This window comes from Gossypium arboreum, chromosome 7, assembly GCF_025698485.1.
Source record: "Gossypium arboreum isolate Shixiya-1 chromosome 7, ASM2569848v2, whole genome shotgun sequence".
Lineage (NCBI taxonomy): Eukaryota > Viridiplantae > Streptophyta > Magnoliopsida > Malvales > Malvaceae > Gossypium > Gossypium arboreum.
The window spans coordinates 3,701,387-3,760,041 of NC_069076.1; the positions used below are offsets into that span (position 1 = coordinate 3,701,387).

The 58,655-nt window shown below is 32.1% G+C and overlaps 8 protein-coding genes, 1 long non-coding RNA gene and 1 pseudogene across 13 annotated transcripts; 6 read left to right on the plus strand and 4 right to left on the minus strand.

The window, feature by feature from the left end:
• Positions 1–713, plus strand: part of LOC108480065 (phytosulfokine receptor 1-like) — a 3,263-nt pseudogene extending 2,550 nt beyond the window's left edge.
• A 7,157-nt stretch (positions 714–7,870) lies between these two features.
• On the plus strand, positions 7,871–11,413 carry LOC108480639 (uncharacterized). The gene is made up of 2 exons (XM_017783694.2): positions 7,871–8,224; positions 8,911–11,413. The coding sequence occupies exon 2, from the start codon at positions 9,015–9,017 to the stop codon at positions 11,274–11,276; it is 2,262 nt and encodes a 753-aa protein (XP_017639183.1). The 5' UTR covers positions 7,871–8,224; positions 8,911–9,014; the 3' UTR covers positions 11,277–11,413.
• A 442-nt stretch (positions 11,414–11,855) lies between these two features.
• On the plus strand, positions 11,856–15,220 carry LOC108480081 (calmodulin calcium-dependent NAD kinase). Its single transcript, XM_017782939.2, has 9 exons — positions 11,856–12,095; positions 12,183–12,365; positions 12,469–12,692; positions 12,824–12,885; positions 13,188–13,409; positions 13,645–13,771; positions 14,049–14,371; positions 14,470–14,614; positions 14,696–15,220. Exons 1-9 carry the CDS (start codon positions 12,086–12,088, stop codon positions 14,948–14,950), a joined length of 1,551 nt encoding a protein of 516 aa, XP_017638428.1. The 5' UTR covers positions 11,856–12,085; the 3' UTR covers positions 14,951–15,220.
• A 355-nt stretch (positions 15,221–15,575) lies between these two features.
• On the plus strand, positions 15,576–17,313 carry LOC108453797 (40S ribosomal protein S15-4-like). The gene is made up of 4 exons (XM_017752105.2): positions 15,576–15,722; positions 15,876–16,024; positions 16,142–16,199; positions 16,950–17,313. The coding sequence occupies exons 1-4, from the start codon at positions 15,720–15,722 to the stop codon at positions 17,196–17,198; spliced, it is 459 nt and encodes a 152-aa protein (XP_017607594.1). The 5' UTR covers positions 15,576–15,719; the 3' UTR covers positions 17,199–17,313.
• A 1,111-nt stretch (positions 17,314–18,424) lies between these two features.
• On the minus strand, positions 18,425–21,365 carry LOC108453789 (probable WRKY transcription factor 21). Of its 4 annotated transcripts, XM_053030654.1 has the most exons (5): positions 21,222–21,365; positions 20,717–21,107; positions 19,746–20,503; positions 19,492–19,617; positions 18,425–19,112 (listed from the first exon to the last, which is right to left on the minus strand). In XM_053030654.1, exons 3-5 carry the CDS (start codon positions 20,471–20,473, stop codon positions 18,971–18,973), a joined length of 996 nt encoding a protein of 331 aa, XP_052886614.1. In that variant the 5' UTR covers positions 20,474–20,503; positions 20,717–21,107; positions 21,222–21,365; the 3' UTR covers positions 18,425–18,970. The 4 variants fall into 4 exon arrangements, with proteins under 4 accessions (XP_052886614.1, XP_052886615.1, XP_017607580.1 ...); XM_053030655.1 differs by having other exon boundaries at positions 20,985–21,353; XM_017752091.2 differs by having other exon boundaries at positions 20,717–21,323.
• Positions 21,366–30,514: 9,149 nt separating this feature from the next.
• LOC108486835 (GABA transporter 1-like) lies at positions 30,515–32,680 on the plus strand. The gene is made up of 7 exons (XM_017791046.2): positions 30,515–30,876; positions 31,018–31,140; positions 31,219–31,313; positions 31,390–31,576; positions 31,670–31,800; positions 31,871–32,086; positions 32,177–32,680. Exons 1-7 carry the CDS (start codon positions 30,711–30,713, stop codon positions 32,561–32,563), a joined length of 1,305 nt encoding a protein of 434 aa, XP_017646535.1. The 5' UTR covers positions 30,515–30,710; the 3' UTR covers positions 32,564–32,680.
• A 949-nt stretch (positions 32,681–33,629) lies between these two features.
• LOC108459362 (PRA1 family protein E-like) lies at positions 33,630–34,512 on the plus strand. Its single transcript, XM_017758725.2, has one exon. The coding sequence runs from the start codon at positions 33,824–33,826 to the stop codon at positions 34,367–34,369; it is 546 nt and encodes a 181-aa protein (XP_017614214.1). The 5' UTR covers positions 33,630–33,823; the 3' UTR covers positions 34,370–34,512.
• A 413-nt stretch (positions 34,513–34,925) lies between these two features.
• Positions 34,926–40,336, minus strand: LOC108459351 (E3 ubiquitin protein ligase DRIP2). Of its 2 annotated transcripts, XM_053030564.1 has the most exons (8): positions 40,162–40,336; positions 39,602–39,786; positions 38,807–38,906; positions 38,023–38,356; positions 37,423–37,865; positions 37,270–37,320; positions 35,885–35,957; positions 34,926–35,437 (listed from the first exon to the last, which is right to left on the minus strand). In XM_053030564.1, the coding sequence occupies exons 2-8, from the start codon at positions 39,714–39,716 to the stop codon at positions 35,264–35,266; spliced, it is 1,290 nt and encodes a 429-aa protein (XP_052886524.1). In that variant the 5' UTR covers positions 39,717–39,786; positions 40,162–40,336; the 3' UTR covers positions 34,926–35,263. The 2 variants fall into 2 exon arrangements, with proteins under 2 accessions (XP_052886524.1, XP_052886523.1); XM_053030563.1 differs by having other exon boundaries at positions 39,602–40,336.
• Positions 40,337–41,751: 1,415 nt separating this feature from the next.
• Positions 41,752–46,995, minus strand: LOC108482757 (magnesium transporter MRS2-I-like). The gene is made up of 11 exons (XM_017785874.2): positions 46,484–46,995; positions 46,368–46,397; positions 46,134–46,293; positions 45,936–46,057; positions 44,793–44,867; positions 43,103–43,327; positions 42,975–43,019; positions 42,853–42,897; positions 42,579–42,608; positions 42,327–42,446; positions 41,752–42,163 (listed from the first exon to the last, which is right to left on the minus strand). Exons 1-11 carry the CDS (start codon positions 46,730–46,732, stop codon positions 42,077–42,079), a joined length of 1,188 nt encoding a protein of 395 aa, XP_017641363.1. The 5' UTR covers positions 46,733–46,995; the 3' UTR covers positions 41,752–42,076.
• Positions 46,996–54,981: 7,986 nt separating this feature from the next.
• Positions 54,982–55,763, minus strand: LOC128295166 (uncharacterized). Its single transcript, XR_008285494.1, has 2 exons — positions 55,512–55,763; positions 54,982–55,251 (listed from the first exon to the last, which is right to left on the minus strand). It is a non-coding gene; the product is annotated as an uncharacterized LOC128295166 (long non-coding RNA).
• Positions 55,764–58,655: the final 2,892 nt, after the last annotated feature.

A 58,655-nucleotide genomic window follows, 5' to 3' on the forward strand; every position in this document is an offset into this window, starting at 1 on the left:
GTAATGAATTTTAATTTTGTGTAATCTTTTACATAAAATCTTTTATTTTGGGTCTGGTTTAATTACATTCATGAAATTTTTATTTTTTCATTTTTATTCAATTGTACATATCTTAAAAAATTAACAAACTTATTTTATTTACATGTTTGATAAAAATAATTGTTCATGTGTACAAAATTTTTTTTCTTTTGTTACTCTCCTAAAAAAAGATTCAAGAGTTTTGTGATTTGGTGGTTCGATGTGTCGTGTTGGCTCTATAGTATTGGGGCTATGAATCAAATTAGACCGCTAGCTTCCATCTATTATGGTACTTGGGTGGCACACAGTTAGTTCATTTTCAAAAATTTAACCAATAATCCTTTTTTGGTGTGGAATAGAGCAGGGAGTTTGTTGTTTGTGAAAGAGAGAATGAGTTGGTTTCGTTGATTCGGACTAGAGGGATTGCTAGTCTCAAATGGAAGAATTCGGACCTTCAGACTATCAAAGGAAATTGCGATGCATCTTGGGCGAGCAACTCGAGATGGTCAGGTATAACGGTTGTTGCCAAAGATAGTGCAAGAACTATGATTGACGGGTGCAACGTAACAGTACGAACTGCCTCAGCAAGAGTAGTAGAAGCTATGGCTATTCGTTTGGATGCTACTTCGATACAAAATGGATATGAGAACGATCTATTACCGGAATGGCTTGCCAAGACCTTGCTCTGTCGTTAATGAATGGCTCTCTAAATGACTAAATTAAGGATAAAACCTAAGATAAGCTATGTGTTTTACTATTAGAAATAAATATGGGTTTAACCAATAGAATCGTATCTAAACTATCCATCTTTTTCATCTTTGTATTTTTTTATCACAAGGGATACTTAAACTACTTGTTTTTTTTTTCGAAGTTGATAGCTTTGCTCATCAAATCCTTAAGTATATTTTAAAAAAGGTTAAATATAAAATTGGTACTTGAACATGTTCACTTCTCCCAGGTTGGTACTTATGGTTTTTTTTGTCTCAAATTGGTACCTGAACTTTTTTTCCATCCACTATATAGGTATCCGAGTCTAACGTCTTTACCTTTTTACTAATGTGGTAATGTTAGCCACTCGTGCACCGCCATGTGGCATGTCCCCTTTTTCTTTTTCTTTTTCTTTTTTTTCTTTTTTTCCTATTTTTCTTTTCTTCTGTTGCTTTTTCTTACCCTAGTTACCCTGCTTCTACACCGTTCGCCACCATCCGGCCTACTCTGGTGAGCTCTCCGACCAATAATGACCACCGTTCGACCTTCTTTCATTTGCTTTTGTCTGCTAATACTGTTAATGAGACTAATGTTGTGCTGGAACTAAAGATTGCTCAAAGATCTTAAGATTTGAGTTTTAAGAGGGGAACTGAAAAGTGTTGGTGAAAAAGAAAAACAAGAATGAATCTGAATAAGAAAAGAAAAACAAGAAAATTTGAAGGTATAAAGTTTTGAGAAATGGGTCAAACGACACCAAAGGTCGTCTCTTTCACCCTTTTTCTCCTCCTTCTTTGCTTTTCTGTTCTCTTCTTCTTTTTTTCTTAATATACCACCAAAATGGAGATACAAATCAATATTCTATAAGGATTGAAAACAGGTAAAAATAAAAATTAAAAGGGGGAAGAAAGTGAAATTTTTCACATTGCATAATGCATACAAATAAATATTCTATAGTGAAATTTTTATTTTCCCCTTTTTTATATCCATTAAAAAACTACCATATTATTTGGTTATTAAAGAAAGTTTCCAAATTAGGAATTGGGTATTTTTCATTATTTTTGTTGGTTGTGCAACTCAGACTTTTTTCCCCCCAATCATTTCCCTTGTGTCTCACAATTGAACTGGTATAATTTTTAATCATAGTTTATTTTGTTTTCATTTTTGGTTAGTCTCTTAAGTTACCCATAGTTGCAAAATTTCTGCTGTTTTCTGAGCTTTTCTTGTATTATTATGGTTTGACATGGTAAAATATGGGAGAAGGCTTGATGCTTTCTGGTTCTAGACATTGAACTATTGAAAGGAGAGTTTAGCTTTGTCTGATTTTACGATTCCAGTTCCCCTTACGCCATATCCCATACCTCCAGCACAATACACCTCTTGTAACACACCTATACCTAACCCGACTATCAGATCAAATATAGGAATGCTACATTACATATCAAAGTATTAACCAATCAAAATTTAACAAGCAAAGTTTCATTTAGAACTTATTTGTAACTTATCGAGTCATTAATTAACCAATATCAGTGACAGAGAGGAGCCCGATAAGTTTCTTAAACATTTTAGTATTTAAAACAGTGTTTTAAAGTGAAATATGAACTTTGGTGAAAAGCAGGGTACATGGTAGTGTGGGTAGGCCGTGTCTACCACATGGTCGTGTAGTCAAGCCGTGTAAATCACTGAGACTGTGTGTAACACGCCTAATCCGTCTCCGTCGCCGGATTAAAGTTATAGAGTATTACTGTACAATCAAAAATATTTAACTTCCAAACAATCTTATAAATTAAAACATGTCATAATACATTCATTCACATGCTATCCATCCCTAAATCGAGCCCTCGAGGCCCTAAAAATAACTTAAAAACAATTTGGGAGCAATTGAAAACAAATTAGAAAGTTTAGGAAAAAGATGCAAAATTTGCAAAATAGGGTGCCTCACACGGCTAAGACACATGCTCGTGTCTCAGTCCGTGTAACCTTCGAACTAGGGACACATGGTCGTGTCCCAACTTGTGTCCTCACCTGTGTAACTCTCTAAGTAGGGTCACATAACTGTGTCACACTCCCGTGTGCCAGGCTGTGTAACTCTCTGAGTTGCCCCACACGCCTGTGTGCTAGGCCGTGTGTTAGGCCATGTAACTGACTTGCACCCTATGGAAATCATCAAATGACACACGACCATGTCGCCATGCCGTATGCCTCGCACGGCTAAAACACACACATGTGTCTCAGGCCGCGTGGATCAAAATTTACCTAAAATCAAGTCATTTCCAAAACTTTTTCATGCATAACCTTTCAACCCATTTAAACACACTTTAAAAGTACCTAAACATCACCAAAACCCACATCAAAATTTCATTCCAAGATCCTAATTCAACTAACCAATATGCCATTAAAAGGCACTCAAATGCATACAAGCAATGCCTACTTAAACATGTCAATATTACCATATTTCAAGTATCATATCTTAGTTCAACACTTACTAAAACATACCACATATTGACCATTCTCAATCCATTTAGAACATACCATAAAGGATCTTATAAACATGCATAAAAAGGTGACCAAAGTGACCCAATTTTTCAAAACATCAAATGGTACCAAACCAACATAATTTCTAAAGGTTTATACATGCCAAATCACCCTATACATGCCATTATAAACCTTGGCCAAAACGTTCAAAAACTACCAAAATGTCTGTTAGATGTGTGATAGATCTCCAATAACCTTCCAACCAAACCGAGCTTTCGATAATCTCGATAACTAGGGGGTGGAAGTTAAATTGAGCTAATCCGAAGCTTTTGCTTTTCCTCGATCTAGGTCCTTAAGTGATTTATCTTGATCATGCAATCAACATAAGCTTGACCTAACCCAGCTCCCATCCATGGAGTTTCTTCTTCTTTAAAATCGATTAGGGTAAAGAATAAAGGATAATATCATTTTCTTTTCTTTTGTTTAAGCTTAATTACCTATTTACCATATTAACCTTTTAAAACTAACAAAATTTCAATAAAATCATGCCATGCACATCCACTAATTCATTAAATAGTTTATTTACCATTCAAGTCCCTTGGTTTAAGATTTCATAACTATTGGACCATTTTAACTAATAGAACTCAACTTTTACACTTTTTACTTAATTAACTATATAAACATCAAAATTTCTTGAAAAAATTTTAACACAACCTTAATATATTCCTATAGACATTAAAATAATAATTTACTCATCAAAATTGTGGTCCCAAAATTACTGTTTCGATATCACTAAAAATGGGTTTTACACTGTATGATTCCAAAATTGACCAATTCTATGGGTTGTATACGATAATGTGACTAGCCCGTGTAACTCTCTAACCCCGTGTGGGCCAAAATTGAAGGAAATTTTGTAATTTTTAAACTTTTACACCTTAGTCCCTATATATCAATTTTCAATAGCAAACCAACCAATTGATAATTTAAACATTTAAAACCACCATAACACTATCTTTCCATCATAATACTCAAACATTTAGATTAAGTTCTTATAATTTATAAAGTTTACATTTTAGTCCTTCTGAATAAAAACACATACTAAATACCTATGTACATACCATTCTAACTCAAAATTTAGAAGTCATACTCTCTTGGCCTCGAGATGTGATAAGACGAGTAGATCTCCAACTTCTAAATTCTCTTTACTGCTTCAACTTACGCGTTAAAGAAAAAACGTTAAGCTAAAATTATTTAGTAAGTATCATAACAGTTTAATCGAAAAAAACTACATATTATAATTTGAGAGACTAAATGATGGATGGTGATATTTTCATCTTTTTCTTCCTTCTTCCAGACTCTTCCTCAAAAATATCACATGATTTTTAACTAAAAAATGGCTAAATTGATACCTAGACCTTCATCCTCTCATCTATACACTTTGGCCCAATCATTATCCATAAATATCTTGCCTCACTAATTACCATTTTGATATTTATTATCTTTACAATTATCATGAATGAATCACATTTTATTTGGTAAAATTTCTTCCTAATCATTCCTTGTTTTCCATCTACTCCTCTATTATTAACTTAACTTTTAATTTTTACACTTTTACCCCACTATTTTTTTTTATTTTCCTATAATTTAGTCATTACCTCAAATCAAAATTTCCTATCTTGAAATTATTTCTAATTTCTATCAACTCTAGTTACTTCAGATACTTTTACTCTAAAATTTCTATTTAATCTATTTCCGAAAATTCTCTAATTTTCCTAACCCAACACGCCACTAAACCACACCCTCTATACTTTGAAGATGTTACACTCCTCATGTTTGTTTCCTCTCTTTTTTTTCTCTCTCTTTCACCATTGGTGCCTTCTATTCACCTTGTCAAAGAAAGAAGGTCGGACGATAGTCGTCGTTGGTTGGAGAGCTCACCGAAAGAGGCTGAATGGTGGCCAACGGTATAGAAGCAGGGAAGATACAGTCGAAAAAAGAAAAAGAAGAAAATAAAAGGAGGGAAAATGAGAAAGAAAATAAAAAGAAAAAAGGGCCAAAGAGGACATGCCAGGTGGCGGTGCACAATTGGCCAAAGGACACACCATATGGCAGCCCGCAAATGGCCAGCGTTGCCACATTAGTAAAAAAGTAACAGCGTTAGACTTGGGTACCAATATAGTGGATGGAAAAAAAAGTTCGAGTACCAATTTGGGACAAAAAAACTATAAGTACCAATTTGAGAGAAGTAGACAAGTTCGGGTACCAATTTTATATTTAACCCTTTTAAAAATAGACTTAACCCACCAATTGGTACTTAAACTATGCTTTTTTTCCGCTTTTGATACCTAAACATTTTTTGGGTCAAAAGTGGTACCTAAACTATGATTCTTCTCAAATTTCCCTTGTTAGTTCAATCGTTAGTTAAACAATTAAGTCTATTTAAAAAAAATATTAACCAATTAAAAACTTACATGTGGAAAAACAAAACCAATTAAAAATTTACATGTGGAAAAACAAGAGAAAAAGTATTATTTTCTCTGTTTTATATATATATATATATATTCTTTTTTCTTTCTTTCTTCAAAACCAAACAAATAATCAAAATAGTCAAGCCACCAATTCTGGGTTCGATCAGTTCATCTGATTTGATCAAATAAATTATTTTAAAAAAACATAAAATAAAAATTATTTTAAAACTTGAGAGAATTGGTTTAACTGTGTTTTTTAACTTGGTTTAATCGTTTTGAATCGATTCAGGAGTTAGTCAGTTCAACCCCTATCTTCAGACCAATATCCCAATCAATTCTCGGTCTAATCAGTCTAAGTCTGAAAATATTAGTTTTGATTGATGAAATAACTTTTTCGATTCTGTCAAGTAGAGCAAACAAACAATGAAGTTTGAAAACAAAATTAACCGCCAGTTCTCAACTTCATGATGGCAAATTTTTTTGTCATGATTTCTCTTACAAAACAAAGTATTTTTGCACGTAAGAGACAAATGAAGTTAGAGATGTGAAGAAAGAGAGGTTGTTGCTACGGCGTGGAGGGGGCTTGAGATGCAATGAAAAAATGTAGAAAGAGAGATAAGAGATGTGCAAAATTTTGTGGTTAACAAATAATATCACGTGTCATCATAGGCTAATGTGTCACATCAATAATTCATTAATAAAAAATGAATTATTTTAACTAGAGTGATTGAATAAAAAAAATTAAATTGATCAAAATAAGATAATCATATTTTCGAGTCACATTGAATATAATTTACCTATATTTAATTTAAATTGTCTCAAAATTAAGACCCATTTTGAAAATTAATGAATTAAAAACATGGAGCATATAGCGAAATAGAAGACGATGGACTTCCACGAAAGCTTCCTTGCACTAGTGGATTTCATGGGTAAACTATTCATTTGTTTCACATTGCCATAACTTGATGTTCTTACTTTGTACCAAAAATGGTTATGATTTTTATACTTTCTGTGAATTTAACTTTAATTCTATATAAAATTATATATTTTTAAATTATTAAATAAAAATTAGAAAATTCAGTATAAATATTCTAAAAAATCAAAATTCCAGAAGTGTTATTGCTGAAAAATTAAAATGCATGAGAAATAAAGAAAAAGATGAATTGTGTGGTGAAAAATAAGTCTTAAACTCCATAATTATATTATAAAAATTGATGAACTCGATTCTAATGTCATTTTTAATTAAAATATATAAAAAATTTAAACTCAATTCAAAATTTCAATTCATTTAAATTATTTTTCAAAACCCAAATTGTAAATATAAATTATATTTCTATTTTTTATAATGAAAAAGCTTTGTCAGAAGATATAGAAAATAGAGAACCAATAATTTTACTTAATTTTTATATTTTTCTATATTTTTTAAAGAATGGTTATTGGATATTTTAATATTGTAATTTAAAATTAAATTGATAGAAAGTCTAAAATTATGGATTAAAATTGTTATTACACCAATTAAAAATATTATTGTAAGCCACTTAACGATCGAGTAACTAATAATAATAATTTTGAAAATGTTAGTGATCAAATTGTAACTTTTTTATTTAAGTGACTAAAACAAAATTTTATCCATAATTAAGTGACTATGCTTTTTAATAATTTTGATAATTTATAATGATTTTTATTCATTTTATTTTTTAAGATTTTTAATACTTTCATATTTTTTATGGTTTTAAAATTACATCCAAATTGGATCAATCAGGACAAATGATCTATTTTTAGTGTAAGCCTTGACAATCATTCGTCTAATTTTATTCTAGAGTCTAGATTTACATTTTTTAAAATAAATTTTATTTTCTTGATTTTTTTTAGTTTTTTTCTAGCACACCAGTGCCACATCATTAATGTTCAATATCAGTCAAAGGATTGATTTGGTCAATTTTATAAGTTCAAAGGTGTAATTGGATGAAAAAGTTCATAGAGACTCGATTGATTATTTTGGAATAATTTAGGGTCTTATGTACTATTAAGCCATTAGTAAAAAAACAGAGAAAAAAAAGCGCCCAAAATCTAGTTGGCCCACTGTGGCCGGAAAAACAGAAATCTAGAGGGCCCACTAATTACAATATGCGGCAAACCGATAAGGAAAGTATCGTAGCCGAAGCAACGAAGCTATATATAAAAAGGGGAGGGTGGTGGGCTGTATAGATGACCTAAATGCCCTCTAACTTTGGCTAAACCCTACTTCACTTCTCTGCTATGACATCCCCTCGCCCCACCACCTCTTCTGCCCTTTTACCCTTCTCCTTTCCCAGTTTTCCCCTTTTAACCCTAAACCCGCGCCAACTCCCTCCCTTTCAAATTTCTCTACACTCGACACCCTCCCTCCTCCATTCTCTATGTACATGCAATCCCTAATTCCCCTTTTAAGCTCCATTTTTCTCTCCCCCCCCCCTTTTTTTCCATTTCCTCTTTATTGATTTATTGAAATCTTTTTTTCTACCCTTTTTGGTGGTTTCAACTTATTTTTGCAGGTCCCTTTAAAGTGTTATCTTCCGGTGAGTTTTTTTTTCCCTCTCTCGTCTGTTTGATTTTCTTGGAGAAACAAGAGAGGATTTTTAAAGCTGAATTTCCAATGTTGCTTTTTCTTTTTGGATACATTGAACGTATTCGAAACTTGAACTCTGTTTCTTTTTCTTTTTTCTGTATGCAAAGTTGATTGTTTATGGGGGTCCCACGTGTGATTTTTGTTGTGTTTGATAAAAGACCAAACTGAAAGTAATTTGCTTTTTTGTTTGGTTGCCTAGAAATACAAAAAAGAAAAAGAAAACCTACGTTTCAGTTGCTCTTATGTCGTTTTGTTTCTACTTTATTCATGATTTCTTTTTCTTGTAAATTGGCCATTTTGCATTGAAGTATGAAAGTTTTTTTTCCCTTTCTCTTAATTCTTTTATTTCAACTTCTTGATCATTATTGAGATGGATCCTCCCCCCCCCCCCTTCCAAATCCATGATCCTGAGGAACACCGTAGAGTGGTGTTTTGTTCCAATTTTCAGTAAAATGGGTGCTTGATCAGTAAATGTTTTTCTTTATATAGGTTCTACAGCTACTGGCTTCCTATAAATTTATGGCTTTATATCATGTTTAGATCGAAACACTGCTTTTTACTACGAGTTTCTTTTTTTGTTTTTTTTTCTTGTTATGTAAAATAATTGTTTATTTACCAACATTGTTACATGAATAGGTTCTGCTTGAAACCAAATCAGTCTCAAATTAGAGCTTCCTGTGGTTTTTTAGATGAGGTTTTGCTTGGATTTGTAGGGTGTGGGCTATCAGTTATTTAACTTTATGGCAAACCATGAGTTGGTGATTGAGCAAAATCAAGATTTGTCACTACGGCAGAACCAATATGTCGGAATGGGGCATGATGCCAACTTTGTTCTTGGTCGTAATCATGATTTATTACGTTCAGAGCAGATCCCTGATGTTGATATGGTCATCCGGCTTGCTCATGATCACTCTCAGACATGCACAAATGATGTAGCTCTGTTACGTGATAATCTTCATGATTATGAAGAGAATGGATTAGATATGGATCAAATTAACTACCCTGGTGCGGAGGAAGACCGTGCTGGTGTTGAGAAACATGATGATCAATTCCCTGCTGTTGTTCAAGATCATGAATTGGGTTTTGATGGTACTGAATTGACTCCTGTGAAGAACCAGGATATTTCTGACAACTTAAATTCGGATTTGCAGCTAAATCAGGAAATGAGTATTGAACCTGTATCATACCTGTTTCGTCAACAAGAACAGATGATAGTCGGTTCTCCCATGCTTCAGCACCGCTCGTTATTTTTGGTGGAAAACCATGAATTGACTGTTGGAAAAGAGTTCACTGATGTCCACAGCTGTAGGAGGGCCCTGAGAGATGCAGCTATTGCTCTTCGCTTTGAGATGCAAACAATAAAGTCGGACAAGACTCGTTTTACAGTTAAATGCGCGAGTGAGGGATGCCCTTGGAGAATACATGCCGCAAAGCTCCCTGGTGTTCCTACTTTTACCATTAGGACCATCCATGATCAACATACTTGTGGAGGGATTACACATCTTGGTCATCAACAAGCCTCGGTTCAGTGGGTTGCAGATGCAGTAGCAGAAAGCATCAAGGAAAATCCTCATTATAAACCCAAGGAGATATTGGAAGAGATTCACCGTGTTCACGGAATAACGTTGTCATACAAGCAAGCTTGGAGGGGCAAGGAACGTATCATGGCCAGTGTGCGTGGCTCTTTTGAGGAAGATTTTCGCCTCCTCCCGCAATATTGTCATATGATCAGAAGAACAAATCCAGGAAGTATTGCTCGGGTTTATGGGGATCCTGTTGATAACTGTTTTCAATGCCTTTTCATCTCATATCAGGCATCCATCTATGGTTTTCTGAACGCGTGCCGACCTCTTATTGGACTTGATACAACTGTTTTGAAAAGCAAGTACCTGGGGAGCATGCTTTTTGCCTGTGGTTTTGATGGAGATGGTGCTGTATTCCCTCTTGCATTCGCGGTGGTTGACGAGGAAAATGATGACAATTGGATGTGGTTCCTAGCTGAGTTGCACTATCTGCTTGAGATCAATGCAGAGAACATGCCCAGGCTTACCATCTTGTCTGATAGACAAAAGGGTGTTGTAGATGCTGTGGAAGCAAACTTCCCAACAGCTTTTCATGGGTTCTGCATGCATCATCTCGTTGACTGTTTCCAGAAGGAGTTCAATAGTTCTGTGCTTACCAACCTTTTCTGGGAGGCTGCTTATGCGCTCACCAGAACTGAATTTGAAAAACAACTCATTGACATTCAAGCAATCTCACCAGAAGCTACTACCTGGATTCAAAATATTCCTCCTCATTTATGGGCCACATCACATTTCGAAGGGACAAGGATGGGACTCCTGGCGGCCAACATTGCAGAATGTTTAAGTGCTTGGATAGCAGAGGCCTCTAGCCTTCCAATAATCCAAATGATGGAGTGCATCCGTCGGCAACTGATGACTTGTTTCAATGAGCGTCGTGAGACAAGCATGCAGTGGACAGGCAATCTTGTTCCTCCTGCAGAAAGGATTGTATTGGAAGCCTATGATCGTGCATGCACTTACCAAGTGTTCAAAGCAAACGAATCTGAATTTGAGGTACGATGCCCCAATGATGGAGCATTCGTAGTAGATATCCGAACCCGAAACTGTTATTGTCGTGGGTGGGAGCTGAGTGGACTTCCCTGTGCTCATGCCATTGCGGTCCTCCTTTCTTGTAGACAAAATGTGCATAGGTTTACAGAAAGTTGTTTCACAGTGACAAGTTACCAAAAGGCATACTCGCAGACAATACACCCTGTTCCTGATAAAGCCCTTTGGAAAGAGATGTCTGAACAATCCCCAAATGAAGGGTCTAAAGACGTTGAGGTCACTATAAAACCACCCAGATTGCTTCTGCCACCAGCAAGACCTAAAAAGAGACGAGCTCGTGCCGAGAATGCTGGTCGGGCAAAACGGATGGTGCATTGCAGTCGCTGTAATCAAACCGGACATTTCAGAACTACATGTACAGCACCTATATAGAAACTCATTTTTCAAAGTTTTCCCCTGACCTGTGCAGATAGAGAAGTAATTTTTTAGTTTGAAAATTCTTTTAGAGCTGCTATTGTCAGCTCTACTAAGTAAGCACAGATATATATATATAGGTTTTCCATAGATAACTGAATACCTTAGTTCTATTTTCGAATTAACTTTGGCAAGCTTACTTAAATATATATATATCAAGAAGTTGCAAGTTCAATTTTTTTTTTCCACAGTTTGCTTGCATTTGCTGATAACTTTTAGCAACATATTCAAGCAATAAGGCATTCTTTTTTTTATAAATAATAGCAGTAATGCGAATAAACTATCGTGTCCTATTTATTTCATGTAATGTCTTTACGCAAGGGTTTATTATTTATATAAGCAATAATTTAACCATGCATGAATGCATGCATGCAATCGCAATGTGGATCCATCCACCTTTGTTTTTTTGACATTGAAACTTAGTAATATACATTTCCTCCATTTCCCAAAAATAATATAAAAGGCTTCGATGGATCGAATTAAGTTAAATTAAGAACCATAATATAAATAGCAAAAAGAAGTTTTGAATATGGGAGATGTATGCATTTAGGGGAAGCAAGAAATCATCAGATTATTACATGTGTCGGTGCTCGATCTTCATCTGAATGAGCATCCATGAAACCATCTCAATGAACAGATATAAAGGATAAAAATGTGCAGGTTCAACCAAGATTAATGGCAATTTTTCTTCTGGCATTGGGGTTCTCATCATCATCATCATCATCATCAAGCCTCGAAGAAAATTCTAGTTTTTGGAATTATAAAACATGCATAAAGGTAAGTCACAAATCATTTTACAAACCCTTTTACGTGATTTATGCATCTATATATAAATTAATATATATATCTATTTGTGTTGTTCAGATAATCACAGCGAACCCACATTCACACAAATCATGGTTGCCTCTTCTATAGGCATCATCATTGCAGCAGCGTTGCGGTTTCATCTATGGAAACTAAGGGATGAAAAGATCATCCCACGCCTACGATCCAGAGACAAAGGCGGCGGCCGCATTGATAAGGTCGAACGCTTCCCTCACTACGTAGGTAAATATATATATTTTTAAATTTATATGATCCTCCATGGATTCTCCTTCACGTATTTCGAGTCCGACCCTTGATTTTGTTTCTCCTATCCTATGTATTTCAGCTAGGCAGATGGGATTTAAAGATAGAAGAGAATGCCCTTTGCTCTGCAAGTTATCCGCCGAATATATCAGGAAATTAGAAGGTTGTGAAGATGATATATATACATTCTTCTCCAATGAGCCGGATGTGGATTCTCTCTTTGTTAAGCTTGTGGAAGAGTTTGAGAGATGCATTCTTAGTTATTTTGCATTTCATTGGTGCCATGCAGATCTTATGATCACCCAGGTACTAAAATATATGTATATGTATGTTAGATTCATTTCTCTTTTCATTCTTTCTTTATATTTTCTGTATTCTGATAGAAACATGTAGAAAGTGAACGCTTTTTTTTTTTTTTTTTTGCTATATGGTTTCAGGTTTTAAGTACTGATGCTGAACCCAAGAGAAAGCTCAAGCAGATTTTCATGGCAGCAACTAGGTTGGGCATTGATTATTACATTACCTATTCATTGTTTTCATATCATTTTAAAAATATGAAATATTGAAATGAGATGGACCATTTTGAATATGCATCCAACTATTACAAGAAACTGGAATTAAGATCTTAAACCAGCCCAGATATAGTCTCTTAGCATCCTTGTATAAGCTGAAGCACCTATGTTCGAACATGGGGACATGCCTCTGCATATAAGAAAACAAACTGAGCATATTCATACCGTATACATACCAACATTTGATGCTAATTCCTACAGGAGAATAAATCATGCTTTTCTAATATAGGGAGCAGAGATTTGAGAGGGTGACAAAAAATCTAAAGGTGGCTAGAGTTTTCACTACATTGGTGGAAGAAATGAAAGCAATGGGGCTTACATCAACAGATGATTCTCAATGTACAGAGGTGATGGCTCCAGTGGCTCACAGTGACAGAAGTCCAGTGCTGCTCCTCATGGGAGGTGGGATGGGAGCTGGGAAGAGCACTGTGCTTAAGGACATTCTCAAAGAGTAAGCCCTTTTTTTACCCAAAAAAAAAAAAACAACTTAAGACCAAGATGAACTTAAATGTAATTGTTCGACTTATGTTTTAGGAAGAATCAGAATGCAATAAAACCTGGAGCTTAACCACTGTTTAGTTACAGATATCTTTATTTCTTCCTACAGCATTTAAACACTGTATATTAAAAACAAGAGCAATATTTAAAAGCACTAATATAAAGCGTTTTGCATAACATATGAACAGACCATTCTGGGCAGGAGCAGCAGGGAATGCAGTTGTGATTGAGGCAGATGCATTCAAAGAATCAGATGTTATCTACAGAGCCCTCAGCAAACGAGGTCATTCAGACATGGTCCATACAGCCGAATTAGTAAGTATTGATTTCTCTGTCTCATCCCACATCCAGTCCACCATGTCCTTCACTTTAGCACACCAAAATTCTATCAATCATATCATACCATTCACCTTGTCTCGCTCAGCTGCATGGTAGTAGGCGAATAGAAGGACATTTGTGTTCAATGGGATAGCTTAATGACTGAAACCGGTTTCACTATACAATAACAACATAACTTAATAGGTTATATTGAATGGCATCTATGCATGTTTCTTATCGGCACTTAAGATGGAGGCTTAATTAATCGAAACAGGTGCACCAATCATCTACAGATGCAGCATCGTCCCTTCTAGTGACAGCACTGAACGAAGGGCGGGATGTGATCATGGATGGAACACTGTCCTGGATACCATTTGTTTTACAGACAATAACTATGGCCAGATGTGTCCATCGCCGCCGGTATCGTATGGGTGCTGGTTACAAGAAAAACCCCGATGGGACCATAACTGAGAACTACTGGGAACAAATCGAAGAAGAAGATCAAGTTCCAGAAGGAGGCAAAAGGAGGAAGCCATACAGAATAGAGCTGGTTGGGGTTGTTTGTGAAGCTTATTTAGCAGTTATTAGAGGCATAAGGTAAGGCACACACTGAAACAAAACTATGCCTAGTAAGAATATTTTATTTCCCTTTTACCCTGAGATACTGATTCTATGAAGGAATCTAATACATTCAGGAGAGCTATAATGTGTAGACGAGCCGTAAGAGTGAATTCACAATTGAAATCCCACAAGAGATTTGCAAATGCATTTCCAACATATTGCCAACTGGTTGACAACGCTAGGCTATATAGCACCAATGCCTTGGAAGGTCCACCTAAGGTGAAATTTCACTATCACTCCCACCTTCATTTGTTAGCATGATTACTTGATGAAGTATTGACTTAAACAATGTATGTGAAGTTGATAGGATGGAAAGAGAAAGACAGGACATTACTAGTGGATCCCGACGAGATCGGGTGTTTAAAGAGGATAGGCAGGCTGAACGAAAACGCGGATTCCATATACGAACTTTACAGGTATCCTAACCCCGCTTGTCAAACCGGTTCGATATGGAAAGACATTGTACTATCACCTTCAAGAGTAAATATCCAACAGGAACTGAAGTATACCATCCAGAAAGTTGAAAGAATGGCAAATGTAGTTTCCCACATATGAATGTTCACAAAACAGAAATTGCAGGCTGAACATGTCTAAATTCTCATACCTTGTTGGATGATGATGATGATGAAGCTTTATATGTAAATTTATTGTTACTAGCTAAAGCCAAGTTTAGACTAGGAAACCGAAAACCACAATATTTCCCTTTAATTGTTTCAAATAATCTGCTAGTGTCAGTAGAGTGTATTGGCTTAATGGGAACTCCAAACAGGGATTTTTAAGAAAAGAAAAAGCAAAGAGCAATTGCAGCTGCAACTTTGAGATAAAGTTTCCAAAGTTCACAAAATTCACTTAATGCAGATGGAGTATTTTGTATGATTTAAATTATGGTATCAATGCAGTTGGATCATCATTCCACTTTTTAATTCAGCTATTAATCTCAAAATATATCATTTTTATATATTATTTTTAATCGAATGGGTTATTGAATAGATTAAATTATCGATTTTTTATTTGATTGATTCATACAATTCGATCAAATAAATTATTTCATCATATTCGCTTACAAATTAATGGATTCAACCTTTTCTAGACCAATACCATGATGGATCCGATTGTAAGAGAGTGAAAAAATAGCACCTACTAAGTAAGTTCAATGGACCAAGTCAATTGGTGTCCAATCCGGGTCGGTAGAGTAAAATGCCCGTTTCCATTTCGGTTACTTATAAATTCTTGCCCCGCAATATCTTAACCCTAGAAAACGCACTCTCTTGCTCACTCTCCTGCGGCTTCGAGCTTTTGGTGCTGTTTACTTCATCTCCTAGCCATGGTCTCGCCATCGTTGCTAACTTCACTCATCTCTCTTTTCTTTCAATGTTGCTTCATTTCTAGATCCTTCTCTTCAAGTTTCTCGGGATCCAAATATTTTCTTAACAATAGTGTTTTTTCTAAGTTTTTTTTTTTTTGGTTCATTTTCGTTTAGGCGGACGTGGATGCCGATGTCGCCGCACCAGGTGTACCGAAGAAGAGAACGTTCAAGAAGTTCAGTTTCAGAGGTGTCGATCTCGATGCTCTCTTGGATATGTCCACTGATGAACTCGTCAAGCTCTTTCCAGCCCGTGCACGCCGAAGGTTAGCTCTCGCTATTTTCCCTACTCGATCTTCCTTTTTACTTTTTAATTCTTCAAGATTGTTTTTATGCCTTTTTTTAATTTCGAAAATTAGATAGTTTCGTTTCTACTTTTTTAGGTTTCAGAGAGGTTTAAAGAGGAAGCCAATGGCTCTGATAAAAAAATTACGCAAGGCTGTAAGTATTCTATTTCCCTTCTTTTTCGACTATGTGAGGACCTAATTAATACTTTAATTTTTTTTTCTTTTCTTGTTTTTTAATGCTTGGATTTGCATTTCATATGATTACTTTCTTAAAATGCATAGGGTTTTGGATTACTCTCCTAATCTTTTTCTGTAATATATTGTTGTAGTTGGTTGTGTATGGTACTTTAATGTGATTAACTAGATATAGATAAATGGTATTGATTATCATCTACAGTTTTATAAGGAAAATGCTTCCTAGATTCGATAGCCAGTAGTATATTGTTCTCAGAATTTTTTGAACTTCACTTTGTTTATATTGCTCCTCTTCATTTGATGACGTTTACCATATTTTTTTTACAATACAGTTGTTTTTTTTTACAATATGTTGGTTCTCTTGATTTGTGCACATAATAAAGTTATCTGTTTCACAAGCAACATTGTGGGAATCTTATGATTTCATGGCTGTAATAGCTTGATCATTTCATGATTATCTTCCTTTCTCCTTTGCCCTTCTTTAGCCATTGTGTAGTTTCATCTGGGATCTCTCTGTTACGTGAGATTTGTGGCTGTTGCAAATATTGCCAGTGAAGTAGATAGCGTGATTATTCATTATGATATTTAACTGATTTGTTGATTTATAATAAATTTCCCCTGAACCATTTTATTCCATGTTAATGATTACTATAAAGTAACTATAGATAGCACCATAAACTGAGAATGTTTTGCGGGTGTCTTGAAATAGAAACGTGAGGCGCCACCTGGTGAGAAACCCGAGCCAGTTAGGACACACCTCCGCAACATGATTATAGTTCCTGAAATGATTGGTAGTATTATCGGTGTTTACAATGGAAAGACCTTCAATCAAGTGGAAATCAAGCCAGAAATGATTAGCCACTATTTGGCTGAATTCTCAATCTCCTACAAGCCGGTAAAGCACGGAAGACCGGGTATTGGTGCCACCCATTCATCCAGGTTTATTCCACTCAAATGAAAGAGATTATGCATGTGTCTTTATTCTTGGTCTTGTTGGAATGTTGTTTTGTTATTGAATTTTGATCAATATGTCTAATGTTGATGCTTCTCTTTTGACTATTCAATTTAGAAAAGGACTCTGTCAAGCTTTGCATTTCTTTCCTATTTCCCCTTATTCTGAACTATTACTAAAAAAATTAAGGTTTATGTTATTGAATTTTGATCAATGGGTCTGGCCTGGCTTTGATGAAACAATTAGGCTCAAGTTTTTTGGCCCAGTTCTCAGCTGTCCGATCTTGTTTATCCCCATTCTCCACATAACTGACATGTTAAGTAAAAACCCACCTTATATTGTATTATTTTATATATTGGATAAGCAAACCCAACCTATATTCAATCATAATCAGATTCATTACATTTTCCTAAATTTTAAGGTAAAAAGTTATCCCTTGTGTAGGGTTTCACTTGAAAGAACAAAAGTCCCCAGTTTTTATCTTTAATTATGTAGTGTAACTATGAATACTACCTTTCTATCCATGTTACGATTTTATTTTTATTATAATAAAAATTGGAATTTTCAGGTAGCCCTAACAATCACAAACTCATTGCAGTTTGAACAAATGTTAAATTGCTGAGTTAATCTTTTGTATTTCTTACCCACACAAGACAAGGAAAGCCAGCCTACTGCCCTGTCCTGAAACCAATCCTCGTAACGCATTCCTTGTGTCATATTATGGGTTTTATGGTTTCACAGATGTGACTCTTATCTTCTGATTGGACATCATCTAGTCTACAACTAACAAATTGTTGGCTCGTCTCAATTCATTTTACTTTTTCAACTCTTCTTCCTTATCATCTAAGGTTGTACTTGTTGCATTAATAGTTGTTTGAAGCACCAACTTTTTAACCAAAATTCAACCTCCAAATTTTAATCTCATTATCATCATTCCTTTTTTCTTGCGTATTGTTTGGTTTAGCTCATGATTTTGTTCATAAAAAGTCTCTGTAGGACTACAGTACCGAAATTTCTACCATAATGCCACAGCTAATCCATTCAAACTAGTCTAGGAAAAAGGTCAGCCTTTTGCTAATGGAAGAGGGAATACAGTTGCAATGTGTTGTCGAGCCATGTTGCCCATGTTAGTTTAGTCTACGCAGTTCACATGCCTTGTTGCAAGGCTCACTAGAGTTTCACTTCCAATAATAACATGTTATATAATTGGAGATTATTAACTCAGACAAATCTTTGAACGCAATCGGTTTGGTAGGTATACCCTAGTTATGTCATTATTCAGAAGTTTCCAGCTGTATGTACAAGACTGCAAATCCTTTGTTGGCCTTTAAAGTTCAGAGGAGATGACACATATAACCCGAAAAGTGAAAAGAAACTTGAAAAATTATGACCAAGACTTGGTAGCTTGGACAAATTTTCGACAATTTTGGTTTGGTTCCAAACGTATTCACGCGTAGACATGCAAGCAGCAGCCAAACTTCCATCTCATGCCATGTTGCACACAAAAGAAAGGCAGCCCCACAACCCCTTTTGTTCATAAAAAATTAAAATGTATACCAATTACAGCATCTTGGTCCAGCACTAGGCTTTTAATGTCGGCTGCCGAATTTTTAGAAAAGGCTTGGAAAGCCAACCTTCCAAAGCCCCTCAAAAAGAAGGGAGAAAAGAAGAAAGAAACTGATCCTATTTATCCCATGCTTGAACCATGCAAAATATGTACATGACCAGATTGAACATTGAAAGACTTGACGAATTCTTTAGCAATGTTTCCACTGAGATTATGTCGTTGCTTGTGACGGTAACTTTGGATGGTTGTGCTCACTTTCATACGTAACAATAAGCATAGCCGGCTCTTCCAAGCACCTCTCCACATGTTTCCTCGCAGGGCAACCTCTCATACTGCTACATTTATAATATCCCCTACACAGTTTATAAACAAAAGACCACCTAAGTCGATTTTATACGACAGACTCCACCAACGGCACATAAAATTTTACAGCTCGGTCCAACATTATAAAACTGAAGACTTAAATGCATCCCTCTATTCATTTTAGTCCTGGTGGGAGTCAAAATCAGATGAGAATCAAAAGCTTAAAACACTATATTTCAAGTCCCCTAATGGAAAAGATAATCTGATAATCATATATCGCAGACACTACGACCAGGGAGTTAAATGACTTTCCATTACTAGTCATTTTCAATCTAAAAGTTCATCCATGCATACAAGCAAAACCCAGCAGGGCAACACCAAAATTCATATAAATGAGATAGCAGTCTGATAAGATGATAATGATATTACCTGGGATGAGGAGAACCCTTGATTGGCTTCTGCCCATATTTCCTCCATGAATAATCATCAGGAGGAATATCAGCAAGCTTGTTACTGATAGCAGGAACCTTGATTGATCTCTTTACCCTATGTTTCCTGTCAATACAATGCAACCAATTTAAGGTAAAAACTCAACAGTCCAGATCACATCCCTTCACTCTCCATAAAAGGGAAAGCATAATTCTATAAAGATGTGAAATTGTGGAAAAAGAAGAGAATCCAACCTCTTTTTTGAGCAGTGGCATTTCCCACTACTTCCACATTTGACACTCCCATCTTCTCCCTTACCAGAACACTTCTTTTTGTGTTGGGAAACCTGATCCGAGGATCGAGGTGCGCCGATTAAATGGAAGGCATTCCCACTATCCATGTTAGCTACACTACCATCTATACTCAGAGAAGAAATGAAAGACCTAGTTGATGACATGGTAGGTGTGCAGCTAGAGCTATCAAAGTTGAAGTTAATCCCACTATTACTCTTCCTAGACAACATTTCAGCTTGATGCTGTTGGAGCTGTAGCCTTTGTTGGTGGAGGAAATGATAGTGGGCAGGAGGAGGTGGCTGTTGGGCGAGTGGAAGAGGGTTTTTACCATTCGAACTCAGTTCCAAACATGGGGCTCCCAAATAGAGAGAGCTCTTAGCATGTGAACTAAGTTCTTGAGGGTAACCGAGCTGCAAATCCTTGGATGGATAATCTGTTGGGTTATGGAGTTGATTATCCAAAAAGATGCTTTGAGGAAAAGGGGTTTGTAATTTCCTCAGTTTCCTCACTCTTGCATGTCCCAAACTAGAGTTTAAAAGAGAAACTACTCTCTTGAACTTAAAAACAGCCTCCCCTGTTTCAGCCATTAAATTCCTGTAGTGAACTTGATCTTGAGGCTGGGACAAAAGACTCAATACTCTATGGCAACTCTGCACTGCTGCCTTGTTAGCTTCCTCAACCTCCTCCATATTACCACCAATTCTGCAAACCCAGATTAGCTAAACCAAAAAAAAAAAAAAATCAACAAAGTTCACTAAAACATTAGATCTTTAAACCAAAAAGGTTAAAGAAAAGAAAGACCAATCAGCGAAAATTCAACTTCCAGATCACCCAGAGACTCAACAAGGATCAAAGCAGAAACAACACTCTCATTAAGAGAAAAATAAAGGGAAAAAGTGCCCCCAAAAAAAGAAAGGAAAAAAAAAACAGACCTTGTTGGACTTGGTGTTGTCAAAACCCTAAATTCTTCTCCCCACGTTTTACTTTTTCTATTTTCTGAGATTGAAAGGTGTGAAAGAGAAGACTTTGTTTTTGGCTTTGAGAGGAGAGAAACTCACAAACGGCCATAATACAAACAAAGCTCCCATCTTTTCTACTATATTATTATTATAATATTACAAAAACAAAAACAAAAAAATCAATAGGAAGAGAGATTTAAATAAATAAATAAGAAAAAGGGGGAAGATGAAGCAACGAAACTGCCGTCTTTGTCACAGATTTGAAGGTGGGACCCAAACAAAACACCTTGGTTTGGGTTCATTCTTTTCCTTCTGCCATTTCTGCTTAACACCATTTCAGCTCCAGTTGTTTTTAATTATCAATCTGTTCCAGAAACCAGACATGCTTTGAGGTTTCCTTATACTTTGTCTTGTACTACTGTAAATTGCAGAGTTGTTGAGGAACTGGTCAAGAGATGGAGGGGACATTGATACTTACTTTTCAATCCTCTGCTCTTTTTCTTATTCTTTTTACTATTTACTTTATTGTAATTCTTCTTGTCATGGACGATGAAATTTGTCATTTTTTGTGTCATAGATTTAGTCTATTATTATTAACCTAATTCAATTCCATCATTTTTAGAAACCGATTATCTTTAAAATTACTACAAATGTTAATGCATTTTCTCATTGTATAGTTGAAGAATGCTAAATATGAATTACTCCTTTTTTTGGCATTTTTCATGTTGAAAAACAAAACACAAATGATGCATAGCGTATTCGTCGTCCACTCTGACTCTTTTGGAATTCACATACATACTGATAGCTTAACTATTACATTAGAATCCACCCAGGGTGGATTTCATACATATTATTAAATAAAAAATTAGGGGTGAATATTCGATCGAGTCTAGTTGAATCGAATAAAAAAATTTTAAGTTAGTCAAGTTGAAGAATTATATTTTAGCAACTAAACTCAATTTGATTTTTTATCGAATCGAGTCAAAATTTCAAGTCATGTTAATGAATCCTATTATTTATACTCAATGTTATAATTACATAGACCGATTATTTAACTAGTAGATGAAGTATAAAAAATAATATTATGGTTTTGTATTTTAACTTAATAGTTTTGACTTTTAGTTTTTAAAAAAGTAAACATTTATCAAAACAACGTAGTTTTGTTTTTTCTTATTCAGATTTTCGAAAAACTCGAATTCTGTAATTTATATTCGAGCTAAACCAAAAATATTAATTTTTTCTTCGAGTTGATCCGAATAACTTGATTAACTCATATAACTCGAACTACTTAATTCAAAATTTGAATTTTTTATCGAGTTTTTCGAATTGAATTAGATTTTGCTCACTCCTACTTCTAACTTTTAACTCAAATTTAGGTCAACCAAGGTCCAATTTGTATTCTTTGGTGGTAAAAGTATTAAAAGTTGAATTTTTTGTGGTATAAAACTTAACATATCAAAATCTATCATGTGAGATCATTAAAAATAAAATTATATGAGGAAGCGTACCTAAATCAATTATTGGAGATTGCTCCAAGAAAATAGTTTTTCTCTTAATATAACTCTCTCTGATGGGGATGGAAAAGAAATACGAGATACATACTTTTTAGGGACCACTGCCCCTTTTTAAATAACTAGTTATTAAATCAGTTTTTGGTATTTATAATTTAGCCCCTCATCAAATTATAAATACAACTTATGGTATGACACTTTAATATTTATGACACTTATAACATAATTGTTCACTTAATATTGTATCACACTTTATAATAGCATTATACATTATACATATGTGTTCATAATTGAGGATTTTAATATAACAGGACTATATTTTGATTTTTTTTTTATCAGAAATGGGCAAATTAATCTCTATACGTTAGATCAAAGAGTTAATTGATCATTCAGTTAAAAAATTCATCTATTTCTACTGTTAAAAATAGTTTTGTATCGTCAACATGAGGTACATGTGTTGCACCACATTTCATTATCTAATTATTTTATCAGTTATATCAGTTTTAAAATTAAAAATTAATGAAATTTTAACAAAAAATTAATTTACTTATTGATCTAATGTATAAATATTAATTTATCTATTTTTTTTAATATAAGGGCAAATACTTCATTATATTTTTACCACCCTTTGTTACATTTAATGTATTATTAAATTATTTAAAAATTAAGAAATATATTTATTAATACTAAAAAGAGAGTAAGAAAGGGTAAAAACTGAAATGCGTAGTAAACTTTATGCTTTTTTTACTTTGCTTTGGAGCGTTTTAACTTTTGGCCTTTCTTATCAAAAGTGGGGCCCAGCCCGGTACACGAGGGCAGAATCCGATTAAGCCGTTGTTGGGTCCAACCAATCATATTTCCCCACGTATACCCATTTTCGCCCTTAAAATCTTACCACGTACCTCATGATAAGCGGTGGCTTTGACTGCCGAGATGCTTATGTCGGAACGCTAACTTGGGTCTGGAGGACACTGACCGTGGGACCCAAGTAGGTCACGCTACCCTTGAATGATATATACACCTTCCAAGGCTTCATTAATAAAATAATATATATAAAAAAGGGTAAATTCATAGTTAGTCATTAAACTACGGGTAAGTTTTAGTTTTGGTTATTTAATTGAAAAAAGTTACAATTTGGTCACTAAAATTTTCGAATTTGTTTTATTTGATCACATGACTGTTAAGTGACATTTTTTTAGTTGGTATAATAATAATTTTAGTCTTTATTTTTTATAATTTTTGTCAATTTGACGTTGACTATATATAAATCGATAAAAAAATTGAAAATCTTTTTAAAAATACTAAAATCTAAAATAAAAAAGGGTAAACTGCCTAAATAGTCACTTCTGCTTCCCTCGAATTACATTTTAGTCATTTATGTTTGAAATGTTAAGTTTTAGTTACTTACGTTAACGTGTTGTAATATTTTAGTCACTGAGCCATTAATTGTCGTTAACAGTGTAATCGTAAGCTGATGTGGCACGTTAAATCATCATTTGAAGTAAAAATTTTAGGTTAAATTATACAATTGGTCCCCATATTTTTTTTTGTTTTGAGCAATTTTTTTGGTTCTTTTTTTTTTAACTTTTCCTCTCTCTTTTTTTTCTCTATTTTTCATTCTCTTCTACTTCTCCCTCTATTTTCTTCCCTTCTCCACCTCTTTTAACGTAAAAGAAAAAAATTAACTTGCTCAAAAAGAAAAAAAAAAGGGAGCAATTGTATAATTTAAACTAAATTTTTTGTTTGAAATGATGATTTAACGTGCCATGTCAACTTACGATTACACTATTAACGGCAATTAACACTCAGTGACTAAAATGTTACAACACGATAACGTGACTAAAACGTAACATTTCAAACATAAGTGACTAAAATGTAATCTAAGAGAAACAAAAGTGACTATTTTAACAGTTTACCCAAATAAAAATAAAAGTAGATAAAATTTCAAAAATAAATAAAGTGAGAAAAATGAGGATTATTTTATACCCTCCGAAATTTCTCTCTATTATCTATATAGAGATATCCCGTACCCATTCTTTAAAAGGCATAGAAAAAAAACATTAAGCAAAATTATCATTAATTTAACCTCTTTTGTTTATTGGCATGATTTTTCATTATAAGAAAGAAAAGAATTCAGAATACAATTTTTTTTTTACAATTTGAGTTTTGAAAGATAATTTAAATAAATTGGAAATCTGAATTAAGTTTGAAAAGAAAAATTTACCATAATTTTTATATTTTTAGCTAAAAATAGAATCAAAGTCGATTTTACATATCTCTATAATATTAATTCTGACATTCTTTAAGGGCATAGAATTTAACTTGAAAATATTACTAATTTGATTTAGAAATCTTGAGGCATGTAGTGATTTAATTTTTGTTTTGGGTTTTTAATTTGTTAGGAATTCTATTAAATGATTTTTTTATTTCCCATACATTTTAGATTTTATTTTTCTGGAACTTTTATATAGAATTTTCTATTTTTTTATAATTTTATATAAAATCAAGGTCAATTTGATGAGAAAATATAAAAGAAGGGATTAAAATTATTATACCAACTAAAAAGTGTCACTTAATAGTTGAGTGACTTAAAAAATAATTTCAAAAACTTTAGTGATCTAACTATAACTTTTTTAGTTAAGTGATCTAAACGAAAACTTATTCATAATTTAGTGATTAATGATGTAGTTTACCCATTAAAAATAATAGTTAATATATTATTTTATAATTTAACAAAATAGTGTATTACTATATTTAAAAGGGTTAAATCCATGCAACTTTCTTATATTGGGGTTTAAACTTTTTTTTGTTCCAATTAGGTTTGAGCTTGGCAATTGTTACTACATTAGGATCTGGATAGGCAAATATTACTGTATTAAGGATTGAATTTTTTTCCCAAACTAATCCATAAACTCGACAATTATTCCCATATTTTCGAAAAAAATCAGAACCCAAATAGTAATTTAATTCTATCTAAAATAAACAGCAACAACCAACTTAGATTCCACCTTTAAAAATATAAAAAGATTTAAAATGCTTATAAACACTTCTTAATTTAGAAAGTATATTTTCTTTTTTAACTTAAGATTATAGATTACTCCAAACTTTGATTTTACTTTTTTTTCTTTTACTAATTTTATTTAGGTCAAATTATGCTATTAGACCTTGTACTTTGTGTAAGTTATGGATTTAGTACATGTACTTTAATTTAGTTATTTTCAGTCCCTATACTTTTAGAATTTGAAAATTTTAGTCCTAACTAAATGATAACTATTAAAATTCATTAAGTTTGGTTGTTTTTAAAATTTGGTGTGTTAAACATATTATCAAACATGTAATGCTACGTCCGCTTATTATTTTCATATATTACTCACAAAAAATTGGTTAATAGTTTTAACCATTGTCGTTTGTATTAAGCTTAAATTTTGAAATTAAAAAAATGTAGTCAATAAGAATGATCCAATTGATGAACGTTAACTAAATTTATAACTTTACGCATAATAAATCTAACCAAACAAAATTAACTGCTACCATTGGATAAGACTAAAATTTCAAAATTCGAAAAGTACAAAGTACAAAGGTTGAAATTGATCAAATTAAAGTACAAAGACTAAATACACAATTTAAACAAATTACATGGTCTAATAGCAGAATTTAACCTTTTATTTTTGTAACATCTTTAATTAAAGTAATTGTAATCAGTCATCTTCGTGCAAGTAATTACATGTAGTGCATGTGTTCATATACACATATATATATATATATCCATAATTTATATTTTTGTATAGTTTAAAGAATGAAGTTAGAAAATTTATTTTGGGAGTTAAAATTAAATTTTAATTTTAATAATTTTAATTTTTATAATTTTAAAATATTAAATTAAATTTTATCATTTTTAAGAGGGTAAAATGTAATTTTATTTTTATTAATTTAAGATTTTAAAGAACCTAAATGGATAAGTTTCTATTTTAGAGAAGGGCTCCTGCTAGTCTCTTAAATACGCCACTATTGTAATTATTAATGACTTAAATATGCGAATAAAACTGCTAAAATTTGTTTGTAGCGGTAATTAATTTTTTATTCGCGATATAAATGATACAAAATTAAATTATATGATTTTTTAAATATTATAATGATAAAATATATATTTGAATTTAATGATAACATTTATTCAAAAAAGTTGATATAGAGAATAAGTGATAAAACAAATGATTTTTCAATTAAAATTGAACAATGTAAATAGTATTTCATATATTGAAATGAGTCGGGTGGGCAAACAATTACCATAATCGTTGTATACCCACTACCCAAAAGAAAAAATTCATCCTGAGTTGTATCCACTTTTCAAAAGAAAAAATTTGCTCTATTAGGAGCAGATCGGTTTAGAATCCATCGGGGTTCAAGTTTTACCATCCCTACTTAGAGTCATGGTTGCTTGAATCGAACTGACCAAATTGACTAGGAGCTATTCGGAGTATTGATTCGGAGAGAGGCATCAGACTGGTTGATCCACGAGCTAGTACAAACTGATTGAACCAAATTAAGAAACTAGTTGAACCGATTTTTATTTTTAAATATTTTTTTTAATTTTGATGATTTCTTAATGATTTCTTTATTCCAACCGTACAAACCAATAGCTTGAACAGTTCGACCATCAATTTAGTTCTGAAAACTTTGTTTAGACTATATTTTAGTTTTTAAATTTTTACTCTATAATTTAACACAAACAAATAATCAACCAAACGCGTAACATGAGTGAACTATTCTAATCTAATAAATTTCAATGTTATCATCTTAGACCTCAAATTTATAAAATGTGATAAAAATTATTATATGGTAAAAATCATGTAGGTTCTTCATATGTTTTCTATACTCTTTATCTAATTCATACAAAATAATAAGTAAAATTATAGCTTAACTACAAGATTAACCTCCAAATTGTATTCTTTTTCACTTAAGTATTTAAATTTTTTGTAAAAAATACTTAAACTATCGATTTTATTTCATTTTACTCAAAAATGTATAACATCCAATAAAAATATACCGTATGTAATATTCTTATAAACTAATATCATATTTTATGATCAAATTAAACGAAATTAATGATTTAAATATCACTTTTATCCGAAAAAATTCAAATACTCAAATGAGAAAAACTTTAAATGCCTTTTTGAAGCATCTATCTATAGTTTTAAATCTTAATTTTATTTTGTATATAATGGTAATGCTAATTAAGTATAATATAATATTAATCTAAAATCTAATTAAGTAATAATAATTATCACAGAAAACATTATTGAAAAACTAAATATAATTATTTTATATTAATAATTTGTTATTGAAAAAAAAATGAAAACTTATGTATCATGTACATATCCAATATTGCTATAACTTTAGGTTGATAATATAATGGTTATAATTAAAATAATTATTTTTAGAGTAAATTACACAGACAGTCATCTAATTATCAAAAAAAATTATTTTAAGCATCAAAAATAAAATGTTTGTAATTTAAGCACACATATTATATAGTTCCGTCATTTTAGTCATATTCATTAAAATCACAAATGGCAAACTGACATGAATGTTAAAAATTGGTATAATAACAATTTTAGTCATCAACTTTTACATATTATATCGATTTAGGTATATTTTAAAAATTAATTCTCAAAATTTACAAATTTATCCTAATTCTAAAATCCAAAAACATATATAAAATACATAAATATTTTTAAAAAAATATAATAAGAAATTTCATATTAATATTAATATTGAATAAAAATAATTATATTGATATTAAAATAAATAAAATAAAGAGTAATTAACACATTGCAAAAACCACAAGTAAGATTATCAATATGCCGTTCAGCTGACTTACCATGGGACTAGTTTGGGCATTAAAGCCTTATTTGCCTAAGAGAAACTCAACATTTACCTTTTGGGATTCCAAGCTTTTGTTGGGAGCATATTATCCACATGTTTGATTATATTAAATAATCCACATGTTGAGTCTGTATAAAGTGGTAGTTTAGCAGAGCTGCCATTGCCATTTGCCAATAATAAATTGACAACACTCAATATACACTTGTTTTCCCGTTAGTCTGACAATACATTTTAACATATTTCAACTTAGTGTATGTCAATTAAATTAAGATTTAACCGATAAATTTTATAATTTTATTTGATTAAACCGTGAAAAGTAAAAAAAAAATTACTTTTTACAATTATACATTCTTACAAGATTAATTAATTGGATAAAATGATAATTCACATCTAAAAAGAAACTTTAATTTCCTTTTTTAGTTTTTTCTCCAAATTGAGGTTAATAAAATTAAGTAAATCAAGGAAAATTAAAGAATATTCAATTTTCTTAACTTTCTCTTAAACTTGCTCATGGATTGGATTATCCATCTAGGCTTGAAGGTTCATCCGAAAAATGAGAGAGTTTGAATAAAATACGAGATCTAAAAAATAGATTTGGATAAATTTTAATGCTTGTTTTTATATGGATTGGAAACAATATTATATTAATTATATATTTTATATTTATATTAAATCACTAATCCAATAACAATTAAACTCATTGTCCAATACCTAAAAATTTACCCAACTAAATAACCCAACTCAAAATATAAAAATTTAACATTTATATTAATACAACAGAATATTTATTATATTTATTTGTGTTTTTAATATAATAAAACATTTATTATATTTATGATAGGTTTTTAATATAAATACTTTTTAATGTGTTAGAAAACTTTTATTTTAGTATTTTTTTGGTGTATTTAGTGTATTATATTTTTTAAAAAATCAATGCTAAAGTATTTTTTTTTCTTTCACTCACTCACCAAAAACATTAATGTATAGTCATGAATTGAGCTGTTTATGGGTCGGGTTGGGTCGGATTTGGGTCAGGTCTAAATATAATATTAACATAATTTATATTTGTTCAAGTCCGGCCCGGCCCGAAATTTGGGCTTCAAATTTTGTCCAAACCTCCCATATTATTTTTAAAATATTTTATTTTATTTTATTTGAATTTTAATAATTTTATATTTTTTAATTATTGAAATTTTTATATAATCATTTTAACATTATTTTAATATTTATATTACAGTTGCATTATAAATTTAGTATAAGTTTATTTTTTAATGTGTTCTAAATTACATAATATATAAAAATAACATAATATAAAATATTATAAACCTAAAAGGGTCGGTCAGTTCAAGTCTTGAATGTTTAAGTTCGAGCCCAACCTATATTTTAAACGGGCCTAATTTGTTTATCCAAGCTCATTTTTTGAGCTTAATATTTTTACCCAAAACCTCCGGACGGATCTTCAAGCCTAAACAAATAGCCTAATTCATGAACAAATCTAGTCATGAATTTAGGGTTAACTCGATAATTGTAACAAATTTCAATTATTAAAAAATACTTAATAAATTACTCTGTTTTTTTTCTTCAATATATTTTATAATTTAAGAGGAAATTAGGTAACTGAACTAATATTTAATGAATTAAAACCTTACTTTAAAAAATTAAGTTATCAAGCCTTAAAAGAATTTTAAAATATCAAGTAAGAAATAAAATTAAAGAATTAACTTAAATATCAAACGACAACTATTTGATATTTTACGTAAAAGTATTAATGGGTCAGGTTGGGTATAAGCATAGTATTAATATATTTTATGTTTGTTCGGTTCGACTCGAAATATGAATAATTTTTTTGTCTAAATCCGCTTGTATTGCTAAATAGCTAAGGTGAGTTATTTTAGGCTGTCCATATTATTTTTTAAAAATTAAAAAAACATATATTTATATTATTTAATATTTAATATTTATTAATTTTATATATTTTTATTTATTAAAATATATAGTTATCTTATAAATTTTAATGTTTACATTATGATAGTATTATATAATACTATAGATTTAATTTTATGTATTATAAATTATATAATATATAAACAAATAACATATATTAAATATTACAAACTTAAAAACGAGACAGAGTCAAGTCTTGAATGTTTAAGCTTAACTTCCGGCCCTATATTTTAAATAGTTCTAATTTTTTTACCCAAATTCATATTTCAGACTTAATATTTTTAGTCAGCATCTTTAATTTCAGAAAAAGATTTGGGTTTGGGTGAATAACTTGAGGCATGAAGAGTGGAATTAGCCATGTATAAGTAAATTTATGCAAGAATCACCAATGGAACTTTTCGTCCATACACTCGTAAGGTAAATAAAAATCAAAACAAACTACTCAATCCACTTGATGAATGAATGAGCACCTACCCTGTTTGACAAAAATAAAAACATAAGCTATAAAGTCAAACGAATCATGTCCGAATCCGAAAATACGAAAAGGAAAAAGAAATAGCTACAGAATTTTCCAACTCAGTTGCAGCTGAAAGGAAATAACCTGATACAAGTTCACACCACTTCCATCCATGTCTGAGAAAGAAGAGGACCAAGAACTCGATGTAGGAAGTGAAGATGAAGCTGCCGGGAAAGGGACATGGAAACACGCAGCTTTTCATGTTGCCACCACCATTGCTACCCCTGCCGCTTATGCTCCTCTTCCTTTTGCCCTCGCTTCCCTCGGTTGGCCTCTTGGTAACTGCTATCATCTTCTCCCCTTATTCCTTGTCTTCAACTAACCACTGTTTATATAAGATACACCCAAAAACAGCTATAGCTTCATAATTTTTTTCCCTTCAAAAGAATAACAAAACTTGCTGCCCGATTGATTTCAAGGTGTAAGTAGCTTGGTGACTGCAACACTAGCCACGTGGTATTCTAGTTTGCTTATTGCCTCTTTGTGGAGATGGAATGGGAAGAAGCATGTCACTTACCGGCTTCTTGCAGACAGCATCTTTGGTCAGTTTCTTTGTATTATTCTTCCAAATCACTGTTATGCTATATGCTTGACCATTTTCATCTTCCTGGTTCTTGAAGGATTCTGGGGTTACTGGTCTATTGCATTTTTTCAGCAGGTGGCTTCAATAGGAAATAACATTGCCATTCAAATCGCTGCTGGAAGCAGCCTCAAGGTCAGTCAATCTGGCCCTCATTTCCTTCAAGGAATCATATCAATAAGGCAATAAGTTAGTGCTCTATCATTTGCAGGCGGTTTACAAGCACTATCACAAGCACGGCACACTCACCTTGCAACATTTTATTATTTTCTTTGGGGCTTTTGAACTTTTCCTATCTCAGCTCCCTGACATCCATTCTTTAAGATGGGTCAATGGGTTATGCACTTTAAGCACAATCGGCTTTGCCTGCACAACCATCGGTGTCACAATCTATAATGGTAAAGTTGGGGATATCCATTCTTAATTTTGTTCTTAGATATGATCTTCATATCAGCTCTACATCCAAGTGCTAATTTTGGACAACTTTGTAGGTAAAATGATTGACAAGGAGTCAATCAGTTATAGTTTGCAGGGAAGCTCATCTGCTAAGAGATTTGCAGCATTCAATGCTCTTGGTGCAATTGCCTTTTCATTTGGAGATGCAATGCTTCCTGAAATACAGGTTTAAGATAAAAAAAATTTGATTCATTCTGTGCTTAACAATTGATAGTTTATTATTTTTTAATTCCCAGAATACAGTGAGGGAACCTTCAGTGAAAAACATGTACAAAGGTGTATCAGCAGCATATAGTGTTATTGTTCTAACTTACTGGCAACTAGCTTTCACTGGATACTGGGCATTCGGATCACAAGTGCAGCCTTACATCGTGGCTTCATTGACTGTCCCAAAATGGACAATTATAATGGCCAATATCTTTGCCGTGATTCAAATATCAGGATGTTACCAGGTAGACGCCTTTCAAGAACAAGTTTCTAAAAAAAACAAAAAACAAATATGCAGTAAACCCCAAAGTGTTAAAACAATTCCTCTGTTCTAGATTTATTGCAGGCCGACTTATGCATATTTTGAGGAAAGATTGGCATCCAACAGAACATCCATGTTGAAAAATGGTCTTATCCGACTAATCCTCACCTCCATCTACATTGTTGTCATTACATTGGTTGCTTCAGCAATGCCATTTTTTGTAGACTTTGTGTCCATTTGTGGTGCCATTGGATTCACTCCCCTGGATTTCATCTTCCCTGTTTTAGCATTCCTGAAAGCTGGGAAAATGCCCAAAAACAGAGCAGTTGGCATCTCCATGCGGATTCTGAATGTTGGAATAGCCGCCTGGTTTTCGATTGTTGCTGTGTTGGGTTGCATTGGTGCAATCAGATTCGTTGTTGAAGACGTCAAGACTTACAAGTTCTTTCATGACATGTAAAAGTTCTTCTGTTTTAATATTAAAAGATCACGTGATACACATAGATGGTGTTTGATAAATTTATATAAATATTGGGAATTTAGTTGCTTTAATCTTTAATCTTTAATCTTTAATCAATCCAGTTTTTTTTTTTCATTCTAGTCTTGAAATTTGTTAACTTTTTTCATATCAGTCCTGAAACTTGACAAGTTTTCTAATTTTGATCACGTGATGAGATAATACTCTAAAATTGTACTATATTATCTAATAAAATTATTTTTTAAAAGAATTCAGGCATCATCATAGGATCAAAATTGAAAAAATTATTCAATTCAAAGACTAATGTTAATAATATGTTGATTAATTGTGTTATATTTTTGTATTGTTTGGTGATGTTCCCTTGCAATAGCATTGCATCATCTACGTCCATCCACATATATAGTAATATATAACAATTTGTGCATTACAGGTCGTGTATATATATATTTTAAGAGAAAAAGCATCGTTTTATTAAAAGGGTAAGTATTTCATATATTGGTGATGTATCTTTTATTCCATTAGCAGTTTAAAAAAATTGATATGTAACCAAGGCAATTGGGTATTTGAGTATGGCCATTAATATAGACACTAGCTCGGTCTTAGAGATAGAATTTCGAGCAATTGTTGATAGACTGAAAGCGGCTTGGGAGAAAGGGTGTGTTAATTGGAATCGAAGTGGTGGGCTCGTCGAGATTAACATTGGAGGTTTGCAACTGGATAACGAGAGATTGGCAAGTGGAGATTCAACATATACACAACAAACATGGCTATTGATGCTATAAGGTGTTAAGGTGTTGCTAAACAATAATTTTTTTTCTCACAATCGACTTTGTTGGTCCAAAATGTAACTTTGAAGGACAAGTAATGTCTATTGTTATCGGTTAAACGTTATAGTTCAATTTCCTTCATTGTTTTAAACTTTTACGAGTAGTGTACCAAATATTTTTATTATTAAAAATGGAAAAATTTAAGAGGTAAATAAATAAATAAACTTTTGGCATAAATGTGAAAATTTAATATGGCAATTCGGGTCGTTAATAAATAAATTAAAAACGCTATCAAAGAATAGTAAAAGACAGATGGAAAATTGAGGATTCCCTTTAAAACGAAAGAGGTCAAACTAGTCTCTCGCAATCTCTCTCGCTTTACCGTGTATTCCTTGCTGGTTAAGCCAAGCTCAGTAGTCGATTACCAGTTCAGATTATCTTCACTCCTCTCCAATTCGATTCTTCCACGCCAACAATGGCCTCCCAATCACCGCCCACCACCGCCTTTTTCACGCGTGCTACTCTGTCGACCTTCACGCGCCGCCCCTGGCGAGTGTTCCTTTCCCTCACGTCCTTTGCCCGCCCCATTTCCTTCGGTGACGCCTCCGCCCGTATGAAGCGTAACCTCAACTACTTCCGGGTGAACTACGCCATGATAATCCTGGTGATCCTCTTCCTCAGCCTCCTATGGCACCCGATCTCAATGATCGTTTTCTTGGTCGTCTTCGTAGCCTGGTTCTTCCTCTACTTCTTCCGTGACGATCCCTTGTTCATTCTCAACCGTTCGATCGACGACCGCATCGTGCTGGCGATCCTCGCCGTAATTACGATTGTAGCCCTAGTTTTGACCGACGTTTGGCTGAACGTGTTGGTTTCCGTTCTAATTGGGGCTTTTATCGTGGGAGTTCACGCTGCGTTTAGGGGAACAGAGGATTTGTACTCGGACGGACTTGACGGTTCCGATGGTGGGCTGTTTTCGGTTGTCGGCAGCCCCACCCGTGGTGGGTACTCCAGCGTTTAAATCCAATTTGTTAATTACGCTGATACATTCTTTGCTTCTAGTGGTTTTTTTTTTTTTTTGGTGTAATTTTTTATGTAATGCTTTCAACCCAAAACTAAAGATAGGTACCCAAAATTCAATTAGAGATATTACTTCTTATTAAAGCTTAGCTTTGATGATTTTCTTGCTTGCTTGCTTGCTTTCTGGTACAATCAAGTTCTGGGTTTAGTTTAGGGGTTTTGCTGGTAAAACTAAAGATAGGTTCCATTGACAATTGAGCTCTCCCAAGTGCCCAACAGATATTTTGGTGGGTAGATTCCTATAGATTCGTGGTTTTGTCTCCGCTAATAATCATATTTTGTCCTAATTGGGATTTTGCCTATTGCTAACCCAACTTAGCCTTTCGGTTGGTGTAATGTTGCTATCCTTCTTTTCTTCTTTTTCCCCTTATCAGAATGTCTTCAAAAGGCCTACTGCTTGATTTTGTCTTTTCTTAGACGATGTCGTAGCAAAGCATAAAATTTTTTAGTTGTTAAAAGTTAAAAAAATTTAGAAAAATAAATGAATCCCTGGGTAATGTGGAAAACGATGATGAAAATTTTACATCAAACTGATAAATTGAAGACAGTCAAAAAGGAAGATGAAGCAATTGTAACACTAATGGGTGGCAAGTTGGATGACAATGATGTTTTAACATAGCAAATCCCATTACTTGGCCACATACGGTGCTCTAAGAAACTATATTGTAGAAGAACCAATCTCACTAAATACATATGTTTATGTAGAAGAAAATACATGCCAGAGGATCAAAATGTCCTACTCTATCACCAATGAAATTCCAATATATTTTATATATATATAGAGAGAGAGATTATTGATTGTGGTGGGGAAAAGAATGAAATAAAGAAAGCATTATTACTCATCTGGGGCTTTTCGTGCATACGCCAACACCATGACGAATTCCTTGGCAGATGAACCAATGGTGGCCGGTACTTGCTGTGATGTTGCTGCTGTTTGTAGCCACAAATCAACTAAATTATACAATTGCAGTGTTGGAACTACAGGCTGCCCCATGCATTTTATCTCAACCTGTCATCAAGTATATACCAAAATGTAAATAAACACATTGCACCTTGTTTATCGAAGAAGACGATAGATCTATGGCTTAAACTAATTCTTCAAACTGCTTGTTGGAATTTACCTATATATTCTTCAGAAATTTTCACAAACTAAATGTGATGTCGCTAGATAAGTTAAAAAAAAAGTTATCAAACAAGACAACAACTAAGATGTGGATTCTATAAATCAGACTGGTTATACATGCATATGGTTTATCCCACATGCATGAAGTGGAGAATAAAGCTTGAAGCTCTTCTATCTTAACCAGACGTCAATTATCCATGCATAATAATAAAGCATCTCCATGACATCATAAATGAGCCTCATAGTAAAAATACAGAAAAGCTAAAATCTTTTTGGTAAAATTTCATATTCGCATGTCATTAAAGAACATTATTCAAGGAGAGATTAACTCACCTCAGCTTCATCAGTGAGGTCCAGTTTCTTCTTCAGATATTTTTGAATAAAAGAAACAGGTATATTTCCATCCCTGTCACAGAATAAAATAAGTATGATAATTATCTCCTGTAGTTAAAGAAATTTTTAATCATTCTACCATTTGAAAGGTCAGAGATAAGTTCAACAACTTTGTGTATTTGTAACAACATATAATGAGAAAAACATTTCAACAGGATTTGTTACCGAACACTAACAAAGAGCTATCATTTGGTTTAAAACATGATCACTAACCTGATACAAAAATTGTAAACCTGCTATGCAATTGATGGAAGGGGGAAAAAGTAGAAAAAGAGGCAGGAGAAAGCACCTTTAATTTAACAATTTGATAGAATCGGTTTAGCTAGTGATGATGACAGACCAAACTTAAAGAAAAATTGGTCAAGTTAAAATGGTTACTTGGAAATAGAAACAAACTGCAGATTATTTCTTCTATTCCCCTTAAAAGCATTCATCTTACAATAAACAGGCCATTCAGGAGATAACTATTACATGCTAGGCAACAGTGTCCAGAAGGTATATTCCACAATGATTTAGGCTAAAGTAGCATAACCAGAGTAAATGCCCATAATGTCATAAATATTCCCCTATGCAGAATTAACTCCTTCCAAGAGAGAGAATATAAAATGGGAAAAAAGAATCATCGATAATAAGTCAATAGGAGATGAATTAACAGCAGAAAGTGACTAGAGACACCATATAAAACAATCTAAACCTTAAGCACTTCTAATCCAAGCATACTTGTCTTACGACACTGTCATGTACTTTCTTCCTATTTATCCTAAGCTTACTGGATTATTACATAATCATCCATATACTGGTCAAATGCTTTCTTGATCATTTTGATGATAACATAACCAAAGATGACCGGCAAAAAGCTGTGATGGAACTAAGTTAAGCCCACGATCTATTTGGTTGCCCGTGTGTCATTATACTATTCAGTAGCTCCCACCATCCGCGTTTCAAGAAGTGGAACTCTGGGTGCAGGAGTTACACAGAAGACTGTCAGGGTATTAGTATCTTCGCCTTCACCCATCTCCTTTCTGCTTTCACAGTCTATTAACACTTCCTATATAATTCCAACTTATCTGTCACCTTACTGAATCCAGCATATAATATTTATTTAATTCCTCCACTAGATTTGCAAAGACCACATGTTTGTTGTCTCTGCATTCTAAGCATAATATCAGGAGAATATGGTACCGAAAACAGGATAGCTGACAAGTCAGAATCACAGTCTTAACAAACAACAGATAAAATTTACAGTCTTCGTCCAAAAGGAAGAAAAATAGATATAGCAAGCTACTGTAAGACACATGCAAAAGAAATTGGACAAAGGAATGTACTTTATCCTCAAGTAATGTGCAGAAATTTGAGGGAGGGGAGCATCTCCTTCCCTGAAAGCATTGACATTTGAATCAGTTTATGACCAAGACAAGTAATCTTAAGCAACTATGTTCTCAAACCACTAAAGTCTGAAAGTTGAAATCAATTCTTACTGATCTTCAGAGGCCACTAATGAGAACCAAACAGGACCAATTCTTCTTTCATGCTTTGGACCAGCAGCATCTAGCACTGCCTGCGGGGAGATGCCAGAATCCCCAAAACCAGAAGCCCTTTTTCGACTGACTCTGCGCAGCTTTTTAGGTGTTACAGTTTCTGAAGTTGCAGGACCAGCACTAGTCCTTTCATCCTCAAGTTTTGTTTTGCATTTATCTTCTCTATGTTTGCTTTTGCACGTATGAGCTTCAATGGAGGGCACACAGGAAGGTTCTAACTTAGAATCAGAGCCTTGAGAATTGGACTTGAAGGACTTGGTCCTATTTGCAACCTCCACTAAACAATTCAAAGGTTTCCAAAGGTCCAATTTCCCATCCCATGCTTTGCCGCCATTCTCTGCTTCTTTATTTATGTTTTGGATATGTTCGGCAGAAGAAGTACACTGCATTGTTCAATTTTATAACATCGCAGATACTATCAGTTTAAGCTAAAACAATTTATTTCAATTAGAATGGATATTTGAGAAAAAGAAAACTATTAGACAATATTAAGCCCTACGAGAACAAAGGATATCACCTAAAAAATTGTCTTCAATTTACCTGTCTTTTATTCTGAGTGAATTTATTTAGTGTCTCAGGTGAGCTTGCAATCTCCTGGTGATCCTCCATAGAGCCTTCATCTCCTTTAACAGGCTTCTCTATTGGAAAACTGGAATGTCGCGAAGCACCAGCCTTTCTGGTAAAAGCTTTTGTTCTCCTCCCAGTCATGGTAGTTTGTGATGATACTTTGGGGGCATTAACCACCAACGAAGAGAGTGATCTCTCCTTTCTTCTAGTTGGGACTGTAACTGGGGGTACAACTTCAGGTGCCTTAACTTTTCTTCTTTTAAGAGGGAAGATTTTGGCCCGCACATCTTGCAAATTATGGTCTGGCCTGATTATCACAAGCACAGACCAATGTCAATGCACAATAATTTTCCAATATGTTGATTAACCAACATTAAGTGTGTGGACACTCAACCAAGAAAGACGGAAAATGATTGATTATACAGGGAAGCCAAAAGCGGGTAGCATAAGGTCATTTTTTCCTCTTCAACATATTTCACCTTGATTTTTGGCACTGAGAGACTCACAATAGAAGTCCTTGCATTTGCATAACTGCTAGACTCTGCCTAGATAATTTACTTGAAATTGGCTAACGTACATATACAAGCCCCTAATTTGTAAATATTAATCATCCTTGGACATTCAGAAGAAATCAGTAAACTTTGCTAGTAACCACTTGAAACAAGTAAATATAAATTCAGAGCAATTGACAAGATTAAAACTAGGAGTAGTTTAAATTTCAAGAATGTGTCATGAATAATATGCAAAAGAATGGTACCTTAATTTCTCCAGAGGGACACAACCCAAATCGATGTTGCATATCGGACAGCATTCTAGTTCTTCCTCTTCTATCTTATCATATATGCACTTTCTGCAAACTAAATAAAATTCAAAAGAAAAATATATCATAAATTTCTATTTATTGACTCAATAGAATTCTATGGCACATAAAAAGATCACACCCATCAATCCTAGCAAATATTTTAATTAAAAACGAGTTAAAACTGGGAAATCATCTGGGAATTTGAATCTTATTTTGGAGTTACAAAACAGAAAAGGAAAGCTCCAATGTTGGAAAGGAGCCTTGAATTGGAAATAAAGAATATGATAGTAGGGAGCCTTAGCTTAATGTGGAAAACAACAACAAGTGCAAAAAATAAAAAAAATAAAAAAAAATAAAGGAACGGATTCGTAATCAAATAAACAGAAGCCATGAATGAATTACATTGAGAACCAACTTTCTCGATAACCAAACTGTATAAGAAATACGACTGTTTTCGACTAGTTTATTAAACTAATCTGAACCCAGTTATTGTACCAAAAATGCATCAGCATCAAGTAATAAGAAACAGAGGGAAACGAAATAAAACAGCAAAACCATAAGTTTATTAAGGCACAGTAATGGTCAACCGAAAAGGTAAGAAATGAAAGCAAGAAAAACCCAGATATAAAACGGCAAAAAGGAACAAAATTTGAAGAATTAAGAACAAATGAGCTAAAAAAAGGAACAAAATTTGCAAGTAAAAAAAGAAGAAAAGGAGATATAAATCTGAGGGAGAAGAGAGAGACTCACACGTGTGAAGACATTCAGATATGGTGGTGGCATCTCTAAGAAGCTTATTGCAAAGAGGGCAAGTCATGCATGCCGCAATCGCTTCTCTCTTCACTTTGACGACCTGATTCGCCATCTCTCTTTCCTTTCACCTTTCTCTTGTTTCAATCTCAACTCAATAACCCCTTGAACACGTATCCCCCTCACTGCATGTTCAATCAAAAGAAGCAAAAAAAGGAAAAATTTACGTACATATCTTCATAAACAAACCTGCATTAAAACCCATGACAGAAATATACTAACAAGAGGAAGGATTATAAACAGAGAGAGGCCGAAAAAAAGCGAGAAGCAAAGGTAAAGAGATATGGGTGTATAAGCTATATGGGAATAATTTTTATTCTGAAAGCAGGGATTGAGATTAAGGGAAAAATAAAACAAAAAAGGGGAAAATATTATAATTACGATGAAACAATGGTGATTTCTTTTCAGACAAAGAAGAAGAAGAAATAGGGTTGTTGAGAAGAGGAAGGCAACGATGATCTGAATCTAACCAAATAGAAAGAGAAAGAAAAAAAAAATACTAAAGAGGGTGTCGTCGAAAGGAGCATGAACCAAAGAGTTTTCCTTTGGTTTTATTATTATGTATTTTTCCCCATATTTTTATTTTTTTTATTTTTTTTTCTAATAAATATTTAAGACAAGTTCAACGGAGGCTTCAAATTACACGATTCGAAATTTTTGGGTCGGTGGTGACTTGTCCCTTTTGTGAATATGTATGGGACATGCGCCCTAAAGAAAACAGAGTAACCCTAGGATGCAGTTTAATATACGACGTCGTTACTGTGTTTTATTATTCTTTTGGGGTGGGGGAGGGGGGAAGAGGCTTAAATTTTGTTGTTATTATTATTATTAATGGTAGTGAATAAATAACAGAATATTATAAAATATATATATATTTACGTGAAAAATCAATTTTAGTATTTTCGAAGTATTCGTGTTGGTGTCGTTGTAGTATGCAAAAGAAAGAACATGTTTTTCTTTAATACAATGATGATATTAAAAATTTTCAATTTTATAAGCCGAATTACAATTCAAGAAATTGTGAAATGCTTAATTTCATTTTACTAATTAATTTTAAATATATTATAAATAGTTTTTCTTCAAATCATTTCACTTATAAGTTCGATTAAAATTATATTGATGTTGAATTTTTATTTTTTTTAAATTTTACCCGGATTTCAAATAAGAATTTATCTTGCTTCCCCTATCCCTTAAACTTCAGCCACTCATTACAAAGAAACAAAAACAAAAAAAAAAAAAAATTGTAGAGCTTATTAATAATGCACATTTTGGGGACTTCTTGTAGCAATTGATTGGTTTATTAACCTTCATTGTTAAGGTAATATTGAAATGGTGACAAATGAGTAAGTCTTAGGTTTCAATCTTCTCCTCTACAAGCCTTAGTATTATGTTATGCATTAAAAGACCAAAGCTATTTCTGTTTTTTTCTTTTTTTTTTAATTTGTGCCCCCACCCAAATAAAAATAAAAGGGGATGGTTGTTATATTCTAATTTTTAAACTTAACATGCACGACATTTTGCCCAGAGAAGTAAAGGAAAGATGCAGGACACAGAGGTACGAGGCAAAGCTATTTGGGAAATGATGAAAAAGGTTCCGACCACGCTAAAAACAAGGATAAGGCAGAGAGAGAGAGAGAGAGAGAGCATTTGTTCGTCGCAGTGCCAGAAATCTCGTTAGAATTTTGTTACAGTGAAAGGCTTTGACAACTTTGGTTGGTAGGTATCCGAAGAAATTATAAATGCTGGAATTAATGCTCTATACCCGCTCCACGAAAATGATTACATGAATCAAATGTACTAACTATCGAGATCCACCCACCTCATAGTCAGTGCTCACTGGAAACACTTAGATTAATGAAATGGAAATGAAAATGCCATGGAAGGTGGGAAAAGGAAAACATGAGCGTTAAAAACAGAAAATGATAAATGATGATAGCAGTAATTGATGTGTGGCGTGATGTCTGTTGTAACTGTAACACAAGACAAGGCCTGCCTTATTCCTCTACAACAGTTACAAGGTGGCCTACCATCTAGACAGTGGCATACTAAAGGCCACTTGAGTCCCCCAAAAAAAAATAAAAACAAAAAAATAACCCAATTAGTATCAACTATCACACAACATTTAAAATATACAACGTATATATACATTTATGTATATGCCAACATGATGATACTTGATAAAACTTTGTTCTGCCAAATGCAGTGACCAATTACAATAGGAGGAACAACCCCTCCCATGGACCATATTTTTCATAAAGCATGATAAATTGATAATACTAAATATTATAGCATATGCAATGTTTCACCTGAAATTGCCAATGACCTGAAGCTTTACCAGGAATTCATTTCAGTTCTATGCATCTGCATAAAAAGATCAAGCTTTATCCCTATTACCTTGAACGCATTCTATGCACCTCATGACCCAATAAGACCCTTGTGCCTCGCGTAAGAAATTATTGATGTGAAAGTCGATGTGCATAGTAGTCCGGTAAGGATGACCACCTAAATTCAAACAGCATGTTTTCGTCATTAAAATTCTCAACAAATTTATGCAAATTATCAATAACTTGGGGAAATAAATCTTTAAAAAGAAAAAAACTGTAGGTTAAATTTCGTAGACAAATATAGTAGTTTACTTCTGGTATGGTGATCATAGGAGGCATACCCATTTAAACATGTATCCATGGCCCTCTTTCCATGTATAAGGAATATTCATGCCAAAGATTGCAGCAACCAGCGAATATATAGACAAGCAAACAGTCCCAGAACTTAAGAAGAGCTCTAGCTGCCACATACAGTGAAACCAGTAAACATAAACGCATGCTGCATGCAGATATAATATTCTATCTCGAAACCAGATTTATGTCACTGAATAACAGCAGAGAAAAAGGGTTTGGAGTCTATTTTAGAGGAGCACCTGAATAAGCTGATTTCGATGATTGTCAAGCTGCAAGAGAACGCATAATTCAGATTATCAAGATCTCAAATTAGGTCATGATACTTGAAGGCGTTAAATTGCCTTGGGAGAATTTTGATAGCTACAGAAAACTCCCAAGCTTCAATTTTAAATCAAAATTGTCAGGTAACTGAGACATTCAGACACGTCCCTCAACCATCAAAACCCTCCTTCAGCATTTTTGCCACCTTAGTTTTTTTTTTCTTTCCCAATATAAATTTACTTAGCTGATCACCTGGATATTGATATAGTCTTCTGTGTCATCGATGTATTCTCGCAGCTGGTGAGAAAAAAGGATAATTATGTTAAGTAACCATGAGATTAGAGCAGAATTATTGTTAAAACTAAGGAGCCTACCGTGGTCAATTTGTTCAATGTATTGTCAATTTGCATAAAGTAAGCCTGCAGAATCCAGAAATCTAAACATAAACATTTACTTTTGCATTAGCTAATCAAAACCCATGGCAGGTAACGACTTCAATTACCTCAAGCAACATTTCAAGCTCCTCGACATCGTTGTCCTCCTCAACTGTCACTGCACTTGCCCGACTTGTTCTTGATATCTTTGAACCTATAGTTGGTGAGGACGGATACCAATTAGGAGCACCAGAAACACTTACAGGTGAGCATGCCACTGCCAACTTTCTCGATAAATAAAGGTCTGCCATATCATCATCGTCATCCAAAAGTTGTTCAAGTTCATCTCTTACCTAAAGGTAGGAGAGCTTATAAAGAATTGGTCTAGCTCCTTCAATAAAATAAAATAAAATAGTCTAGGGACTTAATGTGTTCTACTATGTTTTACTTCAGTCATTAGTGCCTAAGGACTATGTTTTACTTCAGTCATTAGTGCCTAAGGATCTGCAACATATGCCCTAGAGAGCACTAGCAGTCATATAGTTGTAAACTGAACTCTGGACCTCAGGTTAAAATCTAACCAACCAAGATATCGAACCTTGACACATCCCAGAAATGTTCGTACGTTTTTTTTAGATCAATTAAACTACTACTGAAATAGACAATATAATGTTCGTACGTTATTCAATGAGAAAGTTACAGGTATCTTAGCAAAATGCCGAAACCCCTCTTAATATATTGGCTCCTAGGTCCTAAGGCTTTTCCATTTGAGGAGACTTTTTTTTGAAATCAGGATCATCCTTGCTCCTTGTTAAAATTACCAGGTTTTCCAATTGATTTACAGAATGTATATGCACTTACCAATATTTCTTCTTATTCTGAGGTAAAACAGATATTACATTTGATCTTAGCCAAAAGACCGAGAAAAGGTATTGCCCTTACCAACATACATTTTCTTCCTCATTATCCCTTTTTATCTAGTATCATAAAGTTGTTCTTATTGTGGCTCTCCCGGGTTTACTTTGGGAGGTTACGTTTGCCTCTTTGGTTTTCCGAGTGACTTGCATCCTAGACTAAATATTAGAACATGAGATCAACTAGAAAACAACCAAATTTGTTAACCTTCCACGGGGAAAACCTGTACCAAAATCAGATTATCCGGATCAACTCCTTGAACAGAGAAACCTATCCCCCCAAGTGCCTCCCGTTAGCTTCCTTTTATTTGCTTAAAGAGGTTTTTCCTATGAATTCGCATGCATCTAGGGCCTTGGCTTTTCATTTTTTAAATGGAAAGAAAAAAACTGATGAAAGTGCAAGCAATGGCGGAAAACAATTATGGTAGCCTTGAATCCAAATATCTCTGTTTTGGAAGCCACAAATCTGACCCTCGGTGTCTAAATGTGTTCACTGTTCGTGCACGATCAGCCTCTTCAGTGAAAACTCACGTGCGGAGGAAAGAATATTATAAATTCTAAGTGACTGACAAAGCCAAAATAAAGAACTGAAGTACTACTAAGACTATACCAATGCACGTTAATCTTTAGTTAACAGGAGAGTTTATTTGAATTTTCCTTCTGGAAATCAGCTGGACCATTCTATACATGCGCCAATAAGAAAAATCTCCAGTAATCCTTAAAAAAAAAAAGGTAGATATTTATTATGCCTGTTATTGCACAAAGTCATCTGATAACTGAAAAGCTGTAAGCAGCTTATTAGCATTGGGCCAAATCAAGAATGACAAAAAAATTATTCATCCACCATGAGAAACTGAAATTTCAGTGATGTTTAGCTTCTAGAATCCTAAACATGGCAACATACCTTTTGAACCCGATTTGTCAGTCTTGTCATTGCACTTTTCAGTTTACGCACATGGTCCAAGTTACGACTGCTAATCTGCACATAATTACAATTCTTGCTTGTAATTGAACTTATCTTACAGGCAAACCTAGAAAACAGTGGTACTGAAACTCTTTGCTATTCATCAAATAACATTAAGGCAAAGCAAATGAAAAGCTGTGATATAGAAAATCTTATTTCCATGTTATATAGAGATGACAATTAAACAACCGAATCACAGTGGACAATGTTTCATTGTAATTCGTATGTTGCAAGAGCTTCTATTCAACATTGTGGTCATATAACGTATTTTACTATTTCTCTCAATAATACTCATATTTCATTACATTATTTATGGATGCCTCAAAGTGAAAGTGCAGCCTGTTCTAGTGGCCATATAGGATGCAGTTGGTAATAATGTTAGCAACTATAGAGGAAGACCAGCCTTAACACTAGAGCCTACTCCTGATGACCAAGTTAATTGTGAACTGAAAATCTGAGCCAGAAGCACATCTTGCGATACCGAAACCTCAGGCTATCATTGCAGCTTTTACCTAGACTTTCTTTCTCCCATTTAGCCTCACAGTTTCAATGAAATTAAACTGCTTAGTTACCACCATAAGATGTAATTACTGTCATTATCAAGGCAAGTTTGGTAAAAGGACTAAACAGCACATGCAGTAAAATGGCAAAATGCCAAATTGTGATGCAGAGAAATCTCTAATATACCAAAGTGGCTGACGGATGCTTTGACTTCTTACACGCTGAAGTCGTTATTGAAATTCAATTTTGCGGAGAAAGGTTGATGTATTTTCCATGGTTGAATGTATTCATGTAATGTTAAGTTTAATCCTTTCATCACTTTCACAAAGAATAGGCATAAAAAAACTTTGGTATAATAAAGTGAGGAGGCGTTAAATAGATATAATAAAGTTTGTAGTACTTTAAGAGCCAAAACTCTACTCCTATAGCTATATTGTATGTTGCATCAAAGTCAACTACTAGATTTAAATGAAGCACTAGAAAGAATAATCAGCCAACAACAAATCTCATCCCTTCAATTCAACTAGATGTAAGGGAAAGTTAAGGATAAACTATTCAGAGAGAAAAAAAAAATGAAAATACCTTGGAGGTCAGCTCATCTAGAGCTGGATAGGTATCAGTCTCCAGTTCTCTAGTACGCGCATCAAGAAAGCTACAAATTGCTTCTAGTGCTACTTCCAGTGCCCGGAATTCAAATGGAAATTCTACATGAAACGATATAACGTCGTAGAATGAAAGACAACTCGAGAAAATGATTTCCAAACCAAAAGTTAGTATTACCGTTTTCTTCTCCAGTGTTGATATCGTTACGCAAACCAGGATGTTCTTCTTCTTCTTCTCCTAGGCCTTGACATGTGAGATCTTTTTCTTGAGGCAATCGCCTTTTAAGTTCGGCAACAATAGGTATTACGTTATCATCAAATGGATCTCTAAGCAAGACCTATCTCAAAATAAAACCTCAGTACTACATTAAACGGAAGTATTAAAAGGTATTCGTATATCCTATAAACTAACCTCTTCTGCTGTTATTATAGCTTTAATGTGCTGCGATCAGATCAAGAAACAAGAGTAAAATCAAATTAAAGCAATAGAAAATGAAAAAGATGAAAAAAAATGGAAATCGAAATTACCTCTAAATTGAGAACAATGACTTTTTCTCTGCCCAAAACGGTGGAAGGATAGGATAACATAGGATCAAGAACACGAAGATCTCTAGCATGAATCTGAACACGGCGCATTATAGCGTACTTGTCGACGTCAAGAACCGTGCCTTGCCCCTTTGCATCTACCGAAACCCAGCTCGTCGTAACCGCCGTTTTCTTCTTCACCGAAGCTACTTGCGTCTCCGCCGCCGGAACAAAATACACCTGTCGAGTCATTCCTGAAAAAATAAATAAAAAAGACCTTGAAAATAGAGCAAAGATGAGTGGAAAATTTTTTATAGAGATCCGAGGACATAAAAGGGAGTGTTAATGGTAATGAAGGAGATGTGGGGGCAGATGAAAAGGAAATTAAGGAGATATTTGCTGCTGTACTGCATGGGGCCTCAAACTGTTTCAGTGCTGAAAGTGAAAAATGGAGGAGGAAAGGTTTTTTAAACAGCATAAAATTTCCTTGTTTTAACTTCCAACATTTGGCGCGTGTTTTAACGGTCTTTGTCTTTTTTCTCTTTAAATAATAATTATGGTATTATTTGATAATATTTTAAAATATTAATTGTTAAAATTTTCTTTTCAAGATTACTTTAAATCAAATGAACAATTCTAGTATTGTTTTGGTCAACGAGGCTTTGAGCAAATGTAGAATTTTGTATTATGAAAATGGAGGTTTTTTTTAAATTTTTTCCTATTAATTAATTAATTAAATTATTTTAATTAGAACTTTTGACATAAACAATTTAGTCTACGTTTTATTATCAAACTGTTGAAATATTTTCAACAGTTATAAGTAATCAAAAGTTATATCATAGGTTATTAACTAAAACTTATCGCTATTTATAGTGATGAGTTATAACTCTTAAATTCGAAAATTATATTACTTGATTATTACCAAATAGTTATTGCTAAAGACATTATTGTCCATTTAGGTAGTTATATCTCTATGTAGGGGTGAGCAAAACTCGATTCCATTCCAAAAAATCGAAAAAATTTTGAATTTCGAGTTATTTAAATTATTCGAGTTCGAGTTGAGTTGAATTTCACAATTTGAATAACTCGAATAATTCTAATAATTCGAATAACAGATTAGTGTAAATACTCTTTTAGTCTCTGTCAACTTTGAAAATAAGTAAGTTGGTCTCTCTTAACAAAAATACAAAAAAATTCAAAATAACATTTAAATTTCAAAACATTTATAAAAATTTCAAAATTTATATTTTTAAGAAAAATTATAAAATTTCTAAAAATTTCTAAAAACATATAAATAAGTTAAAATTTTAAAATTTTCTAAAATAATAATTTGGGACCTAATTAATGATTCAAATTTATCATACTCTCTAACATGAAACTAATTATACTGTAACAATATTCTTATTTGGCATGTTTAATTTTTTAAATTTAACTCAAACAATTTCACTCAATTCGACTCAACTCGAATTTCATTTCATTCGATTCGAAAAATTTTCAATTTGAGCTAGAATGATAAAATAGGACTTGTGAACTCGATTAACTCAGACTTTGTTCACTCGATTCGATCGAACATTCACCCATATCCTTATGAAGAGAAATGAGACGTCCTATAAATAGGTGTAGAATTTTATTTGCATGACACATAAAAACATAGGAACAATGTTTCTTTCTATTTTTCCCACCATATTTTATATTTCTATATTATTTTATAAAGAATTACTACAAAAATTGATATCTTTGTTATACTCCAATCAATGCTCAATGGGTTGTTTCCGTCAATGTAAAACATAGACAATCATTGGGATTCATTGTATCATTAAGGTTCATTTGTCAATAACTCTTCTGTATACCATAATATAAGTAGGGGCGAGTACAACTTTAAAGAAAGTGGCATTGATACACACCTTGAAACTTTTGTACATTTCTTATAAGTTTATTTTTATCCCCAAGGACCGACAAATTCACCCCTTGTTAAATAGATTATATATTCTACAGCTAACCCTTATCAAAATTTGAAATCAAAGTGAGCAATTGTCTCATGAATAATGAATGATTAAGGAGACTTGTTTGTGATGATATCACCAATTGCAAAAGGCTCCTAAGTTTCAACATTTTCTTATGCCATTGCTTAATTTGCAAGCAACACATTCCAACCTTCTAATACATATACATCAATTCAAGCCACCCAAATTGAAATAAAAACTTTCCATAGAATTTTTTAGTACACACATTAATTCCAATTTTTCATATCATTTACTCCTAGGCCAACTTCAGTTTTAGGGGCCAAAATACTCTTTAGATGGGTAGTACATTTACTTGCGAATAAGTGTAAATATAACGGTGGCAGTATTATTAGATACTATACCGATATTTAGGGGTGAGTAAAATTCAATTTGATTCAAAAAAATCGAACAAAATATTCGAGTTTTGAGTTAATAGAATCAAGTTATTCGAGTCGAATAACTCGATTCGAGTTCAAGTCGAGTTGAATTTCACCATTTGAATAACTCAAATAATTCAAATAATAGATTGGTATAAATACAATTTTGGTCCTATCAACTTTGAAAATAAACAAATTGGTCTCTCTCAACAAAAATTACAAAAAAAAAATCAAAATAATTTTCAAAAATTCAAAATAACTTTGAAATTTTAAAATATTTATAAAAATTTAGATTTTATATTTTAATTTTTTAAATTTCTAAATATATATAAAAATTATTTTTTCTAAAATAATAATTCTAGGACTTAATTAATGGTTCAAAATTTTCATGCTCAATTATCTTTTTTTTTTTTTTTACTTTGCTTTGAAAAAATTCAAACATATATAGTTTCAAATTTGTATACTCTAACATAGAATTAGTTATACTTGTAACAATATTTTTATTTGACATATTTAGTTTTTTTTAATTTAACTCAATTAATTTCACTGGGTTCGACTCGACTCGAATTTTATTTCACTCGACTCAATTCGAAAAGGATTCAAATTAAGTTAAAATGATAAAATAAGACTCATGAACTTGATTAACTCGAATTTTTTCACTAAATTTAATTAAACACTCACCCCTAATAATATTGTAGCATAAGATAAAAAAAAATTAAACGCATGGTACTGAAAATAAACGTTGATTCAAATTTAAAAACTCCCTTTTATTGCACTTCAAGTCTTTTCCAATCAAAACGCATTACAAATTTGAGTAATTTTCTAGTGAACTTTTGTTGGCAAAAAAAAAAAAAATCTTTCACCAAATGTTGTGAAGATTGAAAATGATTGATTGGATAAGTTGTAATATGCCATAAAAAAGAGAGAAACAAGCTTTCAATTCTCTAAGTGACTTTCTCAGTGGAATTAGGAAATTTTGGATTTTAGTTTTCTATCATCACCTAATGTTAGAAGCAATAAACAAATATTTTGACAATGGTGAAGAATGCTTTATGTTTTTTTTGTTTTTTTGTTTTTTTTATAGTGGGAGAGGGTCACAATCATCAAATTTTAATCTTGGTTTTGAGGTGTTATCCATTTATCTCTTGTATTATTGGCATGTTTAATTAAAATATATATTTATCTTTTAAAAATATTAGAAATATCTATTAAAACTTAAATTGGGACGACGGTGAGAATGTGAGATGGAATGAGGATGAACGTGTTCAACATCCATGATCATAAAGATAGTAGTGATTTTCAAGATTACACAATCATAATTGAGCAAGGCGGATGATAAGGCAATAGTAAATTTAACAACATCTGCCCCATGTTTAGAAGTGTTCATGGACCGGGGCGGGTCTAAACATGATGTTAACATACTTTATGCTTGCCCAAAATTAGTCCGGCCCAAAATATGTACTTAAAATTTTACCTAAATCTACCTATATTTGTAAATGGTTTGCCTAAACCCATTTTAGACCCATACATATTATTTTTTTAATTTAAAAATATTATATTATTTTAATTTAGTATTTAATAGTTGTCTATATTCTTTATTATTTAAAATTTTATATATAATTATCTCTAATATTTTTAATGTTTACATTATAGTAGCATTATATATTACTATAGATTTAATTTTTATTTGTTATAAATTACATAATATATAAAAAAATAACATGGTATAAAATATTACAAACTTACAAAATATTCAAGCCTAAACATGATCCTTATTTAAAACAAACTTAAAATTTTTTACTTAAAGCTCTTTCAAATTTTACACGAACCTTCAAACTTAAATAAATAGGTTGGAACCTACGTTGCTCCATTGTGACCCTTAAAAACCCGATTTGCAACCCTAAGAAATAGATTTTTTAGTAAATTACATTGTTGGTCATTCAACTATGTTTAACTTTTATTTTTAGGCATTCAATTATAAAAAGTTAGAGAATGACCATCCAACTAACCATGTTTGTCATTTTATCCTAATTCATTTAACTATAGTTAACTGTGTGATAAAGAGATGACATCTAAATTTGATATAATAATAAGTTTAATACTCGACGTTTACATATTGTATCAAATTGGTCATTACTTAAAAAAATCAATATTTATACAGATATCTCAATTTGGTCATGATTCTAAAAATATTTTTTATAATTTTATAATATTATATGGTTTTTTATAAAATCATGGCCAAATTGATACAATGTGTAAATATTGAGGATTACTTTTTAGAGTCATAATCAAATTGAAACAATGTGTAAATTTTGAGGACTATATTTATTATCATACCAATTGTAAAACTATTCTCTACGTTACAAGTTAATACAAAGTTAACAGTAATTAATGAAATTTGATAAAAAAAATAAACATCATAGAAATAAATAGAAAAATGAAGGGATATTTCAATCCGTTGATCTTGTTGCCCCTATAAACAAACATGCGTGAATCATTTCATGAAATATGTGTTTAGTTAATCCAAAGTCTCAATAGTTAGCTCTTGATCTTTCGGTCGAAAAGCATTGTCAATGAAAGCATGTCAGTGCACTGTTTCACGTTAAAATTATAATTTTCCATAATTTTTTTTTATTTTTCATTTTTTCTGAAGGTGGATGAATCAAAGGATATTTTTTTTCCAATTTTTTCCTCTTATTCTCCCTATGAATCAATCTTTTCTTTGCAATAACAGTTGATTCTTATTAGGGGTGAGTATTTGATTGAATCGAGTCTAAAAATTTCGAATTAATCGAATTCACGAATCCTATTTTAGTAACTAAACTCGATTTGAATTATTTTCGAATTGAATCGAGTCAAAAAATTCGAGTCGAGGTAACGAATCCTATTACTTATACTCAATGTTGCATTTACATAGACCGATTATTTAACTAGTAGACGAAGTACAATATTATTTAACTATATAAAAAAAATATAATGATTTTGCCTTTTTATTTATGAGTAAATATTTATTAAAACGACGTAGTTTTACCTTTTAACTTAATGGTTTTGAATTTTAACTTTAGAAAAGATAAATGTTTATTAAGACAACATAGTTTTGCCTTTTCTTATTCGGATTTTTGAATAACTTGAATAGTGTAATAATATTCGAGTTAAACCGAAAAACTTAATTTTTTATTCAAATTGATCCAAATAACTTGATTAACTTAAATAATTCTAACTATTTAATGCAAAATTTAAATTTTTATCGAATTCTTTGAATCAAATCAAATTTTACTCTCTCATAATTCCTATTATTATCAATAATACAAGTAGGGCAATTAGTAGGATAATAATTTTGTACCTCTTATAGAGGCCCGCCCATCGTTGATGGGTTAATTGGATTCAAAGCTTTAGTGTGGGCCTTGCTCTCTCCAAAATTAAAAAAAATCATTTTCTTTAAATTTGTTAATTTGCCTCCTAATTTTTTAAAATTTTCATTATGCCATTTAGTTATTTTAAAAATTTAAATTAATTTTTTTATTTTTCAATTATTTCATTAATCTCATAAAAGAATTTAAAATTTTAATTAAACTATAATTTAAAAAACTCATTAAATACTTAAAATTTTTAATATTTTAAATAAGCCTCACAAATTCAATCTCAAAATCTTCTATTTTCTAACATCAAAATCTTAAACTTTTTTATAAAAATAATATTAAATTTTAATTAACTACAAAAATAAGGTAGAAACAAATTAATTACAACAAATTAAATGTTCGCTACAATAATTTTAGATGTCGCCTAACACATTAATGGCACCAATAAATTTAAAAAGAAAATTAGTTTTTGATTCCAACACCAAAGAATAACTTTTTTCTACATTTAGTGTCTTAATTATTTTTCCATGCATTTAATGCATTGATGCATATTCTCTATATTTAATGTCTTTTCCTTGCATTTAATTCTTAAAACAACAATTTTTAATTTTATTTTAATGAATGTCGCTTGACACATTAATAGCATCAATTAAAAATATTTTTTCTATTAGATTTTTTTTTAAATTTATTGGTACTATCAATGTGTCAAACATCACTCAAAATTACTGTAACAAATACATCATTTTCGTAATTAATTTATTCACACTCTATTTTTATAATTAATTAATTTTGTAATATTTTTTATAAAAAACAAACATTTAAAAGTATAATAAAGAAGGTGTGGAAGGCTGCACCCCTCAATAGATCTTCTATAAAACTTTTTCTAGCTAGAATTTGAAATTTTGATAGCCTAATTTAAGAAATTATTTAGGTTATTTTAGATATTAAGTTAGCCATAGAATAGATGGTGGTGACACTTGTGGACTACTAAGGAAAGGTGATTTGGATGATTTCTCTTTGGGTTAATTTAAGTAATTGTCCCTAAATTATTAGTTAATTTTTAAATTAATCTCTAAATTTCAAAATATTCTATTTGAATTCTTAGAGTATCGTATTGTATCAATCATACCATTATATTAGCATAGCCATTAATTTCAACATTGAATGCTAGTTTGAATCTAACATGGAACATATTTAAAATACATTAAACAAATTATGAATACATGTGTATTTATCACATTAACACGTTGGAGATGAAAAACAAACGATATCGATAAAATTTAGGAGGGTTATTTTCTTTTCTTTTAATTTTAAAAATATTAAATTCAAGTTATTCATGGCGGTAGTTACACATACGTTTACAATTTAATCCACATATTTTAAATATGATCCACATCAAACTTGAACTAGCATTTAACACCCAAGTTAATGGTTAAATTAATAGGAGGACATATTTTATAAAATATTATTACTTACAAAGTTTAGAAACCAATTTAAGATCCGAGACATACATATACATGATCACATTATTTTGTGTATGCTCAAATTATTATAATATTTTTATACGTTAACAATTTATTCTAAACTTTAAAGTATCAATATTATATCAATATCCTATAGTTTCTAAATTATATATATACACGTAAATTTTGTATTTTATGCAGCTTGTTATAATTATTCAATTAAAATAATTTTATATAATTTTTAATACATATTATAGTTTTGTTCAAATATTTTAATTATTTTTATTTTTTATGATGTGTCTTAATAGATCTCATATTTTACGTTATTTGTTATAATTAAATGTGTTCATGGGTCAAGTTTGGGTCGGGTCAAAGCATGATATTAACATATTTTATGTTTACTCAAGTCCAGTTCAACCCAAAATCTGGGTCTAAATTTTTGTCCAAACCCGCCCATATTTGCAAAATACTAACCCAATCCTATTTTAGGCCCGCCCGTATTATTTTATAATTTTTCTTTAAAATATATTTATATTTTTTATTTTAATATTTAATAATTTTATACATTTTTTATTTATTGAAAAATTTTATATAGTCATCTTAACATTTTTTAATGTTTACATTAGAGTAGTATTATATATTTAGTATATTTTTTTAATATGTTCTAAATTACGTCATACATAAAAATAACATAATAAAAAGTATTATAAACTTAAAATGGGTCGTGCCGAGCTCGGGCCTTAAATGTTCAAGTCTGAGCCTGATCTATATTTTAAACGGATCTAATTTTTTTGTCCAAGCCCGTTTTTCAGACATAACATTTTTGTTCAAACCCTCCTTAATTTTAGATGGACCTTCAGGTTTTAACAGGTAACCCGACTCATAAACAGTACTATTTATAAATGTTTATTTTTAACTTTAAATTTATTTTACACATGGTCTTTGGCCTTTAATGAATGGCATTGCCAATTCTTATACGCAATTGGAGTTTGCATTTGCTTCACGCCATGGACTTCCTAATACATAAAAAAGACTAATTTTCTTTTACTAAAAATCACAAGTTATTATTATTCTGGTCTGATATAGGATATGGAATATATCTCTAAATATACAGATGATTTATTCTTTGAAATTAACTTGTTACTATATGTAGTCAATTGCATATTAGCTTGATCGATATTAATATTATTGTCAACGTAGGAGAATATAGGTTCGAGTGCAATGAAGCGCATTATCCTCTTATTTAGGGTTGGAATAGGATTATGAATAGTTGTAGGTATTGATAAAAGAGAACAGATATGATAAGAACCTATAATTAGATTAATATTCCAAAAAAAAAAAACACTTGTTGTAGGCCAATTTTAGCCCGTTTACAATCAAACCCGAGTGGCCCAACAACCTTTAACCCAAAACAAAATAAAACCTAAACTACCAGCCCAAATTAAACAAACCCTAACCCACTAACATCAGCCCAAAACATTAACAGAAAAAAGAACCCTAGCCGCCGCCTCTGTCCCATCATCTCTGTCAACCCCCATACTAGCCTCTGCTCCACCGTTCAACCACCACCTATACAACAAACAGAATGCGCAACAGCAGCAAAATATAGGGAAACAGACAGTGTAACAAATGGGCTATAAAAAGCCGAATGGAAACTATTGTAAAAAAAAAAGGGATGATCTTTTTCGAATATTCAAAAAAAAAACAAATCAATACAAAAACAAACGAATATTGAGAAGCAATCGAATAATAGAAAGGTGATTTCTTTGTTCCTTTTCCTCTTTATTACTATTATCCTTAGATAAATAAACAAAAGACATCAAACTTACCTTGTTTGGGGCGATCGGAGAGTAGAACCGAGAAGTTTCTCTTGATTTCAGTCGGTTTTCGTGAGGTTTTTGGGCGCTTCAACTACGGATCTAGGGTAAGGGGAACAAAAAGGTTAAAAAGGGGTCGATTTTGCGCTTCCAGCCGCCATATACGGCGATTGCCGGTGACGGACGGACGGTGGTCCGATCGCCGGAAATCGTCCCTGCCCAAAGCATTAAGACCCTTTCCCCTTTTCTTTTTTTCAAAACCATAGCTGAAATGAATTTTTAAAAAAAAAACTTGTCTCTTATACCATTTACAAAACGGCGTCGTTTTGACTTAGTGCATGCTGGTATAAAACGGTGTCGTTTTGGAGTAAAGCGGGTCGACCCGACCCATCCCAAAGGGGATCCACGTGTTTTGCTTTTGAGGGGCTATTTACCCAGTTGGTCCCTCCTCCTTTAATTACTCCACAATCCACTTTTCTTTATTTTTAATTTGGCCCTAAAGCAGATATCGCTTTGCGCTTTAGTCCCTCTTGCTGTGTTGTGTTTTGGGGAGGAACAATTACTTTTTTAATCCTCCCTTGTTTTACGCGCATCCAAATCTATCCTATTTTCCTTTATTTCTTTTTTAAAATTACCCCAAAATATTGTTTTAATTTAAATTTTATCCTTTTTCACCCTCTTTTGCGTATTTTATTTTATTTTAATATTATTTATATTTTATTAATATCATTATTATATCTATTATCAATATTCATTATTATTATCGGTACTAATATAGTTTCAATTGGTATTTATGTGTCTATATGTATATATATGTATATATTTATATAGTACTATTAGTGTTTTTAATATTATTATTATCATTTTGAATATATATATTGTACACATTTTATATATTATGCATGTATTCTTAATATCATCAATTATATATTTTATATATGTTATGTATATATTCTAATGTTATTAGTTATATATATTTTTATACTGTTTCATGTATGTATTTTTATATTATCCTTATTATTATTAATATTAGTATATGTTTTATTATATATGTATATATCTTTAATACATATAGGTATATATATTTATGTAATATTATTAATAGGTGTTTTAACACTATTATTTCTAATATGTATATATTATGTAGATATTTTAATATTATATTATGTATATGCATTTTTATATATTACGTATATATATACCTTTTTTAATGTTGTATTTTATATATATCATGTATATATTTGAATACTATATTATATTTTTCTTACATATTATCTTTTATATATATATATATATATATTTTTTTTAATAACTATATATTATGTATGTATTTTAACATTACACTATGTATATATTTTTATACTATGTATATACTTTGTAATACTATTATTATGTTTATATTTTAAATATATATACGTATGTATATAGGTAACATTATTAGTGTTTTAATATCATGTTTGCATCACTTTACTAACTATTATTATATATACATATATATATTCATTGTTTTTATTTCGCTTTAACACTATTATTACGTTTAATATTGCATGCATGGTTATTTTATTATCATATTTATTATTTGCTTGATATATTTCCAATGCGGTTCTTACCCATTCGTATTAGTTTGCTTATCTTATTATATTATTAGCATATCATTATTTATATTTTTTGTTTTTATCTTTTTTATTGTAAATACTGTTTTTTTATTTTTATCTTTATCCTAGTATTCTTATATTATATGTTAAAATTTGTCACTCATCATATCATCGTTTGTACCATTTATTTACTTATGATTTTTTATTTATTTTAAAAAATATTTGATTCATTTTTATTAATTTCAATAAATAAGGTAATGTACCGATTTAACTGTAACGCCCCAATTTTCGGGAATTCTGTGAATGTTGGCATAGGTTTAATTATGTTAGTGGGCCTCTAGAAAGCCCAAACTTAAGATAGAACCCAACAATTTTAGTTAATTTTGTTCCATAAGAAAAGGGGGTGAAATTATAAAATAGGACCTATGTGAAAATGTTTGAAAATGCTATAGGCTAAATTGACGTGGCCAAATAAATAGGAGTGCAAAATAGGAGGATTTGCATGACAAACCTCCCATTTTACATGAAGTGGCTAGCCATCATGTTGTTGTAGACAAAATGTACACTTGATATCCATAATTTATGGTACAAATTGATACAAATTGATAATAGGTTAGGTAAATGTTCCATGATAATGGGTTAGGTAAATGTTTCATGATAATAGGTTAGGTAAATGTTCCATGATAATGGGTTAGGTAAATGTTTCATGATAATGGGTTAGGTAAATGTTTCATGATAAGAATATCATGTCTTTTGTATTAAAGAATTAAATGGATGAAATATGAAGTTTTATTAAAAGAAAAAGGGGTGAAAAGAACAAAGTTTTGTCCATCTTTGTTCATCATAGCTGAAAGTTAGAGAAGAGAAATGAGAGGAGAAAGCTCTTGAGTATTCGGTCATTAGGAGGAGGAAAATTGAAGGTAAGTTCTTGGTACCTTGCTTCTATTTTGAGGTTCATGAGTTCTTCTTGATTCTACCTTAACTCTTGAAGTATATTTTGATTTTTAGTTGTGTTGTGAGCATTTGGTCATGAATTAAAATGAAGGAAATGGTTGTTGTTTCATGTTCTTTTGATGAAAAATGGAAGATATGTGAAGTTGAGCCAAACAAATGAGCATGCATGTGCCTTAGATGCTAAAGGAAAAATCGGCTAACATGTTGTGCTTTGAAATGATGAAATAGAGATTATGCTTAAGTAAAAATCATAGATATGTGATGATTGATTGGTGATATACATGTTTAAATAACATGCATGCAAGATAGGTGTATGAAAGAGTGATTTGGTAATAAATCTGCTTGGGACAGCAGCAGTAACGTGACTTTGGAAAATCACCATAAATTGTGGGAGATGAGTTAGAAGGTGAATAAATTATGTAATTGAAGCTTATTGAGTCTAGTTTCTAATGAAATAAACAAGAACATATTTTGAATTCTGTATAATGAGAAATTTGATTCGTAATGAAGAGTGGTCAGATTAGTCAAACAGTGAAACATGGGAAACTTTGAGAAAAATCTGGTATTGATTTGCTAAACCAAAAATTCTGAAAATTTTATGGATAGA

Bases quoted from the DNA above. Each gene is read 5' to 3' on its own strand.
- LOC108459362 (XM_017758725.2), top strand. From the start codon at position 33,824: ATGGCCTCCCAATCACCGCCCACCACCGCCTTTTTCACGCGTGCTACT.
- LOC108482757 (XM_017785874.2), bottom strand. From the start codon at position 46,732: ATGACTCGACAGGTGTATTTTGTTCCGGCGGCGGAGACGCAAGTAGCT. The intron at 46,058-46,133 runs GTAATACTAACT...CGTTTCATGTAG, and splicing joins CAACACTGGAGAAGAAAACG to AATTTCCATTTGAATTCCGG. The intron at 43,020-43,102 runs GTAATTGAAGTC...TGGATTCTGCAG, and splicing joins AGCTTGAAATGTTGCTTGAG to GCTTACTTTATGCAAATTGA.
- LOC108453797 (XM_017752105.2), top strand. The intron at 16,025-16,141 runs GTTAGCTCTCGC...CTACTTTTTTAG, and splicing joins CCAGCCCGTGCACGCCGAAG to GTTTCAGAGAGGTTTAAAGA. The intron at 16,200-16,949 runs GTAAGTATTCTA...GTCTTGAAATAG, and splicing joins TAAAAAAATTACGCAAGGCT to AAACGTGAGGCGCCACCTGG.
- LOC108459351 (XM_053030564.1), bottom strand. From the start codon at position 39,716: ATGGCGAATCAGGTCGTCAAAGTGAAGAGAGAAGCGATTGCGGCATGC. The intron at 37,866-38,022 runs GTAAATTGAAGA...TGAACAATGCAG, and splicing joins TCACTCAGAATAAAAGACAG to TGTACTTCTTCTGCCGAACA. The intron at 35,958-37,269 runs GTACATTCCTTT...ATTCTGTGACAG, and splicing joins GCACATTACTTGAGGATAAA to GGATGGAAATATACCTGTTT.
- LOC108453789 (XM_053030654.1), bottom strand. From the start codon at position 20,473: ATGGAGGAGGTTGAGGAAGCTAACAAGGCAGCAGTGCAGAGTTGCCAT. The intron at 19,618-19,745 runs GTTGGATTCTCT...TTGTATTGACAG, and splicing joins TGCCACTGCTCAAAAAAGAG to GAAACATAGGGTAAAGAGAT. The intron at 19,113-19,491 runs GTAATATCATTA...TAAACTGTGTAG, and splicing joins AAGGGTTCTCCTCATCCCAG to GGGATATTATAAATGTAGCA.
- LOC108486835 (XM_017791046.2), top strand. From the start codon at position 30,711: ATGTCTGAGAAAGAAGAGGACCAAGAACTCGATGTAGGAAGTGAAGAT. The intron at 31,577-31,669 runs GTAAAGTTGGGG...ACAACTTTGTAG, and splicing joins CGGTGTCACAATCTATAATG to GTAAAATGATTGACAAGGAG. The intron at 32,087-32,176 runs GTAGACGCCTTT...CCTCTGTTCTAG, and splicing joins AAATATCAGGATGTTACCAG to ATTTATTGCAGGCCGACTTA.
- LOC108480081 (XM_017782939.2), top strand. The intron at 12,886-13,187 runs GTTGGGCATTGA...TTTCTAATATAG, and splicing joins ATTTTCATGGCAGCAACTAG to GGAGCAGAGATTTGAGAGGG. The intron at 13,410-13,644 runs GTAAGCCCTTTT...ACATATGAACAG, and splicing joins CTTAAGGACATTCTCAAAGA to ACCATTCTGGGCAGGAGCAG.
- LOC108480639 (XM_017783694.2), top strand. From the start codon at position 9,015: ATGGCAAACCATGAGTTGGTGATTGAGCAAAATCAAGATTTGTCACTA.